General features: G+C 37.9%; 2 protein-coding genes across 2 annotated transcripts; both read right to left on the reverse strand.

Annotated features, from left to right (window-relative positions):
* Positions 1-33068: 33068 nt before the first annotated feature.
* On the reverse strand, positions 33069-47599 carry LOC128511916 (trichohyalin-like). Its single transcript, XM_053484966.1, has 6 exons — positions 47377-47599; positions 44823-44836; positions 39556-39616; positions 38220-39128; positions 37929-38000; positions 33069-34632 (listed from the first exon to the last, which is right to left on the reverse strand). Exons 1-6 carry the CDS (start codon positions 47597-47599, stop codon positions 33359-33361), a joined length of 2553 nt encoding a protein of 850 aa, XP_053340941.1. The 3' UTR covers positions 33069-33358.
* An 8774-nt stretch (positions 47600-56373) lies between these two features.
* LOC128511917 (trichohyalin-like) lies at positions 56374-63088 on the reverse strand. The gene is made up of 4 exons (XM_053484967.1): positions 63025-63088; positions 59615-60166; positions 59324-59395; positions 56374-58198 (listed from the first exon to the last, which is right to left on the reverse strand). Exons 1-4 carry the CDS (start codon positions 63053-63055, stop codon positions 56868-56870), a joined length of 1986 nt encoding a protein of 661 aa, XP_053340942.1. The 5' UTR covers positions 63056-63088; the 3' UTR covers positions 56374-56867.
* Positions 63089-72089: the final 9001 nt, after the last annotated feature.

Here is a 72089-nt window from a genome sequence, read left to right on the forward strand (position 1 = left end):
GTATGAGTGATCTCTGCCTAAAGCGCAGACCAGACTATTAACCCTTAGGAGTCTGACTTGCCGCCGGCGGCAAAAAGTGCATTTTTTTCTGTTAACCGTGAAAAGAGTTTAAAATGTTCTGTCATGATTAATCATACACATTAGTGTAGTACATCATTTGAATCTGTAAAGGGTCTACTTTTTTCATGTATACTCACAATATCCACAAAACAATGTGCTTTTGTAAAATAAAGAAAATAAACAGGGTGCGCTTTCAGCCGTCTCAGTCTCCGCGAAAATCTTTTTGAAACACGTCACTAAAATTAACTGAAACTCCGCGAATACTGCACACACAGACATGAGAAATATATCTATAGAAAGCTTAAAGGGTCTACTTTTAAATAATGCAATTCACATTGAAAACAAATATTCTCAGTTTATGTAATCCGTATGAAACCAAGGAGAGTCACAGAATTTCTGTCGCACTTCATTATCTGCTAATGACCCGCGGCAGGACACGCCCACACATAATTCACACGGAAATCAGTCACAGCGTAATCTACATACAAGGCCACGCACCCCGGGCAACGGCACGAAAACATACACAGACAGGATTAAACACACTCAGATTCAGTGAGTTTTCTGCATGTCTGGAAGATGGCACACGCTACACAGCCGAGGAAACTCTTCAGATGATTTTGGACAGTGAGGAGGAGTTTACATTTACCTCAGGAGAAGACTGTGTGACTCTGATGGCGAACGGGAGCATTTTGAGGAGAGAACAGATCCAGCAGAGGACATTGAAGCAAGCTGCTTTGACAATGGGTAAGTTATTAAGTCTTATATAACTCTTATTCTGATAATATTAAACTAATATTAGTAAATATTTCCCTCACTTCAGCTAGCTCTTGTCGGCTTATGTGACACATTGGCTCTTAATGCCATCTATATAGTTTAGTGTAGCATGTAGATAACACTGCTAACATGCTGCCTTATGTAGCAAACATGTTATTTTCCGGTGGCTAAGCTAATATCTTATGGAGTTTACAGATGTTTATCACTGTAAAATCTAACAATCATTTTAACTTATTTCTTTATGTTGACTTTACTTAATGTGGAGTTGTTTGTTTACCTTACTGATGTATATGTAGTAATCCTTACTATTTGCCTTCAAAGTCTTATTTACTCAAATATATCTAGTTACTGTAATAGGATTTGTTTGAGTGCCATTTTGTTCAGAAAACTTTCGGTGTATTTGGTCAGTTTCCATTCTACTATCATTTTAGCGTTGGAAGATCCCGACCTTTAAGAACCTACATGGGCTAATCCAAACACAAAAGCTAAATTAATAAATAAAAGTCAGTAGAGGAACTATGAATGAGATATTAATGAAAGTGATAAGAATATGTTCTTTGTTTAAAAAAAGATAGTTTAATAATGAGTATTTTTAAAAGGGGAATTCATCAATTTTCAAGATTCACACTAGATCATTTAAAACCAGATCAAGCAATGTTAAAATGATTAAAAGCGTTTTAAATATCATTAAGAGTAATGGCGTCATATAATATAGAAAAATAATTTCTAAACTTCGTCGTTATTGTACACCAGGACAATAGGTGGCTAAATGCGCTAATAAAGTAAAAAAAAAAAAATCGGCGAGCAAGACTCACATAAAGCGGCGAAGAAAAGAAGAAGGATTTTAATTGGATGAAAAGTTTTGTACCGCGGGGGGTAACAGCCGTTAGAGAAAGGGCTCGTGCATCGCGCCAATTTCGCTTGTAAGGACAGCCTCCAAAACAAAACATTAAAAAACCACGAAGAGATAAAAGAAATTACCTTCCTGACTTTCCTTTGGGAAAGGATAAAATATCTCTTGAAAAAGATAGAGAACTGCTGGTTGAAGAAATGCGAAAAAGATTGCCAAACAAGACCATGGTCGCCCAAAAGATGGACCAAACATTTCCCTTACGAAGAAAAGAAATCGTGGAAACAGAGCCACCAATCAGAACAATGATGGAACGCTGGCCAGCACTTTTTACTGAGCGTGAGGTAAGAAATCTTATTGTGATTGGCTATTTGCATATGTTTCATTGGTTAAATGATTTTCTGTTTTTGGGTTTTTGCAGAATTTACTCGGATTGGCTGCAAGAAATTTCCAGAGTGAATTCTTTGGTGAACTTGACAGACACACACCCCGTCTAATGAAGATTTTTCGGTCTAAAACTGGAACCTTGGGTCAGACCTTATCAAAATTACTAGAGCAAGTTGAGCCAAGAAGAAACGCCAATCAAACATCAAATCAGGTATGATTATTCATGTGTGAATGAGACTTAATTTCTTGCTGCTACTGCATGTCTTTACTAAGCTTCATGTCATCCCAGATGATAAGATGCTTAAAAAAAAGGGAAATTTATTTGACCCATGTTAATCAGCCATTTTATTAAGTGATGCAAAGGGTGGGGGTGGGGGGACAAAACTAATATTCAGAATTTTATTTTTAAATCCAAATTAATGTTTCCAGTATAATGTTATTAGGACAATCACCAAGGGCACATTGTAATGTAAGCAAATTTAAAACTTGTGCAAGAATTGATGATCTTCCATGCTTCCAACATTACTTCTCATACTAACCCATTGACCTAACCTTAACAACACAAACATCATGGGGTCACAACACCCCCCTGCATGATCACTCTCGTGACAGACTGGAAGCATTAATTTTGCAGTTTAAAACTTTACAAATATTACTGTGTTTCTTGCACCCACCTATATTTTTTCTTTAGAAGACTATGATTTGTCCATGTGGGTCATATTAATTATTGTCATGATCACTGTGTTATTTAAGCATCAAACTAGTAGCCCATTTTATATATAACCCCCCCGAAAAATTATTTCCTTCAAATCTTTGTATTTGCCTGAAGAAAGTCATATAATTGGACATGGCATGATTGAATAATTTAAATTATTCCTTTAAATTATTGTACTATTCTTCATTATTTTATAAATGTTAAAGAAAAAACAGTTCATCAAAATAAGATTTAATGTCATATTTTAATTTGCAGATAAAAATACTAAAATGAAACATGGTTCCTTCAAGAAACTACACTGTTGCAAATTACAAGCAATGGCATTGTTTACACACTCTGAATAACATGGAATTTCATAAACGCTTCTGTTTTTTCAGGAAACGGAAGTTACAATTCGACGCACTGTGGTTCTTCGTGGTATCCGTGTCCTTCTTGGGGACAACCCCTCAGAATTTTTTAAGGTTTGCTTTGTAAGTATAGCTGTAAAAATTTATGATTAATATTTTAACTTTTTTTATATGGTTAATGAATTTTGACTGTTTTTTTTGTGACCAGTACTATAGAAAAATCTAATGTACAGCTCTACTGTCTATTTGATATATTTACTTTATTTATTTTTTTATATTCATATCTATTTATGACTCAGAAGAAAACAACATTGAGCAGATTCCTGTTGGCATTCTGTAAGTCGACAATGAAGACTCTTTTCACTGCTCTTCGTTGATCCCTGTACGTCCAGTCTCCACTGCTATCATCATAGAGGGAGGGATTGTTATGGATGATGTCAGGGACCTGCCTCTTGTTGTTTCTCTCTTGTTTGGACTATCATACGCACTCCATCTTGATTACCCAAAGAACATGAAGAACACATTCAACTTCATCCAGCAAGTCATGCTTGATCTGGGATCGAAGTCATTGAAACCAAAACTTTAGACTTTGAAAAACCAGTTATTTATTCAACACATTTAGGTCAAAATGATCTGACCTGCAGTTCACATAGCCACTACTGGGATGACATGATTCATGTCATAGCAAGAAAAAAAATATTTGTTTAATTCTACTTTTTGAATAGATTCAGTTGTGTTTAGCATTAATCTTTGTTTAATAGGCTTAAAATATTTAAGTTATAATTTATATAATTTATTTTCAGTGTTTGACATATGTTAATGGATCACAGTATCCTTGTATTATTGTTATTGTGTATTAGTCAGCATGGTCTGCTTAAAAGCACTTTAAATGAGGATTGTGTTATACGAATGTAGTTTTGCCTCAGTAAAAAAGAGTTCTGTGCATTTGCCAGTAAATCATAATAAACCTATGACTGAACAGTCAATTTTGATGCAGGACTTTTCGTTTAGCACCCAGTGGCAGTCATCCAATAAATGATAGTAATGTGTGTTAATTCAGATTTTCTCAATTGTTTCAGACATTTCTGCTGTAATCAACATTTTGAAAAAATAAATGTTTTGAAGTGATCTAAATGGAGATCTGTGATTTTTACTAGTTGCAATGTATCTGAAACTGTAAATAAAATTAAATAGGAAAATAGCTATTATTTTATTGATAAATTATAATAATTATTGTTATGCTATAGGTTAACTTTACTGGTACCATTCCTCAAATCACAGATTCAGTTAAGTTAATAAAACTTAAATGCTTTAAGTAAATGTGACTGGATACAAGTAAGGAATACTTTTAATACATAAGTAAATATGACTTAAATGATACTTGATATGATAAAGTTAATATTACTTAATTGAATTAAGGCAACGAGTTTGCACAATTTAATTAAGTAAACTTAACAAATTACTTTTTACAGTGTAATGTATTTCACCTCGTTTTGAATAGCTTTAGATTATGGTTGCGAATATATATTTGGATCCGTTTTGGTTAGCTTATAACACTGCTATCGGTAATGTTATTTAGCACAAACAAGCTAGCTCCAGTTGGCTAAAATACTGCCTTATGTAGCTAAGAGACATAATGAATTTATAAATGTTTTTGAATATTTCTGTGGTGTAAATGTTCATAATGCCTTTTGTTAAGTTTGTATTTACAAATACGTGTTTAGAATGTGTTAAATATGTGTGTAAAGCATGTCAGGTGGATAGTGTTTGCTAATGCCTCAGGTGTAAATGTTTGAGATGCACTAGACTTGTCTAGTCTATTGTCCATCAACAGACACAGAGGGGCACAAAATGTATACACTTCATACCTATTAAGCGTCCATACCTATTAATTGCACATCCATTTACTCTAAACAGTATAGGCTAACTTTTTTTATTTATTTATAGGAATGTGTCTGCATCACCCTTGCTATCACCAGCACCTCACATCAGGACACGTAAGCGCCGTTCAGTTTTGAGCGCAATTGAGAATCATACTGAGTAAGTGCACATATATGTGTATATATCTATATGATGATAATGTACATTAGTTTATTTTGTGTTATTAGCATGCTTATGGGTTTTTTGTTTGCTTTTTTTTTAAATAGTGAAAATGATCAGCCACCTGTCTACCATCCATTTTGCTTATACAGAAGACACAGTGAAAAAGAGGGTGAAATTACAAGGTAAATGGACTACAAAGACATTTCCATGTCCTGCACCTGTGACTGCATACAACCAGCACATGTGTGGCGTTGATCTCTCTGATCAGCTGTTACAGTACTACACTGCACAGCACAAAACAATGAAGTGGTACAGAGAGATTTTTCTACACTTCTTGGACATTGCTGCCACCAATGCTTTTATTGTGCATAGAGAACTATATGGTAACCTGTCCCAAGAGTTTATGGAACAACTCATCAAAGAGCTTTGTGATGTCTCTCAGGAACTAGCACCAAAACGGACAAGTTGTGACCATGTACCAGTTCCAGGGGCTGAATTGACCTTGGATACCAGAGATGTTGCCACTGCTGGTCGCAGGTTATGTGCTCATTGCAAAGCAGTGCGTGGCAAGTGGCAAAAAACACCTTGGAAATGAGAGGCATGCAATGTTCCCCTGTGTCTTTGAACTAGGAACTGCTTTTAAGAGTGGCACGGGGATGTGACTATAAAAATTGCACTGTTTCTGTTTGCACAATTTGCTTTTAAATGTCTGGGTTTTCAGTTTTCATTTTGCATTGTTCCTGTTGGAGTTTAATCCGGCATGTATGTTTTTGCACAGTTTATTTTCTACACTGTTTTTGGTTTGCACCATTTTACCATGAATGTTGTTTGCACTTTTTGCACTTTTTATTTATTTTGAACTGTTTCTGGAATTTTTGCAAGTGAATCTTAAGTTATTCTAAATAAACCACAAACAAAGAAATATGTTTCTGTCTTCTAATTATTTTCTTGTAACACTTTCCTCTGTGTAACACTTTCCACATACCTGACTGAAAGGGGTAATTATACAGCTCATTATGCGGGTCTTTGTCTTCTCTGGTGTGAATTATAGCATTATTCATGATCATTCATGCCTCCTCGCATACTGCCTTTCTAAACAAAAAGTGTTGTAACGGTACGCCAAGTCACGCCCTCTGCTCAAGCCAGGTCATGATCTCCAGCGACTCCTTTCCACACTCCATTCCGTTGCTTCCATTTTGCCGCCTCATTCATTCATGCTCGAGCACACCTGCGCCTCATCTCATTCATCACTCGCACTCTATATAATTCTTTCTCAGACAGCGAACTCTTGCCGAATTATTGCGTGCTCCAAGCCAAGTGTTTTGTGTCGTGTTTAACTAAAACATACTTTTTTGCCTTTCACGTTGTTGACCTTTTTCTCCCCTAGTTACGCCTTTGCTTCACGATTTGGAATTGTTTGCGTCGTTGACTGATAACCCGGCTCTGAACATTTGCTTTCCCTTTCGACTGCGACTCTGTCTAAACCCATAGGATCACTGCAGCTCTGATCTCGCTCGGCTGCTGCTGCTCTCCCTCTACCGGCGCGCCGGATTCAGTACGCGCGCAGCGGACTTCTCTCCACACAGCCGCGCTCACTCTGCTGCAGCTTTTGTCCAGCCTGCGCGTTCTCAGCAGCGCGCGCTCTGCTGGCCACCGCGCACGCTCTGTGCCACTCGCTCCTTTACTCCTTTCTACAGCCCCTGCTCAGCCACGCCACAGCTCACTTCAAAGTAATGTTTTTTTTTTTTTCAATCTCCTCCTTTTGACTTTCATTTTCTGCGTTAAATTAGTGGTATTTAAATAAGGTAACTTTCCTTTTGATTATAATTAATCTGTTTTGACCTTGACATTGTGCATTAAAATCAGTTATATTGAACATTTTCTGTTGTGTCTGCTTTTGGGTCCTCCGAGCCTGCCTCACACAGACCACCCAACTGACAGAATAATTCGGCCAGAATGGACCCAGCAGACCTAGGACAGCTCAGAGCCGCCTTGGAGGCCCAGGGCACCCTCCTCGGCACACACCAAGGGGAGATTCAGCAGGTCAACCAGAGCCTTAAGCTAATGGCAGACACTGTCACTGCACTGACCTCTCAGATCGAACGGCTTCAGGTCACACCACCTCCAGTTCAATCTTCACCACCACCTATCCGAGAGCCTCGTCTGCCACCTCCTCAGTCCTACAGCGGAGAGCCTGGCACCTGCCGATCTTTCCTTTCCCAATGCTCATTGTCTCTCGAATTACAAGCCTCAACATTCCCTACTGAACGTTCCAAGATCGCTTATGTCATCACCCTCCTCTCTGGAAGGGCCCGTGAATGGGGAACGGCCCTTTGGGACGCCGATGATCCTCGTTGCACCAATTACCAAGCGTTTACTCAGGAGATGAAGAGAGTCTTTGATCGTTCACTTTCTGGCCGAGAAGCAGCAGGGCAGATGTTGAGACTCCGCCAAGGTACACGTTCAGCTTATGATTATGCCATTGAGTTCCGCACTCTGGCGGCCTCGTGTGGATGGAACGACTGTGCCATGTATGATGTGTTTTTTCACGGGCTGAGTGAGGCTGTCAAGGATGAGTTGATCTCTCGGGAGCACCCTGCGAACCTAGAGGAACTCATGGATTTAGCCGGCCGCGTCGACGCACGCCTCCGACTTAGGCGCCGTGAGAACACACAACCTCTAAGAGTCAGACCAACCGCCCCTCCACAAACTACCGATCCTCCAGCGGAGCCTATGCAGGTTGACCGGACCCGCGTCTCTCCTGAGGAGCGCCAACGTCGGCGGGAGAAAGAAGCCTGCTTCTACTGCGGTCAAGTAGGTCATTTCCGTCTCCAGTGCCCATTAAAAGGATAGGCCCCCCAATGAAACTGGGAGTCTTGGAGGGCCACTCTCAAGAGAACCTCTCAGGTAAACGCTCCTTACTCCCTGTCATGATCGTCTGGAACAACCAAGCTCAACCACTTAAGGCCCTCATTGACTCTGGATCCGACCAAGACCTGATCTGTGCTGTCACTGCAAGGGAGCTGGGAATCCCTTTTCTGCCCCTTGACAACCCCCTGTCTGTCCAGGCCCTTGACGGCAGCTCTCTATCTCCCATCACTCATCGCACCCCCCCTGTCGCTCTTAGAACCTCAGGTAACCATGTAGAGACTATCTCTTTTTTTATTATGAAGAGCTCTCATGCCCCAGTCGTCCTTGGGAATCCATGGCTGGTCAGACATAACCCCAACATTGATTGGGCCAAGAATACTATTCTCGATTGGAGCCCTGCCTGTCTGTCTTCATGCCTTCAATCTGCTAGGGCTCATTCACCACCCTGTGTTGTTGTTGATGAAGTTTTAGATCTGTCCAATGTCCCGCCTGAGTACCATGACCTCCGGCAGGTGTTTAGCAAGTCACGCGCCCTCTCTCTACCACCCCACAGACCCTACGACTGCTCCATTGATCTGCTCCCAGGTACAACCCCCCCGAGAGGCCGCTTGTATTCCCTTTCGGCCCCGGAGAGAGAAGCCATGGATAAATACATCACTGAATCACTGGCAGCAGGGATCATCCGACCCTCATCCTCGCCGGCCGGAGCAGGTTTCTTTTTTGTGGATAAAAAGGACAAGTCCCTTCGCCCCTGTATCGATTACCGTGGCCTAAATGCAATCACTGTCAAGAATCGCTATCCCCTTCCCCTCATGTCATCCGCGTTTGAATTGCTGCAAGGAGCTAGTATATTCACCAAACTGGACTTGCGAAATGCATACCACCTGGTAAGGATAAGGGAGGGGGACGAATGGAAGACCGCATTTAATACACCCACAGGCCACTACGAGTACCTAGTGGTCCCCTTCGGGCTGACCAACGCCCCTGCTGTTTTTCAAGCCCTGGTGAATGACGTCCTAAGAGACTTCCTTAATATCTCTGTTTTTGTTTACCTAGACGACATTTTGATTTTTTCTCGTTCTCTGAAGGAACACAAGCTGCACGTCAGACAGGTCTTGCAAAGACTCCTCGAGAATAAACTTTTTGTTAAAGCCGAGAAGTGTGAATTCCACCGAGAGTCTGTGTCATTTCTTGGTTTTATTATTGCCCCTTCCAGCCTACAGATGGAGCCTTCAAAGTTAACTGCAGTTACCAACTGGCCCATACCCACCACAAGACGAGAGCTCCAGCGATTCTTGGGGTTTGCCAATTTTTATAGGCGCTTCATTAGGGACTACAGCTCAGTGGCAGCACCTCTCACCATGCTAACCTCCACCAAGGTTCCCTTTCTCTGGAACATGCAGGCTGAAGAGGCATTTACCAAACTAAAGCTTAGGTTCACATCCGCACCCATTCTGATTATCCCGGACCCGTCCCTCCAGTTCGTGGTGGAGGTGGATGCCTCAGAGTCAGGAGTTGGGGCCGTCTTGTCTCAAAGGTCACTCAAGGACAAGAAGTTACACCCTCGCTCCTTCTTCTCCCGTCGTCTCTCCTCTGCGGAAAGAAACTATGACATAGGAGATCGGGAACTGTTGGCGGTCAAACTCGCCCTAGAGGAGTGGAGACACTGGTTGGAGGGAACTACCTCTCCATTCCTGGTCTGGACCGACCACAAAAACTTGGAGTACCTCAGATCAGCCAGGAGACTCAATGCCCGTCAGGCCAGGTGGAGCCTATTTTTCTCCCGTTTTGATTTCACGCTCTCGTATCGCCCAGGCTCCAAAAATGGAAAACCTGACGCCCTATCTCGACAGTTCTCCGCCCCCCACGAACAAGTGCTGGCAGAGACAATCTTACCCCCTCGTTGCCTTGTGGCGGCCGCACTCCTGGATATCGAAACGCAGGTGAAGAGGGCGCTCAATTAGGAACCAGGCCCCAGCAACGTTCCCCCTGGCCTCCTCTTCGTCCCAGCATCAGTTCGATCTCAGGTGCTGGAATGGGGACACAGCTCCCGAATTGCCTGTCATCCGGGGGGAGCCCGCACCCTATCCCTCCTGCAGCAACGGTTCTGGTGGCCATCTATGAAGGCTGATGTTCAGGGGTTTGTGACAGCCTGTGACACTTGTATTAGAAACAAGTCGACTAACAAACCCCCTGCTGGTTTCCTGAATCCCCTCCCAGCTCCTCACCGCACTTGGTCTCATATTGCTCTGGACTTTGTTACCGGCCTCCCCAATTCTGAGGGCAATACATGCATACTGACCATAGTTGATCGCTTCTCCAAAGCTGCCCATTTTGTCCCCTTGCCAAAGCTCCCGTCAGCCAAGGAAACGGCTGAGTTAATGATCCTCCACATTTTCCGTTTGCATGGTCTCCCCTCCGACATTGTCTCCGATCGTGGCCCCCAGTTCTCAGCAGAGTTCTGGAGAGCATTTTGCAGATTAATCGGAGCAACACCCAGCCTATCCTCTGGTTATCACCCTCAGTCAAATGGGCAGACAGAGAGAGTGAACCAGGAACTGGAAAAGGCCTTAAGGTGCATGGCCTCACGAGACCCAACCACGTGGAGCAGGACACTCCCCTGGATTGAGTATGCGCACAACTCTCTGCCAACTTCCGCTACTGGCCTCTCTCCCTTCCAGTGCTGCCTGGGCTATCAGCCTCCACTGTTCCCATCCCAAGAAGAGGAGGTAACCGTGCCATCAGCCCTGTCTTTTGTGCGCCGTTGCAAGAGAGTTTGGTCCCAGGCCAGAACCCGTCTCCTACGCACCATCAGCACCTTCAAACGGCAAGCTGACCGACGCCGCTCGGCAGCCCCCAGGTACAGAGTGGGCCAAAGGGTGATGCTGTCCACCCGAGACATTCCCATCAAAACAGTCTCCCACAAATTGTCTCCCAGGTTCATCGGACCATTCACCATCACCAAAGTAATTAACCCTGTGTCTGTCAGGCTTTCCCTACCCCTCTCCATGCGCCGCATCAATCCGACGTTTCATGTTTCTCAGCTCAGGCGACTGGTGTCCAGCCCTTTATCCCAACCCCCCCGCCCTCCTCCTCCTCCCCAACTCATTGATGGAGGTGAGGTCTTTACAGTGCGCAAGTTGCTGAGAGCTCGACGCCGAGGAAGGGGTCTACAGTACCTCGTCGATTGGGAGGGTTATGGACCAGAAGAGAGAAGTTGGGTCCCTGCCAGGTTCATTGTTGACCCGACTCTAATCTCTGACTTCCACCGGCAACACCCAGAAGCACCAGCTAGGACGCCCAGTGGCGCCCATAGGAGGGGGGGTACTGTAACGGTACGCCAAGTCACGCCCTCTGCTCAAGCCAGGTCATGATCTCCAGCGACTCCTTTCCACACTCCATTCCGTTGCTTCCATTTTGCCGCCTCATTCATTCATGCTCGAGCACACCTGCGCCTCATCTCATTCATCACTCGCACTCTATATAACTCTTTCTCAGACAGCGAACTCTTGCCGAATTATTGCGTGCTCCAAGCCAAGTGTTTTGTGTCGTGTTTTACTAAAACATACTTTTTTGCCTTTCACGTTGTTGACCTTTTTCTCCCCTGGTTACGCCTTTGCTTCACGATTTGGAATTGTTTGCGTCGTTGACTGATAACCCGGCTCTGAACATTTGCTTTCCCTTTCGACTGCGACTCTGTCTAAACCCATAGGATCACTGCAGCTCTGATCTCGCTCGGCTGCTGCTGCTCTCCCTCTACCGGCGCGCCAGATTCAGTACGCGCGCAGCGGACTTCTCTCCACACAGCCGCGCTCACTCTGCTGCAGCTTTTGTCCAGCCTGCGCGTTCTCAGCAGCGCGCGCTCTGCTGGCCACCGCGCACGCTCTGTGCCACTCGCTCCTTTACTCCTTTCTACAGCCCCTGCTTAGCCACGCCACAGCTCACTTCAAAGTAATGTTTTTTTTTATTTCAATCTCCTCCTTTTGACTTTCATTTTCTGCGTTAAATTAGTGGTATTTAAATAAGGTAACTTTCCTTTTGATTATAATTAATCTGTTTTGACCTTGACATTGTGCATTAAAATCAGTTATATTGAACATTTTCTGTTGTGTCTGCTTTTGGGTCCTCCGAGCCTGCCTCACACAGACCACCCAACTGACAAGTGTCTTAGAAAATTTAAATGAATGTATTGTTTTCTGTAAATGAGTAAGGGAGGTGATTGTCACATCGTTTTGAAGTAAAACCTCTACATTATAAGATCCAGGTCACAAAAGTCTTGTGCACAAATGTCATAAATGTGTTTTGTGGTCTTATTTCAGTTAGTTGTTTTTTGTTGTTTTCAAAAATTACGCATAACATTTTTTTTCTCCAATATACAAACTTGTACATACATGCTGCTCATATATTATTGTTGCCCAGTTTGTGCTGAATAAAATGATATCAGACTTTAGACATTTATATGTTTATAAGTAACTGAAAAATACACAAATGTCAGGACACGTCAGAATCTCTTCAGAGCTCCAAAACACCCTCAGACTCCTAAGGGTTAAAGACTAAAAAACTTCCCATCTGACAAATTTCATGCAACAATGCTTCTGTCTTTGACGCAATTTTACATCTTTTTCCAAAGTTTTTCCAAAGTCAAAAATTTCTCATAATTAAATGCAAGGCTTTAACTGTAATGCCACGGGCAAATCCACGGCTCACTACACACTACGTACACACACACACACACACACACATACACACACATTGCTCTCTTGCGATTCTTTTTAAAGGTAAAGTGCAGGTTAATTTGTTTTATTTTTACTTTATATTTTGTATTAATTTATTTTTATGTATTTCTTTTTTGGGCAGTGGACCGAATAATTAGAGTTTTCATTATTCCTTGTAGGGAAATTCACTTTGGTTTACGAGTGTTTGTATGAATGTTTGTAAGAGTGCGCTTCACTTTTAACAGTGTGTTGTAATGTTTCGAACAGTGTGCTCCCCCGGCCATCCTTATATTTCTTTGTAGAAAACTTATATGTATAATCATGTACTTATATGTATAATCATACAAAACAACGTAAATCTGAATGTGATCTCAGATAGTCCTATAGGCTAAAATCGACACTGTGATGCACCTGGAACATTCCACACCTTTTGAAAGTCACCTTGAGTGGTGCAAAACACTATCAAGAAAATGAAGGACAAATTTCTCTGGCCGGGACTCAACATGGAGGTATACGACTTCAGTCAGGACTGTCCCACCGGTCAGTGTACAGCACCTGCTAAAGCCTCCCCGCTCTGCTAATTCCACTGCCTATCATAAGCCTACCCTTTCAGCCTCCCCAAAGAAGTACTCACAGACCAAGGTACGCCATTCATGTCAGGACTAAAGTGTGATGTGTGCCAAGGAATCCTTTGAGGAGCAGCCCTCACCATTAAGGTCTGTAATTGAGTTTGTACAGGAACTTCAAACAAATATTAACAAAGTTCTTCCTATCATGTGACGGCACACGGAAGAGGCACAAGAGAAGAAGAAGCATGCCTACGACTAGCCGGCTCAGTCACGCGTAAGGTGGGCGATCGCGTACTGCTGCTTCTCCCCAGTGCTACATTCACATTCCTGGCCCGTTTGCAAGGACACATAACCACTGTGGAACGAGTCGGGCCAGTGACCTATCGTCTGCAACAGCCGGGAAAGTGCAAAAACACTAAGCTGTATCATATTAATCTGTTGAAATGGTGGATTAAATCAATTTCTCGCTCCTTAGCCGTTGCCTCTCTCTTACTGCCACAGAGCAAAGCCGCCACCTTATTTATCAGGAAGAGGATCTGATGCCAATGCAGAATCAGGAGCTAAGTGAACTTGTGGATCAATTTGTAGACTGATTTGTATGAAACACAAGTCCAACACTAACTTCTGTTATTAGTCTCTGTTATTAAATTATGTACAGCCGCATAGAAGTGGAGAAGTGTGTACACAGTGCATTAGTGTGTGCCAAGTCAGATACCTTACTAACTAATGTGTGTTCTCTGGACTGTTATACACCTGTTATTAACCACTAGTCAGATATTCTTACTCTAAAAATCTCAAACATCAGACATTTACATTTATGGCATTTGACAGACACCCTTATTCAGACCAATTAACATTTTTTATTTTTATTTTTTATAGTTACTCTTTATAATTGAGGTTAGTTGAGGTTAGTCAGTAGTCCAATGTATGTATCACTTAAACCTCAATGTGTGTGTTTGGTTTCTCAGCACTATATTTATTATCTGTTCTATTTAATATCAAATACCTCTAACAATCTAAAGGCCACATTTAGTGTGTAATTAAATTTCCCGAGATACAGATGTGGCCATTAAGACTGCGCATGTTTTCCAGTGAGATGCCGCAATTTAGCGCGCGGCATGCCGTGACTTGCCGTAAGCAACATTCGGAAATTTAAAAAAATGTGTTGTGCTTCACTGAATATCCACCAGATGGCGCATGAAAGGACTTTATCTAAAAGCCGGACCAAGTACTGTACAACGAAGAACTGTGTATAATTACTTAGCCTAAAACAATATTGTTTCCAATGCTGAAGCAAACATGAATTTTATTTTGTTTTACAACAGATCTGTCATGATGAATGTGTGTATATGTGCTTCATATTATTTTCACAATAATGAAATGAGATGCCCAAATTTGTGCATTAAAAGTTTCTTATATAGTTTTTGTAATGTCTTAACAGGGACAAAACAGTGAAAGACATGGCAATGCCTCGGTTTAAATGGTGTTGAAATTAATGAAATTTCCTGATAGTAGGCTATCTGACGGTGTTAACTGCAAATGTCCTGGTTCATGAATATGCCAACATCTTCTTCTTTGTCTTTCGGCTGTTCCCTTTCAGGGGTCGCCACAGCGAATCATCTGCCTCCATCTAACCCTATCCTCTGCATCCTCTTCTCTCACACCAACTAACTTCATGTCCTCTCTCACTGCATCCATAAATCTCCTCTTTGGTCTTCCTCTAGACCGCCTGGCAGTTCCAACCTCAGCATCCTTCTACCGATATATTCACAATCTCTCCTCTGAACATGCCCAAACCACCTCAATCTGGCCTCTCTGACTTTATCTCCAAAACATCTAACGTGGGTTGTCCCTCTGATAAACTCATTCTTAATCCTATCCATCCTTGTCACTCCCAAAGAGAACCTCAACATCTTTAGCTCTGCTACCTCCAACTCTGCCTTCTGTCTTTTCTTCAGCGCCACTGTCTCTAAGCCGTAGAGCATCGCTGGTTTCACCACTGTCCTGTACACCTTTCCTTTCATTCTCGCTGATACTCTTTTATCGCACAACACACCTGAAACTTTTCTCCACCCATTCCAACCTGCCTGTACCCGCCTCTTCACCTCCTTTCCACACTCTCTGTTGCTCTGGACCGTTGACCCCAAGTGCTTAAAATCCTGCACCTTCTTTACCTCTGCTCCCTGTAGCCTCACCGATCCTCCTGGGTCCCTCTCATTTACACACATGTATTCCGTCTTGCTGCGGCTAACCTTCATTCCTCTGCTTTCCAGAGCATACCTCCACCTCTCCAAATTTTCCTCCACCTGTTCCCTGCTCTCGCTACAGAGCACAATGTCATCTGCAAACATCATAGTCCATGGGGACTCCTGTCTTACCTCATCTGTCATCCTGTCCATCACCAGAGCAAACAAAAAGGGGCTTAGAGCCGATCCTTGATGCAGACCCACCTCCACCTTAAACTCTTCTGTCACACCTACAGCACATCTTACCACTGTCTTACAGCTCTCATACATGTCCTGCACCACTCTAACATACTTTTCTGCCACTCCAGACTTCCTCATACAATACCACAGCTCTTCTCTTGGCATCCTGTCATACGCTTTCTCTAAATCTAAAAAGACACAATGCAACTCCCTGTTACCTTCTCTGTACTTCTCCGCCAGCATCCTCAAAGCAAATACTGCATCTGATGTACTCTTTGTAGGCATAAAACCATATTGCTGCTCACAAATGCTCACCTCTGCCTTTAACCTAGCTTCCACTACTCTTTCCCACAGCTTCATTGTCTGGCTCATTAGCTTTATACCTCTATAATTGCCACAGCTTTGCACATCTCCCTTGTTCTTAAAAATAGGCACCTATACACTTCTTCTCCATTCCTCTGGAATCCTCTCACTCTCCAAGATCTTGTTAAACAAACTTGTCAAAAACTCTACTGCCACCTCTCCTAAGCACTTCCATACCTCCACAGGTATGTCATCAGGACCAACAGCCTTTCCACTCTTCATCCTCTTCAATGCCCTTCTCACCTCACTTCTACCAATATTTGCTACTTCCTGTTCCACAACAATCACCTCTTCTACTCTTTGTTCTCTCTCGTTTTCCTCATTCATCAACTCCTTAAAGTACTCCTTCCATCTTTCCATCACCCTCCTGGCATCTGTCAGTACATTTCCATCTTTATCTTTAATCACTCTAACCTGCTGCACATCCTTCCCATCTCTATCTCTCTGCCTTGCCAACCTGTACAGATCCCCCTCTCCCTCCTTACTGTCTAGCCTAGCATACAAGTCCTCATATGCTCTTTGTTTGGCCTTTGCCACCTCTACATTCACCTTACTCTGCATCTCCCTGTACTCCTGTCTTCTCTCTTCAGTCCTCTCAGTGTCCCACTTCTTCTTAGCTAGCCTCTTTCCCTGTATACACTCCTGGACTTCCTCATTCCACCACCAAGTCTCCTTGTCCACTTTCCCCTTACCTGATGATACACCAAGTACCCTCCTACCTGTCTCCCTGATCACATTGGCTGTAGTTGTCCAGTCAACTGAAAGCACCTCCTGACCACCCATAGCCTGTCTCAACTCCTCCCTAAAGACTTCACAACATTCTTCCTTTCTCAGCTTCCACCACTTTGTCCTTTGCTCTGCCTTTGTCCTCTTCGCCTTCCTCACCACCAGGGTTATTCTACACACCACCATTCTGTGTTGTCTGGCTACACTCTCCCCTACCAACACTTTGCAGTCACTGATCTCTTTCAGGTTACAACGTCGACACAAGATGTAGTCGACCTGAGTGCTTCTGCCTCCACTCTTATATGTCACCCTATGTTCCTGCCTCTTCTGGAAGAAAGTATTTACTACTGCTATTTCCATCCTCTTTGCAAAGTCCAACACCATCTGTCCTTCTACATTTCTGTCCTGAAGACCAAACCTGCCCATCACATTTTCATCACCTCTGTTCCCTTCCCCAACATGTCCATTAAAGTCTGCACCAATCACCACTCTTTCACCTCTGGGGATGCTCTGCATCACGTCATCTAACTCACTCCAGAATTTCTCCTTCTCTTTTAACTCACATCCTACCTGTGGGGCATAACCACTAACAACATTGAACATTATCCCTTAAATTTTCAGCTTCAGACTCATCACCCTATCTGATACTCTCTTCACCTCTAGAACATTCCTTACAAACTCCTCTTTTAGGATAACTCCTACTCCATTTCTTTTCCTATCCACACCATGGTAAAACAATTTGAACCCTGATCCTAAGCTTCTAGCCTTGCTACCTTTCCACCTGGTCTCCTGTACACACAGTATATACACCTTTCTTCTCTGCTTCATATTAACTAACTCTCTTCCCTTCCCTGTCATGGTCCCAACATTCAAAGTCCCTACTATCACTCCTAAACTATTGCCTTTCCTTATCTCTCTCTTTGTAAGCAAACACGCCTTCCTCCTCTCCTTCTTCAACCAACAGTAGCCCAATTTCCACCAGCACCCTGTAGGTCAACAGCACCAGTGGCGGTCGTTGTTAACCCGGGCCACGACCGATCCGGTATGGGAATTATATTCTTGTTTCGCATCATTGATTTGGCAAATGTTTTACATCGGATGCCCTTCCTGACACAACCCTCTTCATTTATCCAGACTTGGGACTGGCACAAGAAGACACTGGATTGCGCCCCCCATGGTTGCATTCGTTAATATGCCAACATATCTTATTTAAAACGTAAAAATGTGTCAACATCATCAGAAGACATGAATAAACAATATATATAAAAGTACTTTCACTTTACAAAAGGCAGCGTTTTTATTAAAAGGTTGATAAACGCGTGTTGTACAGTATATACAATGCGACAGCGCGCTCAGTTACTCACTTCTCACCTTTCATGTAGGTCTGCTAGGACTTATTAATTCATTTTAAACCCCTCAAAAAATGCGTGTGTATACAGCTCAAAACCTCCATCAGTTATTAAAGATAGCATCTATTTAGAAAAAATGCCCTAGCGATTTCTGAGCTTCAGGAAATCTCCCGGCGCTCTGCGCATAACACCGGGCCAACTCATGTCGGAAAGAATTTATAAACGGTTTCTAAACGTGGGCTATTGTTTTTTTACTTATAATATTTGTTAATTTAATTTAAATGAGGTTTGGGCTCAGGACTTCGATTCGGCATCGTGATTCTCCTCTTTAATTTACTCCATAGTTTTAATCAGCGCTCAGCCGCATGCATAAAGTTTTCCAGAGCGCACCGGCAGAAGTAGACTAATGATTATGAACGCGGCGGGAAAACAGCAAGCAGACTGACTCTGACAATTTAAAAAAACTTTGCATTTCATTTTGTGATGCGCTCAAGTTCACCAAAAACAATACAGAACAGCGCACCTTATTTGCTTTCAAACATTTACAAAATCACAAAGTTTTTTCGTTATTGTGAGTGCGCTTAAAGAGAAGTTTTATAAAGGCTATGTAGTCTTATATAGTTTTGCACATTAATCTGAGTCCTCATCTGTTACATTTTTGAAGACAATAGATTTTTCAGCCTGTCACGGCGTGCGCTCTAATCAATATCGCTCCTCGCTCACTAGTTAGGCGGCCTCCCGTTCAGATATGTGAAGCAGCGGGGCCGCGGAATTAGGCACGGATGGTAATAGTTAAAATATTAACAAGGGGAATGTTTGATGTCATGTGGGCATTATAAGATTTGTACTGAAAACTTCTAACTAAAAAGTGGCAGCTGGCACACCTAAAAATAGACGCAGGTTAATTTTTTTAATAGTCTAAATAAATTCAAATTCAAATTTTATTTTATTATTTGTTCTTTTAGTGTGTGTGTGCTTTACAATGCCAGACAACATTCAAATGCAAATTATTCACTCTCCCCAAGTGTGAATCAGCTGTTCTCACCTATACATTCAGAGGAACTTTAATGCATGTCTCCACACTTTAAAAACCTCTTGAATCTGAGGCTCTTCTGAAGACTTTCAGTGATTAAGGCCTCTTTTTAAATTTGTGTAAATTTTATCTTCTGGATTCTAGATTCTAAAGTTGACATTGTTACCCGTTTTTAATCCTTGGAATGAAAGAAATTGATATTTTCCTTATGATAGCATAAATTGCATTGTTCTTAATCAAAAAGGCCAGTTTGTCTTTTCCTCATAAAGTGTTTAGGTGAAATTCCACCTATACAAGTGTGACAAATATGCAAAGGAAAAAATTAAGAAGGGGCAAATACTTTTTCCTGGTACTGCACATGTAGTCAGATTGTTTCACTGGGATCCGCGGTAACATAAACACGCGCTCTTTGTCGGCGGCGCACTTGCACATCCATATGCGTAGAAAAGAGATGCATGGTATTATGGTCATTTTTTTTTTAAATATACATTAAAAAATTTAATATACATATATTTGCGTACTAAATGGGCTGGCCCACATTGGCCAGTGGCCCACCGGAAAAACTCCGGGTGCTCCAGATGGCCAGTCCGCCACTGCTCCTCTTTACTTTCCTACTGTATGTAGAATCAGCGCTTAACCACGCATAAAGTTTTGTAAATTCGTTTAACTTCTATTTCATAAGGTTTTGCCAGCGGTGGTACAGCGCAACGGGGGTCATTATTTACTATTAAAGAAACTTATGATGACCTGTCACGGCGTGCGTCTGTGATGGGTGTGCGCCCAAATCTATCGCTACAACATATAAAACTACAATATTTTCAGTGTCTAGTAGCACCAGTCATACAGAGAGCCAGGAGTCTTATAAACTGTTTGACAGCAAAATGAGACATTTTGTCAGTATTGTGATTTTTTAATGTATTTATGTATTTCAAAAGATGCAAGATAATACTGCCAAAATGTATCATTTACATGCTGTTAGAAAATATTCTTTGCATTGTCTCTTATTGAGTCACAAGGGTGGTAAAAAGCTATTCATATCATTCAAAGATTCATATCAGTGTAGTTAGTATGATTTTGAAAGTGCTATAACTCCACCTGGCACAGTTTAATCCCAGTGGAACAATCTGACTACATGTGCAGTGCCATAAAAAAAGTATTTGCCCCTTCCTGATTTATTTTTTCTTTGCATATTTGTCACCCTTGTAGTGGAAGTCCAGGGCCACTTTTTGGTCCCAGTCCGCCCCTGGCAATAACGAATGGAGAAAGCGCAGTCAAAGCCCGGGGATTCTGTGTTCCGCGGGGGCCAGTCGTGAATAGCTGACACGCAGTGACAGCCAATGAAATTGAAGCATTTTTGCCGCTTTCCACGTGGTGTGGCGTTGCTTAAATAATAGTGTAAAATCGTCCAGACCCTGGTTCGAATCCCGCTTTGGGTGAAAATGTAATAAATGTGAATCCTTTGTTTTACCCTTTTTGCTTATGATAATCATTATATTAGCAACTATAGCAATTATAGCAACTGTGAGGTGAGTGCTAATGTGTTTCATAGCTTAAGAAAAAAAATTTCTCAATTGCAAACATGCATTTAGTACTGAAGCATAACTTGATAATGTAATGGCTATATCGTGGCATTTTAGCGCATAACACCGACATTTTGAGCACTGGCTGAGATTTGAACCCAGGTCTTCCGCATGGGAGGCAAATCACCTACCACTGAGCCACCAGTGCCCGTCTCGGTTTAAAGTGCATAAAAACAATAAAACAATACTGTTATAGGCTTACATATTATACATCATTGTAGTCATTTTGCACACACGCGCGGGTGCGTTACAATAATAATAATAATAATTTAAAAAAAGAATATATATTCTAATAAATATAATATATAAATAATAATAATAATAATAATAATGATTATAATAATAATAATAATAAAAAAAAAATCGGAGAACTACTACTACTAATAATAATTCTGAATGAAAATGAAGAATAAATACATATCAGTTTGAGCTTGACACGTTTATGAGCTCTGTCGCTTGCTGTCAATGGGCGCCTAAGAGACAACATTTTTCGGCTTCAGTAGACACACAATACTTTAGAATGAAACACGACTGCCCCCTACAGGTAATGAAGGGCATTTTCACAGCTTGCCGCGCGCAGCCGCGGCAAGTCGTGGGATCCCTTCTCCGAAAACGTGCGTTTTTAAAGGCCAGATCTGTAAGAAGCACAGATGATGATGCATTATTTATGCAGTGTGGAGTTACTTACTCATCTCTACTGTAATCTCCTCTGTTCTGTCTCCATCAGTGACCTGACACAGGTAATGTCCATAATCTGACCGTGTACAGTCTCTCAGCTGTAAGGAGCCGTTTCCTCTCTCCAGCTCCTGAGTGAACAGACTCACTCTGCCCTCGTAACGTCTCCCCTCTGTCACCTGTCTGTTCTTATAGACACAAACACAGTCTGTCTCCTTAAACCACCGGATCTCCATGTTAACAGCACTGATTTCAGGAGACAGACGACACGAGAGAGTCACAGCAGAGTGATTATACCGCTCTGTACCACTGGGACCAATGAGTTTAAACTCGTCTGTGTAGGAAACACACACACACACACACACACACACAGTTAGTTCAAACTGCAATATATAATATTGATAAATACTGTATATCTATGTAAATGTAACTTACTGCTTGCAGTCGCCATCTTTATCTCTTTCTGTCGGTTCAAACTAATAAAATCCTAAACACACACAGAAAGAGAGAGTCATCCTTTTAAACAACTTAACTCACACAAACACACTGTTAGAAAGCACAATTCCACGGTGTATTTGGAGGATTAGTTTAACAGGTTATTGAGTCGTTGGTGACTAACATGTACTTTAGCATGATGCTAACTCCTCTTACCTTTTCTGTTCCTCATATAAACATATCTACTATCTACTACTAACATATTTACCTCATTACAGTGTTTAAACTTTTTCTCACGTATCTACACACAAACGTCTCCAGATTTAGTTTGTTAAACCCGGAAATCTTTTAAACCTGTTAAACCTGTAGCTCTGTTTGTGAGTCTAAAATCTCTTTCACTTTCACATTACAGCCGCTGAGACACCTGAGATAAAACCCCACCCCTTCTGATCAGCTAACCCCGCCCCTCTACTAAGCTAACCCCGCCCCTCTACTCAGTTAACCCTTCTGATCACCTGAATCATTCCTGTAGTCGCGCTCATGAAATAGTCCATTGTAGTGAGGACTGGAGGGGGGTGTTAGGGGCTGAGACTATACTGAAAAAAAATTATTTGGCTACATGTTACATGTACTAAAATGTAATATGTGTTTTGTACATAATAATTTCATGTTTCCAAGATGAACATGAATGAATTATGTTGTATTTACATGAAATTCAACAACTTAATATGTATTAGATTTAATCATGTTGAGATATACCAAAGAGATCTTGTCACTATGAAAACCGGAAATATCGCAAGAAGAAATTGCGAGAAGAGAACACAGTTTGTTGAGAAGACAAACGTTTGGCGGGCGTGTGGAAAAGGTAAGCAGGAATTAATTCCCATCTTTATAAATAGAAACGAAATACTGAACATAAATGTCACCTGCTGTTTAGCGATGTTTAGTCACGTTATTTTGGTTTAAGCTATTTCTTGTATTTTTAATCACACTTAAAATACCGACGGTTATATGCGCGTGCTTAATCTGCGGTTCGGTTCTGGTTTCGGTCTGTTCTCATGAGTTGTGAAGCGAGAGGAACAAAGTCTAAATTTCATTAAGTCTAATTTAAGACTATTTTTGTTATACTCTAATTTTCATTAAGTATCATGAACTTTAATTGAATCTATCTCTATATTTTTTCACAGCAGCTTGTGAAGTGTCCTGTCTGCATCTGACTTCAGGAGTTTCCTGACCAACCGTATCCAACTGTTATATTTAAAGGTCATAACGTACACACTGAAAAAAATAACTTGTAAGATTTACTTAATAAAATCCTCGTAACAATTTGCACACATAGATTTTAAGTAAATTTTATTGCTCCAATATTAAGTAAAACTCACCCGTAATGGTCAGGTAAAATCTACTTAATTAAATTAACAATTAAATTAACAATAAAAAAAAATTAAGTAAAAGTTACATAATTATATTTAATGCACAAGTTAGATTTATTTAAAATAATCTAGTAAAGTTAATTTATTGTTGTATCAGCAGGAACCTTGATTTTATGAAATTATTAAGTAAATCTTACTATCATTTTGTTTTATGAGATTTTCTCTTACTTGATTTTATTAATTTATATTACTCCCTATAATAATGTACACATTGCTAATTTATGTTTTGCAAAGAAACTTAAGTAATTATTTCATCTATATCTTTCATAAATCACCCAACTAAAATATAATTAAACAGTTTATTCACCAACATTACCAAATATTTTTGACATTCACAGTCTAGATACAGGTTGTCTTTTTAATAAATGTGCACTCAGATAAATTTTGCATCCATAGGAACATCTGCACAGCACCAGGGCCTGAAATACTTGTTTTAAACAAAATTGTGTAAAATAATAATAATAAATTAATTAATTAATAAAATACAACATTCATTTAGAAATAAAATACAGCAGAAAATACATTAAACAAACTGTAGAATAAACTTTAAAACTTAATAGCCCTCTGTAGCAGTGAAGTTGTAACATTCAAATCAGAACTCTGGACTAGTGCACTTAAAAGTATGCTATTGAAACTTAACGCATTAAAACATTTTAAGCTGAACATGTAAACACTGAACATGTTCTGACAAGTAGTCAAGCCATATCAAATGTTTTAAGATGATAACTTTATCTTTAAAGCTTGCACTTTTGGTGATAGCTTAATCCCACCAAGTTCTAAAAGAACTTTCTGAAATAGCTCAAATGTGTAACGCAGTGCTCAAGGGTCTGCAAGGTTTATGGCGTAAATTATTCCCATAAGCAGTGCACATGCATTTGCAGTATTGCCACATTCTTGCAAAATTTCCTTTCCTTCAAGGATTATGGATACACCAACTGGTTCCTCCCCTTCAACAGCACGGACAACAATGATTTTAAGAATGTGCAAACTGGCATCACTTCGTCTGTAAAAGTAAATAAAAAAATATATATATTTTGAGAAACAAAAAAATCTGAATTGCTTCACTCACCTGTGATGACTTTATTATCACAGAGAAATAATAATAAAAATAATTGATTATAAAAAATGATAATCATATACTTCAGATTGTTAAACTTAGCAATAATCTTGCATCAGTAAAACATTCTAAAACATGTCATGAGATGGCTACACTCCATAGATTACTCCATAGGTTGTCAGGAAATCCTATGATGAATGCTGAGTTTGTATTTAAAGGGTTAGTCTAAACATGAAAATTCTTTCAATCATTACTCAGATTTATGTATTCATTTGCATTTGGTATATGCTTCTGTCCAATGCAACAAACACTATATTCAAGGTACAAGTTTTTATTTATAACATGTAATTTACAATTACTTGCTTTTCCTGGGAATCAAACCCATGACCTTGGTAGCACCATGCTCTACTGTTTGAGCTAGATAAACTGTAGATGGTCATCACTAAGCAGGAAATGTCCACCCCTTCATCTAACTTTATCTTGTAGTGAATTTAACATTTTAAATTGTATAATTAATAAGAAAACAATGCTTTACCAGGCAATCATCAGAGATCCTCTTCAGCTTCACATCTCAGCTCTACGCTTTGTTTCTGTGAAAATATTTACATTGTATCATTACATAATCTTTTATTAGTACAACTACATTTAGCCATTTCTTCATCTTTTGTAAGTTTGCCTTTATCCAAAGAAAATTACAAAAGAGAAAGGCATCAAGCATGTCAAGCAGTGCTACTAACACAACGTTTCTGACATTGTTAGAAAAATACATGATAGAATAGTGAGGGATTAAGGAAAAAGTGAGAAGCAAGAATTATGTGTGGAAAGATTAAGCATTCAAGGTCACAGGATGACTCTACTTCTTTTTCTTGTCTGCAATGTGATTTGGACAAATTAGAGCTTCTATCAATACTGTATGAACATATGTACAGGTTCATTACTGTAAAATTCGGATAAAAAAAAACGTTTATTGCTAGTGCTCTTTTACCATTTAATGCTTTAACACACCTGACTCAGTTTGTTCAGAAAGGTCATCTCACTGGCAGACCTTTCTCTGAACACGCCGTTTTCACGAGAGGTGGGGGTAAGAAACACGCATCTCGTTCTATTAAACCACGCGCTCGGTTCGTTATTATTTTATTTATTTATTTTTATTTTTACCACAGGACCCCTGGGGGGCTCCGTAGGTTCGGGTTTTTACACGAAAAACGGCGTTTTGTGAATCTCCACACTATTAAAAACCGAAATATTGCTAATTGTACGTCCTGAAATTAAGATGAACATTAATTGGGGGTCATGAAAGTGAGAATCACATCCAAAACAGAAAGGTAAACTCACCTCGAACACGCCAAACTCCAGCTCCAGCCAGGCCGTGTAGTACCTCCGTGATGATCCCCAACCGACTGATCCACAGCGCGGGTACAGCGTCTCCAAACACGCATGCGCGGTTTAATTTAAAATTTAAACTAAACTTAAAAAGTAAAATTTACTTAATATTATTAGGTTTATGTGCAGTGACTATAAAACATGTAAATGTTACAAGTAAATACATAATAACATTTAACTCTTTCCACTTAGTTAATTTATTACACGAATTAAATGTGTAGGTATTTAAACTTTTACTTAGAAAATTCTAGTTCTCCTTGAAATGTATTTTTACAATGTAAAAATTATGATGATTAATTTAATAAATTTTACCACACCAAAAAATCATTTTTTTCAGTGCAGTTATAAACTACAAAAACGTTTCTGTTGGTGTTTTATCTTTTGTACTGTACATTTTTTCAAATTCAGACCTCATTTGTAAGTTGCTGCTGGTGTAAAACAGGGTTTTTATTAAATATAAAATAAAAATCTCTGTTTTATCCCGTTTGTCTTATGCTTCCTTCCTTCACAGAATTCTGTTGATCAGGGCTTGAAATTTTAATTTACTTGAGTTGGATCAACTTAATTTACAACTGAAAAAATTTTGTACTAATGCTATTCATTTATGTTAACAGTGTTAAATTATGTTGGGCGCAGCTGTAGTAAATAAGTTAAATGAACCTAATAAAATTAATTTGACTGAACCTAAGAACTTTAAGTTGGGCCAACAAAATTACTTAATGCTGAAAGAGAGTCATTTAATCAGGTGGAAATTCTTTCCATAATTTAATTATGTTCATTCAATGAGTAATTTTTTTGAGTGTATGGCCTGCACCATGATGAATTTAGACCAATATAATTTATTGTTTTCTAAAATGTATGTGATCAGAGAAATTTAAAAACTCTATTGTTTATAAGGGAGCCATTACTTCTTACACTGTCTGAAGTTTAAAGGTGATCATGGATTATAAAATATCAGAACTCACTACCATTCATTTCATAATCTGTGTAACAAGTAGACTGCATCACTATGATCTTTGATGAGGTTTAGACAACAGCTAAAACTAGTAAAATCTATGAAGATGTAAACACAAGAACTGAAACCCTGTTGTGAAACATCACAGTTATCATGAATGGAGCTTTTTTGGCTGTTCTAACAATGTTATAGTGAAGATGTTGTAGAGGAGAAGCACAGAGAGCTGGAGACTCTTCAGAGACACATTCAGAGCTCACAGAGACTCACAGACTGAGGGAAGAAGTTTACCAGGAAACAGTGATGAGTTTAATATATCAGAACCAGCAGCAGGTTTAGTTCACACTGCATGTAGGACTTTGGGCTTGATTTTGCTGTTCTGGCAAAAATCCCACATTTATTGTGACTTGAGGTCAGAGGTCTGATATTTCCTAACATGACATGTTCACCAGGGTATGATTTTGTGCCACGATAAACAAAGACAACTTCTGTCAGTGTGATAAATGTTACTCACATCAAACTCACAGAACAGTTACACACACAGTAGTGGCAGGAATTATGTCTGAAATAATTCCATTTGAAAAGCTTAGTATGAGAAATGGATCATGCACTTTTCTTAGCTATTTATAATTGACTCATGCTGTCTCACAGTGTGAAGATGAATCTGATTAACAACAATGCAACTTCGCATTTCCACAAAACAGTCATTAGAGAGGTTCATTGTTAAAGATTCCAGTTTTCAGACAGAGACTCTGTCAGAGAGCAGTGATTCCATTAGTGTGTGTGTGTGTGTGTGTGTGTGTGTGTGTGTGTGTGTGTATGTGTGTGAGTAACATCAAGCTCCATTCAGTATTTATTCTTAATCTGACAATAGATGTTTCGTATATTTTTAATTCTTAAAGTAATAGAAGAGCAATAAAAAATTAACAATTCATTAATTCATTCACTCTGAACTGTATTTGTTTCGGTGTTATATTTTTGTAGTAGTAGGAGTACAGTAGGTGCAGCAGCAGCAATAATGGGTTCCTTGAGGAACCTCAGATGGTAGGGAAATTGTGTTTTAGCACCTAAAATACTGTAGATTCAGACCAAGATGGGAAATGTTCTTCAAGGACCCTGATAAACCAACTCAAGTTTCTCAGAGAACTGATATGTTTACAGGCTTCCACCAGTGAGGCAAACTGTAACATTTTAGGCCTACATGACCATGTAGCAAAAAAAAAAGTATTTTTATTTGAAATAATGTATTTCCTTTAAAAATTTGTATTATTTTTTATATGAATTCATGAATTGCATTAAAGTTTTGTTTAAATTTTGACACTTATAAACCCGATTAAAAAAAATGTCACTTGCACTTGAGCATACTGTATGAAAAATATTAATTTTTTACTTTCTTCATTATGTTTTATAAAAATAATTATTATTCTTATTATAGTATTACACGACACTCTGCTGTGTGCTGGGGTGTAACACAGTGGCGTCTTAGACACACAGGCCACATATGTTGCTGCTTAAGACCTCACCAGCAGGGGGCCTCATGGAGTAACATGAATGTATATTTTTCTTTTCATTTTTAAATGCTTTAAAAAATCCCATATCTTTTATATGCTTTTCTTTTTGTAAGCATTACGTGATGGTACAAATCTATTTATAAAACAGAAATCAAGTTCGCTAAGGATTTTTTTCTTTCTATTTTTGAAACCATAGAGATGATCCAACACCTTGTAATGTGTCTCTTGTGCTTTGTCTCTGGTTTCAGGCTCATTCTTGCCATGTGGCCTGTGAGTTCCCTTATCAGATACATTATTGTGCTTAATTGATACAAATACATGAATAATCTGTACCTGGAAATAACACTGATGCCGAGGAAAGGCATTTTTCTACAAACTGCATGTGTTACATAAATAAATGATTCCTGAGGAGTGCTGTGCTACTTTTTATTACTGATCCTTTTCTTTGAAGATTCAGTACCCAATATAACACACACTGGTTTGTTACCATAAGAAACACCAGAACATCATATTACTACAGAGATAAAGACACAATTATTTTACTCTGTTGTTAATCAGTAACAGTACAGTGTTAATAAAGGCCTCAAAATCTGATAGACAAGGGACACAAACCCAGCCATGATGTCGTGTAATGTAGAACTCAGTGTCCAATTCCTCTCTCTGTTTCTTCTTTAGCAGATCACTTCAAATTTATATATTTAATCTTCCTCAGTGTTCTTTCATGATAACTTAAACTAATTTGTGAATTAAGAATATTAAATGAAGCTACATTTGGAGAATAAAAGCACCATACTTACAGTAATTATAAGAGATAAAAAACAGTTTTGAAAACAATGATCATGTAAAAATGAAGGTTGATTTCATAAAGAAATGGTACAAAATATGAACAAAATGTGTAATTTTATTAAGATCATACTGTAGCACATGAAAGCCATAAATGGCTACAATATGGCAGTGTTGATCAGTGATGCGAAATACATTCAAATTATGTCAAATATGGATTTGCAGAATTGCTCAGACCGTCCCAGCAAAATGTATTTTCATGTTTTTAATGAAAACTTTGCAACACAACACAGGCAAACAAACAAACAAATAATGGACAGAAAACATCTGTAAAACCATCAAGCGATCTGAACTTACAGTAAAAATCGGTTCTCCGACACTTTTTGCTTTGTTTGAAATCAAATTCAATACAAATTTTATTTGTCACGTACATTCATACACAGTCATTCACAGTATGATATGCAGTGAAATGCTTGTATGACCGGCCATGACCTAAAATAAAATAAAATAAAAAATGTTCAAGTCTGGTGATTGTGATAGCAGCAACTAATGTTTTGAGAATGTAGCACAACATGAACTGTAAATATAAATAAATAAAATGTAATAAAAATGTAAAAAAAAAATCTATATTTACATAGGATTTTGTTAAAATTCTATAGTATAAAAGGCATTGATTACATTGAGGTGTAATAAGATTTCTACAATTTGTAAAATGTTCAAAATGCCCCACTCACAACACTCGCTGGGATACGTAAAGAAGAATTTTACTGTACAGTCATGTATATGTGACAAATAAAGACTTACTTAAACTTAAAATTTTATATATACACATTATCATATCATACACATTAATAGCTAATTAAACATGTCATATTTAAAAAATAATCTCTATCCATACACTATACATGCTGGTTAAGGCATTTCCTTGCAGAGTTTTTGTAATGTAAAAGAACAGTTTGTTAGATTATTAGCTCCTTTCATTAACCTTATGCTAATATCTCTTCTCATGATGTCATCAGGGCCAGATTTGGAATCTGATATACCGGGTATTTTCCCAGTGGGCCAATGCAATTTGGGGCTGATACAAATTATTATTATTATTATATTTATTATTATTTTTATTATTATTATTACATACAGGGACCCATTTATTCGTCTGCTGACAGCGTAAGAGACTGCTGCAGTCACCTCCTCTTCATTGTGTAACATCATCAGACAGGTGTAGAAGAGTAGGTTTAGAGTCATAGAGGAGAGCAGGAGTGAACTGTAATCGATGATGAGGGCCGGAGTGAAGGGCAGAATGAGGAGGAGCAGGAGGAGAGGGAGCTGAATCAGTAGGGAGGAGCTTCATGATAACAGGATCTCATTGAGAGGTAGCCTATCCTAGTGTGTGTGTGTGTGTGTATGTGTGTGTGTGTGTGTGTGTGTGTGTGTGTGTTTTGAAAAGCAACATAAGTTATATACTGTGCATCTATAAGAAAGAAAAATAATTTTTTCTTCCAGTGCAGTTCTGTCCACTGTCTCTGGATTGCACACTTATGTACTATTCACACGGGATTAGTATTATTTGTGAACCTCATGTGATTTAGAAATTACTCCCCTACATCTACATTTCATGTGGCGCATTCACACTGGATAAGCGAAGACTGCGATTTAACTTAAATTTACTGACTTATCTCTTGAATATACTGGAAAATATCCTGGAAAGTGTGTGTGTATATATGTCCGTGCATATGCAGACTGTGTGTGAGACAGAGAGAGAATTTATGAATGTGCGGTTAGATGGATTGAAAAAATAAAACCAAAAAAAAAAACAAATATAGTTATCGTGCCCTGTGTCATTGACATTTCATCGGGTTAAAATCGAATGACTGGAGCATTATGACGTGAACCTCCTCGCTTAATTATGCATTACTTTGAATCAACTATTGTTTGGAAATATTATCACAGGTCTACATTTACATTTAGGCATTTGGCAGACGCTCTTATCCAGAGCCTGGGAACCTGCGATCGTCCGAACCGTAGTCCAATACCTTAACCACTGAGCTACACCTGGCCCCCAGGTCTAACTGTATGATATATGAGTGTTTATTGTATTCTCCTGTGGCTAACCCTTTGCCCGGAGCAGCTGAAAGACCACCAACAACAGTGTTTACTGCATCCTGCTAAACATCTCATCAATCACTTTCTAATCAATATTTTTGCTTTCGCTCTTCTGATGGTTTTCTGTTTTTTTCCTACTGCACATTGTATTGTTGTATGGTATATAGTGATATGACAAAATACTCTCAAAACAATCCCACATGGAAAGAACCTATATGAGGATATATGCGCATATATGAAACCTATATGCAGTATATATGCACATATATCCTGACCTATATGAGGATATATGCACATATATCTTCACCTATATGCAGTATATATGCACATATATCCTGACCTATATGAGGATATATGCGCATATATCTTCACCTATATGCAGTATATATGCACATATATCCTGACCTATATGAGGATATATGCGCATATATGAAGGCCTATATGCAGTATATATGCGCATTTATCCTCACCTATATGGGGATATATGCGCATATATGAAGCCTATATGCAGTATATATGCATATATATTATAATATATATGCTGCATACAGGCAAAATTGAGGTGCATATATGTGCATATACAGGCCATATAGGTCTCCTGTATTGCTTCTTTATATCCACATATAAGCCTTATATGTACATACAAGATATGTCTCCTATATAGCTCATGGCAGGATCTGGTCATTTTAGCTCATATCTCACTTTGGCAACTGTCATACATGATGCGCTCATATTTTTATTATCAAGGCAATAGCTAAGAACTAACTAAATAAAAAACACATTTTAGAATTTCTGTCGCATTATCTGCTAATGACCCGAGGCAGGACACGCCCACACGCCAATCACACGGAAATCAGTCCGGCTAATTTACATACTAGGCCACGCCCCCGGACAAGGAAACTCGTCAGAATGTTCTGGAAAGTGGGAGGAGTTTACATTTACCTCAGAAGAAGACTGTGTGGCCCTGACGACGAACGGGGAGCATTTTGAAGAGAGAATCCAGGAGGACACACTGGGTAAGTTATTAAGTCTTATATAACTCTTATTCTGATAATATTAAACTAATATTAGTAAATATTTTCCTCACTTCAGCTAGCTCTTGTCAGCTTGTGTGACACATTGGCTTTCAATGCCATTTACATAGTTTAGGTAAATCATGCTAACATGCTGCCTTTCTGTATGTAGCACAAACATGATATTTCCCGGTGGCTAAGCTAATGCCTTATGGAGTTTACAGATGTTTATAAACGTTTTAATAAATAATCATTCATTATTATTATACTGTCTTATTATTTTTGTCTTTTCTAGATGCTACATTGAAGAAGTGGCCGGCAGCCACCCGAGGGCAGACAGGCACATCTATCAATTCAAAGCTCACGAAGCTGAGAAGGTCCTCAAAATATATATGTTTTCTTCCTGTTGAGTTTTTTTGTCTTATTTTTGTTCTTTTACTATTTGATTGTTCTTAAAAAAATAAAAAAATTAAATTTCTACATTTTGGGCTTTTATTTATGTTGTCTAACAGCTATAGATTTTAATAATTTTACTAATATCTAGGTAAAAATATAGGTGCATATATATGCACATAGGTACATATATGCACGTATATATGTACATATATATGTACATATAATATAGGAAAACGGCCAATTTTATATATGTCACATATATGTCTATAGGTACATATATGCACGCATATATGCACGCACGCATATATGTACATATATGTACATATAATATATAGGAAAACGGCCAATTTCATATATGTCACATATATGTCTATAGGTACATATATGCACGCATATATGCACGCACGCATATATGTACAAACGGCCAATTTTAAATATGTCACATATATTAAAAACCTATATCAAACCTATATTAAAACATATATGTTTTATATAGGTTTTTTCCGTGTGGGATAACGAATTCTTCACGGAAGATTAATAAAAAGGCGCGCAGCAAACAAACAAAAAAAACTTAAAAAATTGATAGATAACATATATCTGATAGAATATTATCACAGGACCTCAGTGTTCGCTGAAATATGGTAGTTCATTTGCGGAGGAATTTTTACTTTACAAATTACAGACATGGCCGATTCACACAGGATTAAGATCACAGACAACCTTGAGGTCCCCAGGTAATACTAGTCCCGTGAGAATAGGACATTCGTCTCTGACTGGGTGAGTGTCTGTGGCTTTATAAACTCTGTTATTCAGTAAAAGAATTCTTTAAATTTCTGAGAAATTCCCTTAGATGCTTCTCCTGTTACAGCTGCTCTCTCTGACTCTGAGCTGCTTCTCACAGTTTTCTCATAAACCTCTTCAAGCACAATGTGAGCCTCTGTGAGATCTGAATGTTTCTGTTTAAGAGTCTCCAGCTCTCTGTTCTTCTCCTCCATCTGTCTGCTGAACTCTTCCTGCATCTTTGTTTTTGAGGCCAAAATGTTTCTCTGGAGTTCAGGCAGGATGATCTTCATGAGGTTTTTCTCTGTCTCCATCCTGACCTCTGCTTCATACACCCTCCTGATCTCCTCCATCTCCTGTTGGTGCTTTTTTTCCATTTCTGACCTTCGCTCTACCTCACATTTTAACTCCCTCTCAAGTTCTCTCTTTTTCTCTTCATCTCTCTCTTCTTTCACCTTTCTCTCCAGTTCAGTTGTTCGAACATTCAGTTGTCTGATGTCTCCTTCATGCTCCTGGATTATTCCTTTAATTTTTCTCAGAGAGTCCTGCACCTCCTTATCTATTTTTTCCTTCACTTCCATCTCCTTTTTCATCCTTTTCTCTTCTCTTTCTTTCAGGATCTTAGTTTCCATCGCTCTAATCTGAGATTCTGTCTCCAGGTAGATCTCACTGCTGTAGAATTTCTCCCTGCTTCCTTCCACCATCTTCTCGATCTTCTCCAGCAGGTCTGAGACCTGAGAACCATCTCCACTCTCATTAATGTTAAGACAGTAAAACCTGTTCCCACATTTCTCCACTAGTCTCTGGACCTCCTGATCTCCTGATTGAATAAACTCCTCAATGTTCTTCTTCTGAAGTTCATCAGTAACACTGAATATGATCATGGTGTTTCTCCAACATCTCTCTCCAAAAATCTCCTCCATTTTCTCCAGCATCCCTCTCTCCTCTCCTGTAGACCGCTTAACAGGTATGACCAGGAGGAAGGCGTGGGGTCCTGGAGCAGACAGATGGACACAGAGTCCCACATCCTGTCTCAGCTTCTCCAGAGAGAGTCCAGGAGAGAACCAGTCAGGAGTGTCCACCACAGTCACCTTCCTCCCAGCCACCTCCCCCTGTGTGCTCTCACTCTGCTGGGTGGATGTAGATGTAGCTGTAGATGTAGCAGCCTGGTTCCTCTCCTCTCTGCTCAGGATGGTGTTTCCTGCTGCACTCTTTCCAGACCCCGTCCTCCCCAGCAGCACCAGCCTCAGTTCTGCTACAGGAACCGACACTGGAGAATGTGGACTAGACGATTCTCCACCCACTGAAAATGAACAAAAATAAATCATTTAATACAGAATCACTTACTTACTTCATTGTGGTGATTATGTTGTTCTCTGGTGTATGTTGGTGGACTGATGGTCCATTCTTTAGGTAACTTTTATCAAATTTATGATAGGCAGCTCTTTCTATATGCTCACTAATTGTGTTACATAAGTAACACAAATGTTACATTTTGTGTTTTATTTTCACAAAATGAACAAGTCTCTCCCCAGAAGGATTTACATTTGTCCAATTGACTGAGACAACCTTAAAATATATCTGGGCAAGTTTATTTCAAAAGTATGTGTCCGACCTGGCAAATATTATGCTGTAAAATGTACTACAGTGAAACCACAGATTGAGAGTAACGCAGTTTGCGAGTGTTCCGCAAGACAAGCAAAATGTAATAAATTTTGACCTGGAAAACCAACAAGTCCTGATTCGCGAGCACTGAGTATCATGTATCACGCATGCGCTTCTTGTTTTGACGCCGAGCGTCACGTGATCACAACTGAGCAAACATTTTTTCTCTCTCTTGTGCTGCGGAATTGTGGGTGATTGTCTCCCCTGCTAGGTCTAAGTGCTTGTCTCTTACTGGTATAATCAACATCCGTGCACTGCTCTGTGTGTCTATGTGCATGCGCGCGTCATTTAACAACGTGCCACGCACACACACACACACATACACACACTCTTTCTCGCTGCTCTACACTGAAACACTGCTCTGTCGCAATTCTTTTTAAATGTAAAGTGCAGGTTCATTTGTTTTATTTTTACTTTACAGCAGTGTCATTAGAGAGATTTCTTGTTTATTTTCCTATAAAACAGTGTTTCTCTTGTGTGAGTGAAAAGAATGGAGGAAGGGTAAACTGTAAGACGAGAAGAGGGAGAGGGGAGCTTACTTTAGATTCACACACATACATACACTGCGCCTGCGCGCACAAATGGAAACACTTATCTGTCAGCATTTATTTTTACTTTTTTTTTAAACTAAAGTAGAGGTTAATTTGTTTTATTTTTACTTTATATTTTGTATTTAATTATTTTAATGTATTTTTTGGGGGGCTGTGGAACGAATAATTTGAGTTTCCATTATTTCTTATCGGTTCCCACTTCCGGGAATGAATTATGCTCGTAATTCAAGGTTCCACCTATATACAAAATAATTTTATATGATTCTTGTAAAGCCTGGTATCCCGCTGTCAGCTGAAACCCTCCGAACTCAGATAAAAAAAATCAAATAATATCAATACTAAAACTGATACAATAGCTTAATTATATACGCCCCTTTTTCAGGACTGTGTATTTCAACAATAATTTTGTAAAAATCCAAATAACTTTACAGATCTTCATTGTAAAGTGTTTAAACAATGCTTTCCATGCATGTTCAATTAACCATAATCAATTAATTAACATGCACCTTTGGAATGATCGTTAAGACCTTGACAGCTTACAGAAAGTAGGCATTTAAGGTCACAGTTCTAAAAACGCAGGACACTAAAGAGACTTGTCTACCGACTGTGAAAAACACCCGAAGAAAGATGCCCATGGTCCCTGCTCATCTGCGTGAACGTGCATTAGGCATGCTGCAGGGAGGCATGAGGACTGCTGATGTGGCTAGGACAATAAATTGCCATGTCCGCACTGTGAGACGCCTAAGACAGCGCTACAGGGAGACAGGAAGGACAGCTGATCATCCTCGCAGTGGAAGACCATGTGTAACAACACCTGCACAGGCTCGGTACATCTGAATATCACACCTGCGTGACAGGTACAGGATGGCCACAACAACTGCCCGAGTCACACCAGGAACACACAATCCCTCCATCAGTGCTCAGACTGTCTGCAATAGGCAGTCCATGAGGAGGAGATGCACTGCAGTACTTCAAGCAGCTGGTGGCCACACCAGATACTGACTGGTACTTTTGATTTTGAGCCTCCCTTCATTTAGGGAGACATTGTAAAACATTTTTAGTTTATGTCTTATGGTGTTGACTCTTTTAGTGTTCATACAAATATTTACACATTAACTTTACTGAAAGTAAAAACAGTTGAAAGTCAGAGGACGTTGCTGAGTGTACATGTATATGCAAAAACTTTGTTTGGAAATAAAATTGACCTAATTTTTATTACGTCCAGTATTATTATTATTATTAGTAGTAGTAGTAGTAGTATTAGTAGTATTATTATTGTCTATTATTTAAAGTAATAAGGTCAGTATCGCAACACAAATAATTGCATCTTGAAAGTTTATTTGATGATTTAATTAAATTATTGAACATTTGATTGTCATTTTATGTTACAGCAAGTTGAATTTAAAACTAATTTTATCCCTGCACAAATGTTCTATAAGGAATATATGAAAATAAAATTATTTGGCTCTGACAAAATGAGTCTCATTCACCTTTGACACAAATATACAATGTAAAGCATACCAATCCACTTGGGTAAATCTGAGTGGTACATCTGTCCCCTTTCCCCACACGGCCATCATGAGGCCATGAACTGTACCTGCCTGTAAGTCTTTTTAAACATGTCTAACGAGTCAGCTGACCTCAATTAAATTCAACCCTGGAGCGACAACACACATGGTGTTTACTGCGCTTGAATGGACGCCATTTTGTCTTAGAGCTGTTTTCTTTTGTATTGGACTGTGAACTCTGTTTTGTTGAGGATTTTCTGAATTTAAGATTATTCACCATCAGGACAGATTTACAGGACAGACATTTTCTATCATCCCGAACTGATTCATTGAAACCGATGAGGCTGACTTATTTCTGCCGCACACACACACACACACACACACACCCACACACACACACACACACACACATACAATATACTGGAATTAAGATATTTTATACATTCATTTACACACTGAAAATATTGTATATATTGTAAACAAATAAAGCAATTGTTCATGTATATTCCTAGCTGATGAATAATTATTTTACCCACTTTGTCCTAATTTGGTCATTTCTAAATCCCTCCCACTAGTGATCTTTTTTTCTTTTAACAGCTACAATTCCATTTCACACAAACAAAAAGGGCAAATCCTATTCTGTTACTCTGTTTAGGATCCCTGGATATTTACAGATATTTCTCTCTTATCTATTAGTTGTTTTTATTTGTGAATGATAATATTTTATGTCAGTTTTACACAATATTGATCTTTTTACTGTAAACTAATTATAAATGTAAATGTCTACATCTGCCTGCTGTGTCTCTTTATAGTCGTCTCTTTTACCCCTAAACTAGTGTTGAGTTACACACTGAACACTAACATTAATCACTTACATGTAGGACGACCTCCCTCCATACTGTTTCTTCTCCTGATTGGTGCTGCTGAGTCCTGAGTCTCTCCACTCACTAGGAAACATCAGAACCAGTCAGAATGAGAGAGACATTCTTCTATAATTAATCACTTTCACTGTTTAAATTACACTTCCATACAGTAGCTGAAGAGTTGCATCATTAAGTATCATTACAGTATATTTCATGTTCTTACATATGATTTATTAGGTGTAGATTAATATTTTAAGTACGTTTTGAAAAGCCTTTAAGTGCTTACTGTAACAAATTACTCACTATATGGATGTAACCCTTCCTTGCTGTTTCTTCTCCTGATGAGGGCTGATGATTCTGGATCTGTCTGTTCCTGCAGCTGCTTTGTTTTCTCCTCTAGAAGTCTCTCTTTCTCCTGAAGCTGTTTGTCTCTCTCCATTAGCTGTGTCTCTCTCTCAGTTAGACGTCTCTCTGTCTCTTCAAGCTGTTTGTTTTTTTCTGATAACTCAGTTTTCTGTTGCTCCAATACGATCATCATCTCCTGTAGTTGTCTCTTCTCATCCTGCAGCTCCTGTCCCAGTGTCTCCACGTTGTTTTTACTGGTTTCCAGCTCTTTATCTGTGTTCTTCAGCTGTGTTTCTTTCTCACTCAGCAGTTTGTTCATATTCTCCAGTTGTGAGATTTTCTCTTTAACTTGTTCAGTAGCATGTTGAAGTTTATTATTAGTTTCCATTAACACTGCGTCTCTCTCAGAAAGCGTCTTCTCATTAGTCTCTAAACGTTCTTTTAGAATCTTCAGCTCTTCATTTTTCTTATTTAATTTTTTCTCCTTCTCCACAAGTCTGTTGTCCTTTTCCTCCACTTGTATTTGTGTCTCCTGTATCTGTGTGTCTTTCAGTTTCAGTTGTTGATCTCTCTCATGTAGAGCTCTGTCTCTCTCCTCTAGCTCTTTACTCGTCTTCTCTAGTGTTGTATTTGTATCTTTTAGTTGTGCGTCTTTCTCCTCGATGATTTTCTCTCTGTTTCTCCGTTCTGTATCTTTATTCTCTATTTGTCTTTTATAATCCTCCAGCTGTTGGTCTTTATGCTGCAGTGATTTAGACGTGCTGTCCAGTTCCAGTTTAGTGTTTTTTAGCTCCTTTTCAATTTCTTCCAGTTTTCTGATCTTATTTTTATATTCAGTAAAAAATTGTTTGTCATCTATGTTATATTCTGAAAATAATAATAATAATAATAATAATAATAATAAGTGGGATAATGTTTAAAGAAAAAAATGCACTTTTCAATATAAGGGTCAATATTATATGTTTTTCAAATTTGATAATATTTTAACTATTAGTCAAAAAATCAAAACAACAACATGATATAAATAATACTAATCAAAATAATAAATTAGAATTGTATCCCTTCAGTATCTATAGGGCTTTTTGTTACATGACTGATGTATTTTCTTCTAGTAGCACTCACAGTCATTCTCCTTTTACATTTAAGTCTCCTAAACTTTTAACATGTGGAGTAAATAAAACCTTGTGATTTATATTGTGAACTTCAGACAGAATGTTTAGTCGATCATTAATCAACTTCAGGTTCTACACATGAACACAGGTATGTTTACTTTTGTAGCTCCTTCCACACTCACCAACACATAAAGCAGATTTCTCCATTTCTATTCTCTCATCTTCTGTCCATTTTCTGTCTCTCTGTGGAAGAGAATAAATCAGTGTGAAGGTTTTATACCTGACTCCATACTGTATGGAAATAAAGTGTTAAATAAACATAAAGTGGGTGTTTGTGTGTGTGTGTGTGTGTGTGTGTGTGTGTGTGTGTGTGTGTCACTGAGAGGTGATATTACCAACACTACACACTGAGCTGATTAAGACTGATTTAAACTGATATTGTATTTAGTAACACACTGAGTTTTACTGCAGCTGAAGAACACAATCACTAAACACTAAGCTGATCATTACAGATAAATATCCTCCCCTCTACAGGAATGTCTAATTGTTTTTTTTTTAGCATCACACAATAACGCAATATATTAATGTAATTATGCATCAAAATCTTCTGTCCCAGATTGTAAAGAAACTGATGGTCATAAAAACAACATTAAACACAATCAGTCAGCCATGATTAAAACACACAACACAATTCAGACACTGAGAGTTTGTCATGGATTTGTTCTCTGAAGTGACATTAAATTTGCCCGACAGATTTTAATAAAATAGTTTTAAGTAAATTAATGTTGTTCCTGGTGTTGGGTCTCTACACAGATCCTCATGTTAAATTAAATATCTATTAAACCTTTTTATGTCTCTATAAATTGAATTTCAGACAAAGTTTGCAGATGGACTTCAATATGTGTGAAGGTAATAATTTATTTAGCTTCTTTTTCTTGCTTTATAATTAATTTTGTTTATGTGTAAAAAAATTGTTTACAATCATAGCAATAATTATGACGTCAGTAATCACAGTAAATCGTTAACTGTCATGTTTTCCCTGTGTGTTCCTGTTGTGTGTGTTCTGTAGGACTTTCATGTTCATGTTTGTTTCAGACTTCAGTTCCCAGTATGCATTGCACCTCACATGTCAGTCACATGATGTTAATTGTGATCACCTGCACCTTGTTTAGTTTAATTAGTTTGTCTGTTTAAAGTCGTGTTTCAAAGTCTTCTGTTTAGAATCCTAATGTATTTTGTTTTGTTTGCTTGTATTAGCTTTAGCATTAGCACTGTCATTAGCATTAGCCTTTAGTTCGCAGCCGAGCCACAGACATAGTTCTCACGTATTTAATGTATAAAGGAAAAACTTTTTTATTTAACATATTAATCTGTACTTGCATCCTGCCTGTTAAATGTCATTAACAAACAGCTCAATGTCCATGTTTCTATTCAATGTGTCAGTCGTGTGATAGTTTTTCTGACCATCACTGTGAGCTGTAACCATAGTAACCCATCACTGGGTAATAGACTTATTATAACAATTTAAGATGTTTTTAAGCTGTTAGTATCAGTAAGAGATTTATGAACATTAATAGTTTAGTACAGTTTACTCACCTGATAAACGTAGACGTCTTTTACTTGATGATGTGACAAAAAAGACAAAGAAAGCTTGATTAGATTCCTAAAAATGCTTTGGCAATTTTTGTAAATGTCTCTGTATTATATGGAATAGTATTAGATATAAACATTCTGTGGCTGTTCTCAGTAAACGTTTTGTCCTGCATTAGTTTGTCTCTCTTCTGTTTCTCTGCTGATTTTGGTAAAGAAATGGCTTTAGCTTTATCATATTAACTCTGTAAGAAACAAATTTACTAAATCACTCACTCACATTCTGTTATAATCTCTTTCATGCACTATTATTTAGCGTGGACTCTCTAACTCACTTCTCTCACTAAAGTTATATACAGTACACTACCTGGACGAAAAAAAAGAAAACCTGTAAACTTCATGAAAAAAATATGAACTAAATAAAAAAAAAAAAACAAACGTGATCAGATATCAAACACTTCGAGAAGTTAAATCATTAAAAAAAATCATCCTTACTAAAATGACAGCAGAAATCACAGAGCTCACAGGATTGGGACTAAACAGCTGTGTGACTATCAGAAAACCACTTGTTAATGAGGCTAATCAGAACAAAAATAATCTAATTAAATGTACTGAATGACCAGGTTATTACATCAATACATCATTATTCTTCCCAGATGTCCTGGACATACGCTGGGCTCTGTGAGCATGAGGAAGCATTTATACACAGGAATTATTCACCACATTACACACTATAAGGAAAGCATGTGATCAAATGAAATATTAGTGTGTGTGACTTTTTGGGAGGCCGGGCAGTGAACACTACAGTAATATTAGTCTCAGTAACTTTATAAAGGAGTTATTACTATAAAATTACAATCAAACAAAAACCTTTAGCTTTTTACCTCTTAGTATCAGTGTGTAGGTCAGATTTGTGTGTGTGTAGAAAACTAATGACAAACTAGACAACAGCATAATGAATTTCAGTTCTGTTGTGTTCACTACACTATGCTCATGATGCTCAGTGGTACTTTATACAAGTAACACAAACACATAAATAAAATAGGGATTTTTTTTTATAAAACTAATGTCTTTCTCACCTCGCTCCTCTCTCCTCTGTGGATCCCCTTTGATCTGTCACAGTGAATAATAAAGTGTAAATGTTTTGTGCATGATTGAACTGTTACTCTGTACATAACACAGTTTATGTGTCTGTTCATAAACAAAGGAAAGCTAGTTAAGGATGTACAATTAGTCATCACACAGTAAATCTACAGAACATTCTGTTACTCTGTGCTGATGATCATCTGCTCACACTGGAGAGATTTATCAGCTACAGAAACATAACTGTGGAGGGAAAAGTCACACAGCGGGAAACAAATAAATCATTAACTTATGTGTCTTTATTCCATCACTTCCATACAAATACTGTATGCAAAACAACACAAAAAGTGTTCTGCTATTATCATGTGTAATTACAGATCTGTGTATGTGGAGAACATTAACGCCTCATCAGTGTATTTAGATCTCGTTCCCATACTGAGGTGTAGCTCCTTATTAGTGCAGGAGAAAATGGAGTGTATAAGAGGAGAGAGATTCTGATGGAGTCTGGCAGTGGTGTGTGTTATATGTTACATGTTTGTTGTGTCTTTTACTCGACATGGTAAACGTCTCTGTCTACATTATTGCAGTGCAGTGGGGTTACACACAGGTGCATTGTGGGAAAGAAGCTGACTGATGGAAGTGGAATCTCACTTACTGATCAGAGTCCTTCACATAAACATCATCTGAAAATAGTTTTGTATGTTTCTATTTTGATTCCTGAATTAAAATCTAATACATGTGATAAGTTTATAAAATATCAGTGTTTATCATTAGTGTGAAGTCGAGTTATTTACTTACCCGTGCTGAAGGTGTCGTGTGAAACAAAAGAGAGAAATGTAATGTTAGATAAAATATAATGAGAAAAACTACAATCTTCACACTGTGATTTCAGTACAAAGATGTTTAACTACAACTTTTTATAGTAAATATAATAACAGATAGTTAATCATCTATTTATAGCTAATATTTAAATCATTAAATAAAAGTTGTTAATAAAGTATAAGCATCACCATGTTTTACCCCATTTCTATCTGTATCAGGGAAAAAAAATAAAGACAAGTTCTTCTGTCTTCATAAATAAATTAATTCAATATGATGAGATTGTTCACTAATGTGTGTGTGTCACTTGTAAACACACCTTGAACGTTTTATCTCTCAGGATCAGTGTGTAGGTCAGATTTGTGTGTGTGTGTGTGTGTGTGTGTGTGTGTGTGTGTGTGTGTGTGTGTGTGTGTGTCTCTGTAGAACACTAATGATAAACTAGACAACAGCATGATGAATGTTCTGCCAGCGATCACAGTCTGTTGTGTTCACTACACTATGCTCATGATGCTCATATATCTATGTGCTATTGCACTCTGAACACACAGCACAGTCCAATCTATTTCATCTGCACAATAAATATATTATTCATGCAGCATCAACACATCACTATCAGAGAAAAGACTTTATACTCACTTTTTGCTTTCTTCTGTGAAAGTAAATAATAGAGAGTGAAGATTTAATGCATGATTACAAATGTGAATTGTTTCATGTGAAAATGTGAAAGTAACTGTTACTCTGGTTAAAACACAGCTGATGTGTGTCTTAATAAAAAAGAGGAAAACTAGACAATAATCAGTCATCACACACAGTAAATCTGTATAATGTAGCATTGTGCTAATATACCGCTAGTTCCCCTTAAGGAACAGAAATATCTTGTGATTTATTGGAAAATACTATTTTCTGATATCTGCATGTATTTACCAATATACAGTATGTCAGTATATGTGCATTTCCCCCTGTGTATTTTAAATCTATAGTTAAATATTCTGTAATATATCTATGTGTTATTGTAGTACATAAAGGAATATACAGAATATTAGATTCCCACTTCCTTTAATTAAAAACACAGACATTTATCAATGTAAAAAACTGAACAGATAACAGAATGATGTGCTTTGCTACTGCCTCGTCTATATATTGGTTACGACAGCATATGATATGTCGCAGTAGACTTGGGAAGATGTGTGATCTCGTTCTGTTTTTCTCTCTTTCACTCCTAAATCCCTCTCTCCTATTATAGAAGTTTTATAAATGAAGTGAAGGACTTCTGTTCTCAGTTCAGTCAGGTTGTCTTTATGCCGTGTGCATTAACATGACTTACTACTGTTAGTTTAAAGAGACTAAACGCTAGGCCGAGTCAACTCTTTAATGCTTTTTCACAATATGGTGTGAATGTTATGCAGAGCGAGTGATGGCAATTATTCTGTCTACAAGCACTGAACACTGTTAAAGCTAAATGATTTATGTTTATTGTGAAGTGTCAGGAAATGTCATGTCACTCTGTGTTTCAGTAAGAACACAATTATGAGTCACAGCTTATGAAAATAATCCAAATACTGATATGTTACTTGGACACTTGCAGAATAGACAACTGTTCCATCCAGAGGAATCCTGGGAAATGTTATATTTTTATTCTTATATGATTCTGGATGAGATTCTGATGGAGTCTGGCAGTGGTGTGTGTTATATGTTACATGTTTGTTGTGTCTTTTACTCGACATGGTAAACGTCTCTGTCTACATTATTGCAGTGCAGTGGGGTTACACACAGGTGCATTGTGGGAAAGAAGCTGACTGATGGAAGTGGAATCTCACTTACTGATCAGAGTCCTTCACATAAACATCATCTGAAAATAGTTTCTATTTGATTCCTGAATTAAAATCTAATACATGTGATAAGTTTATAAAATATCAGTGTTTATCATTAGTGTGAAGTCGAGTTATTTACTTACCCGTGCTGAAGGTCCTGTGTGAAACAACAGAGAGAAATGTAAAGTTAGATAAAATATAATGAGAAAAACTTATGATTTACAGACAGAATATCTTCATTCTTTGCTTTTAGTTTAAAGATGTTCAGCTAAAAGTTTAATATTTATATCAAAATAACAACATAGTGAATAATAAATAATTTATAATTGAACAATTAAATACTCAGTGCAGTAACACACATCTGTGATGAACTGGTGAATAAGACACGTCATATCGAATGAAAATGCTGAGCATCACCACGTTCATTCACATTTCTATCTGAATCAGGAAAAATTCATGGAAGTTACATCATTAATAATTATTATTAGAGTTATTATTACAGCATTAATTAGTTCCGTTTCCGGTGGTGTTTCCTCCTGAACTCTGAATAAGCAGCTCATTTAGTTGCCATTAGATGTCCAGAGAAAATTATTGTTGAAAACTTCAGTCCAGTGAGACTGCTATGTGCAGTGCCTTACTTACATGAGTGATCTCTGCCTAAAGCTCAGACCAGACTATTAAAGACTAAAGAACTTCCACTCTGACAAATTCCATGTAACAACGCTTCTGTCTCTGACGCAATTTTACATTTTCACTTTTCCAAAGTCAATAATTTCCAATAATGGAGTGCGAGGCTTTAACTGTAATGCCACGTGCAAATCCACACACACACACACACACACACACACACACACACACACACACACACACACACATTGCTCTCTCGCGATTCCTTGTAAAGGTAAAGCGCAGGTTAATTTGTTTTATTTTTACTTCATATTTTGTATTAATTATTTTTATCTATTAATTTTTTTGGGCTGTGGACCGAATTAGTTTTCATTATTTCTTCTGGGGAAATTCACTTTGATTTACGAGTGTTTTGAAATACTAACACACTTCTGGAATGAATTATGTTCGTAATCCAAGGTTTCCCTGTAGATATTTAGAATCTTTGTAAGAGTGCGCTTCACTTGTAAGAGTGTGTTGTGACGCCTTATATGTATAATCATACAAAACACTGTGAATCTAAATGTGATCTCAGGTCGTCCCACAGGCTAAAATCCACATTGTGATGCACCTGGAACATTCCACACCCTTTGGAGGTCACCTTGGGAGGTGCAAAACACTATAGAGAAAATAAAGGTCAGATTTCACTGGCCGGGGCTCAATGTGGAGTCATGTGACTTCTGTCAGGACTGTCCCACCGGTCAGTGTACAGCACCTGCTAAACCCGTCCCAAAGAAGTACTCACAGACCATTCAAGGTACGCCATTCATGTCAAAACTAAAGTGTGATGTGTGCCAAGGAAGCCTTTGAGGAGCAGCCCTCACCATTCAGGTTGATTTAAATATCAACAAAGTTCTCCCTATCATGTGACGGCACCTGCAAAAGGCACAAGAGAAGAAGAAGCACACCTACGACCAGCCGGCTCAGTCATGCGTAAGGTGGGCGATCGAGTACTGCTGCTTCTCCCCAGTGCTACATTCACGTTTATGGCACGTTGGCAAGGACCCTTAACCGTTGTGGAACAAGTTGGGCCAGTAAACTATCATCTGCAACAGCCAGGTATGTGCAAAAGCACTGAGCTGTATCATATTAATCTTTTGAAATGGTGGATTGAACCAATTCCTCGCTCCTTAGCCGTTGCCTCTCTCTTACTGCCACAGAGCAAAGCCGCCACCTTATTCATCAGGGAGAGGATCTGATGCCAATGCAGAATCAGGAGCTGAGTGAACTTGTGGATCAGTTTGTGGACTGATTTGTGTAAAACACAAGTCCAACACTAAAAGCTGTAACTCCTGTTATTAGTCTCTGTTATTAATTTACAGCCGTATAGAAGTGGAGAAGTGTGTACACAGTGCATTAGTGTGTGCCAAGTCAGATACCTTACTAACTAATGTGTGTTCTCTGGACTGTTATACACCTGTTATTAACCACTAGTCAGATATTCTTACTCTAAACATCTCAAACATCAGACATTTACATTTATGGCATTTGGCAGACACCCTTATCCAGACCAATTAACAATTTTTACATTTTTTAATAGTTACTCTTTATAGTTGAGGTTAGTTGAGGTTAGTCAGTAGTCCAATGTATGTCTCACTTTAACCTCAATGTGTGTGTTTGGTTTCTCAGCACTATATTTATTATCTGTTCTATTAAATATCAAATAACTCTAACAATCTAAAGGCCACATTTAGTGTGTAATTAAATTTCCTCTCTGATGTAAAAATGTCTCTGATGTAAAGTTATATTGAACGAATCCCTGATTAGCTGGAAAAGTAACATGTGATTCACTTATCAATCACTATTTAATTTAAGTATTTGTACAAGCTGCGGCTTTTAGGCCCTTGTGCAGGTGTGTATCAGAGTGAAAAACACACTCACTGTTTATTGGACTAAAATAAACTCCACTCCACATTAGCACCCTGTATACTGAACCTCATACTGAATACTGAGTGTGTGTTTCATGTACTGAGATGAGAAGCACAGATGATGATGTATAGTTTATACAGTGTGGAGTTCAGGAACACTTACCCATCACTACTGTAATCTCCTCTGTTCTGTCTCCATCAGTGACCTGACACAGGTAATGTCCTCTATCTGACTCTGTACAGTCTCTCAGCTGTAAGGAGACGTTTCCTCTCTCCAGCTCCTGAGTGAACAGACTCATTCTGCCCTCGTAACGTCTCCCCTCTGTCACCTGTCTGTTCTTACAGACACAAACACAGTCTGTCTTCTTAAACCACCGGATCTCCATGTTAACAGCACTGATTTCAGGAGACAGACGACACGAGAGAGTCACAGCAGAGTGATTATACAACTCTCCACCAATGGGACCAATGAGTTTAAACTCATCTGTGTAGGAAACACACACACACACACACACACACACACACACACAATTAGTTCAAACTGCAATATATAATATTGATAAATACTGTATATCTGTGTAAATGTAACTTACTGTTTGCAGTCGCCATCTTTATCTCTTTCTGTCGGTTCAAACTAATAAAATCCTAAACACACACAGAAAGAGAGAGGCATCCTTTTAAACAACTTAACTCACACAAACACACTGTTAGAAAGCACAATTCCACGGTGTATTTGGAGGATTAGTTTAACAGGTTATTGAGTCGTTGGTGACTAACATGTACTTTAGCATGATGCTAACTCCTCTTACCTTTTCTGTTCCTCATATAAACATATCTGCTGCTTTAGCTGAAGTCTGTCCACATTTCACAGCGGCTCATCTATAAATTTCTCCTGTTTTAAACCGTTATATCAGGAAGTGTATCGGTGCAGTTGTTCTGTTTCCGAGTCCAGAATTACTTTCACTTTCAGCTCCATTACAGAGAGAAAGCCCCGCCCCTTCACTTCTGATAACCCCGCCCCCTCCCCTCTGATAACCCCGCCCCCTGAGCTCAGCACTAATGGTTCTTAATTATGCACATACAGTTGTGTTCAAAATAATAGCAGTGTGTTGAAAAAAGTGAGTAAAGTTCCATATCCATATAATAACTTTTAATTTAAATCACATAAATGCATTGGACTCCCTGCACATTCTATACTGAATCACAACATGAAGAAAAATGTACTAAATGTATTATTAGTTTAATGTAAGTGAAAAAAAAAAATTAGTCTGTTAAAAAATTCAGCAGTGTGGAGTTCAATTAGAGAAATAAATTATTCTGTGAGAAACAGGAGTCAAACAAGTTCCCCTTATTTAAGGATAAACGCAGAAAAGGTTGTCCTGTGCATCTCTCTCTGAAAATCAGAGTAAAATGGGTCGTTTCAGACATTGTTTAGAAGAACAGCGTACTTTGATTCAAAAGTTGATTAGAGATGGGAAAACATACAAAGAAGTGCAGAAAATGATCGGCTGCTCTTTAATTCTAATATTAAACTCTACATTTGGTACAGACTGGACTCTGGTTTTATATGTGTACAAAGAAGCATAAACACATAAACAAATATCACGTTTAGAAACAGAAGAGCTCCAGACCTCAGATTAGGGAGTAAAAGTGACTCTGTATCTGAGTACAAAACATGAACAGTGTGTCATTATGAATGTTTATAATGTTTTAGACTGTGAGTTCAGTTCCTGTACATGTTTTAATACACTGTGTACAACATTAAGTATTTTACTGTATGAACATAACAGCTGTACATTTTAAAATCTAATCTGTAAATCTACATGTATTATTTATTCTGTGAATTTCTTCTGCATATATATATATATATATATATATATATATATATATATATATATATATATATATATACTGTATATTTGTTAAGTTTATATCTCTACTCATTAAGTTGATGACTTTAATTTGACTATTTTTGTAGTGTACCTCTGGTATTGCTACACTTAGATCGTCCACAAGGGGGCAGCATCCGCTCATGTATTTTATTTTGATTTATAAATGCCCTGATGCTGACCCCCTTGTGTCATTTATTTCTTCTTTTTGCGACCTAAGTAAAAAAAAAGTGGTGGAACTCAAACCCACAACCTTTAAATATCTTTAAATCTGAGCTCAGAATCCCAAATCCACTGCAGATCCTGTGGAGAGTTTCATTACTGATGCTTTGCCCCTAATATTGAGTAGGTCCCCCTTTTACCACCATAACAGAGATGCACTGTGTGTTCTAAAACCTTTCTATCACAACCAACACTGACCTTTTCAGCAGTTTGATCTACATTAGTGTTTCTATTGGATCAGACTACACAGGCCAGACTTCACTCCCCATGTGGATCAGTGAGCCTCAGCCACCCATAACCCTGTCACCAGTTCACCGGTTTTACTTTATTGGATCACATTTTGTGTGTCCTGACCACTGCAGACCAGAAACATCCCACATATATACACAATGTTGTCCGCGATAGAAAGTTGAGTTTCATTTAGGAACATATCTAATGACAAAACTCACAACACGTCTCAGAACATTACTGTTCCACAGTGAGGGTGGTGTTGCTCAGGACCATAAATTGGACTCTTTATTTGACTCTAGATGTTTCTGTAATACACAGTTTATGGAGTTCTAACCTGTTGCAGTGGATTGTGTGACTGCAGGAACCTGATTATTGCTTTTAACGTTTATAAAATGTCAAACTTCCCTAATTAGTGCACAGTATAGTGGATATAGTGGGTGTGGATCATGAATAATTTGGTGTTTCATTATTGTGGCCTGGTGTTATCATCCACTACACACCTCAATCGTACACAGCTACAAACATCACTCCTAAACATCTGGAGGAAAATCTTTATATTTTAGATAAGCAGAGCACAATAGAACATTTCATATTGTTTGTGTTTTTTATTTCTTTTCTATTACAATCTAGAAATGAAACACATGTTGTACATGTGAACATTTATACTAGATAAAAGAAGAAAAAGAAAAAAAGAAATAAAATCCAATACAGTGTGTTGAGGGTCAACAGTAGCTCGTCATGCTTAATTAATCTATAATGAATCTCTTTAATGAGTTTTGACTGACAGAAATTAAAACGCTACAGTCGGTTAAATAAAATGTTAAACTTTACAACTTGGGAAACACTGATGATCTGAAGAGTTATGAAAGATGAAAATATTTAAACATTATTTAGTCGGTACATGTAATCAATTTAATTAAATTTTTTTTTTTTAAATTGTAAAAAAAAAAAAAAAATAAGCAGTTCAGCAAAACACCTAAACCATGATTTCTAATGAACATAGTCAGGGAAAAAAATGGGGGAAAAAACACTGACAAAATCAATAAATGCTCCACAAATGAAACTAAATATATACATATATACTTAAGATCTCAAACACATTCATGTTGAAGGTTTGAACCGTGACACATGTGATAAAAATCAGTAGTTACATGATGGATGAGTTTGTTGTTATGGTTACAGGATGCTGTTACTGGAGTCGTCTCAGGATCTCAACAAAAACTCAGCAACCTGGCTTGGAATACCTGTCTCTAATCCACTTATTTAATGTCTTTCTGAGGATTTTAAACACCAAGCAATAAAGATGATGATGTATTATTTCACTGTTTTTGTGTCTCTGATTGAGCATTGTGTCCAGAGCAGGTACCAAGTGGGACAGCAGGTGTGTGTGTGTGTGTGTGTGTGTGTGTGTGCAACTGACATGTTGATGTACATTATATTCACATAGAGGGAAACCTGTGTGTGGATTCTTTCACCCAAAACCTGAACAACACTGAAGATCTGGACTGAAATTCCCATCAAGAATATTAGAAAACTTTACAACTTCACCTCTGAATATTAATTCAGGATGAATAATGTGTTATCATCAGTTATCATTTTGTGAATAAAGAGAGAGAGAGAGAGAGAGAGAGAGAGAGAGATAAATGACTGCAGGATCAAGGATGTGTACCTTATAGTACATTGATTTAATCTGAATCGAATACAATATTGAAAAAACAGAAAGCTGATAAATTCAACAATGACATCGTCATCATCATCATCATCATCATCAAAACCCTTTATACTGAAGAAGAAAGTTAGTATTATTAAAATATTTCAAACACTTTTTCAAGCCTGGGTGTTAATCAAATCATATCAAAGATAAAGACAAAGACGACTCGTTTGTTTTCCGACTTGGTTACGGTTACAGATTCTCAAGATATAGAAGAGAACTCCTTCAACAGAACATCCTGACTCAGGGTGTTGAGAGAAACGTTCTTCCTCACGTTCAGACTGACGGAGCGCACCAGCTCCTTGAAGAACGCCGTTTCCTTGGGCTGCTCCGAATAGCACTCGAACTGGTCCAACCCGTCCTGCAGCTTCAGAGTCAGCGTGTCGTAGTTGGAGCGCACCACTTCCAGGACCTGGTCTTCTGAAAGCTGTGAGATGTGGTTCACAGTGGTGTAATTCGATCTTCGGGTTGAAATAGTTCTTGCCATAGAAACCATTCTTCCAAGGACCTGCAGAAAAGCAATATGAAATCACACTCATTTGCTATAAACACATCCATGGATTTGCTCTAGTAATACAAGTTCTCAGGCAAACAGTAACATTTCTGGTAGAATAATTAAGTACTTGTCCCAGATGTCCAATACAGTTATGGTTAGACATTTACATTTGACATCATGAGTATAAATGTCATGACAATATTAAGCTTGCAGTGAGTTAATTTTTTTTCCAATTGTACAACATACATTTTTTATGCAAAAAATATATTTTTTGTTTATATTGCAATTTAATTATTAAAATATACATACACACATGTGGTTGAATGACCCTTAGCAAGCTTTTATTAAAATAAAAAAAATAATAAAATAAAAAAATCTCACCATCAGTCAGAAACTAGTGACAAGGCTAGCATTTGTCCTCTCCAGTACATGTCCTCCCTGCTTGATGTAACAACCACCAAAACGGAGGTACAACCATGTTTCGTGTCAGAAAGTACACGTGTTCATTCTTAGCAGTGCATGACCTGTATCTCACAACAGTGAGTACTTAACCTAATTCAATCAATTGTCAAACAGGTGTCACCTTTAAATTGTCTATATCTAACAAAGACTTGTCCTACATGTGGACACACAGCATTGCTGCTCATAGGACAAACAGATGCAGATGAGACAACAGATGGAACATGAACAGCATCCTCAATGTTCCTATAAGTATTAACTCAGCAGGGAAAGTGAATATTGCTGATGTCTCCACACTCACATACACACTGATAGATCGTCTCGAGTCATACAGTCTAAACTGGAATCAGGTTGTTGGTACACTGTTGGGTAACTGCAGTGTCCCCTTATCCAGAGCTGTGAGGGACAAAACACACCATGATTAATTGATGTCAAATTGCAGAGTAAATGTTACATAATTCAAAGAACAGAATTAAATTTTCAGTCAATATTTTGTCTCATAACAGTTAACATTAGCTATGTCATAATGTTATGGCTGATCGGTGTACAGAACTGACAATCCCACATGATTGTTCTCAGCCTTTATAGTTTGAAATGGCTTCACAGACATGCTGATGCATTTCCCCACAGATCACTAGTGTAATATAAAGTCGCTTCTTTTTTCTACTCTAGGACGCCATGATCCTCATCTTGTCCCATCTGCTCCATTAGGATCCCAAAGTACTGTATGTGCTGATGTAATAAAAACTGAAGACAAGATTTTTCATATAGTACATTTTCTTAGCAGCTTTCTGCAAGTCGTGAATGGGTATTATGTTTTTTTTTTTCAATAACTCAAAAATTTTATATTTCATCTCAGTAACAAAGGTTTTTTTTTTGTCATGATGTTAGGTTTAATTGAAAAAAAAATTGTTTCTTTAATTATCTGTTATTTATTTTCATAGAGCATTTTAAAAAATATTGTACATTTATTATTATTATTATTATGATGATGGCCATAAAGGGTACATTAGTATTCTTACACACATTTTTGGATTTCAAGAGTTTTTTTTTTACATTTTTCTCCTGTATTTATTATTAATATGACAAAGGATGTTTTATATATTTTAAATTCTAACGTGGTACAAGAGAGACAAAAAACATTGATAAAATTATCTTTTTATTTTTACTTTGGTGGGGGTTTTTTTTAGGCGTAGTAGTAATAGTAATTATAATAGTAATAGTAGTAATTATAGTAATAACAGTAGTTGCAACAAGAGCAATAATGGGTTCCTTGAAAAACCTTAGGAAAATGGTGTTTTGAAAGCACCCAAAACTGATCCAGACTAAGATGGGAAAATGTTCTTTAAGGACACTAATAAACTCAGAGAACTGGTATGTTTAAAGGGTTCCAGTGTGGCAAACTGTCCCAACATTTCAGGCCTGGTCTTAAACATCCTGTAGGGCAACTGATTATTTATTTTTTCAAAATAACGTATTTCCTTTAAAAGTTTGTATTAAAGTTTGTATTACAACTGCAGAAACAAACATGTATCTTATAGATTTCTGTAATGAATTCATGAATTGGATTACAGTTTTGTTTAGATTTTGACACTTATAAATCAGATTTAAAAAAATTACTTTCAGTTGAGCGTACTGTATGAACAATATAAATTTGAAGATTTCCTTAGAAGGTTTTTTTTTTATATATGATACATATTATAGCATTACATAACACTATGTTGTGTGCTGGGGTGTAACGCGGTGAAGTCTTAGACACACAGGCTACATATGTTGCAATCTAAGACCTCACCAGCAGGGGGCATCATGGAGAAATATAAAAGTATATATTTTTTTTAAATGCTTAAAAAAACATATATTTTATATGCCTTTATTTTTGTAATCATTATGTGATTATACAAATCTATCTCTCAATAATTTTATTTATGAAAAGAAAACAGAAATCAATAAGCTGAGGTTTTGTTGTTGTTTTTTCCCTCTATTTCTGAACTCAGCACCTTGTAATGTGTCTTCTGTGCTTTGTCTCTGGTTTCAGGCTCATTCTTGCCATGTGGCCTGTGAGTTCCCTTATCAGATACATTATTGTGTTTGATTGTTACATGATTAATCTGTACTGGGATGTAACACTACTGATAGTGCGCATACTGAGGAAAGGCATTTTTCCACAAACTGCTAAAACACATTTATGACATGAATTAAGAATCTTAAATGAACAGAAACTAGATTTGGACAATAAAAGCACCACTTAATTATAAGAGATAATAACTGTTTTGAAAACAATGATCATGCAAAAATGAAGGATGATTTCATAAAGAAATTGTACAAAATATAAACAAAATATCTATTTTTATTGAGATCACAGCACATGAAAGTCATATATGGCTACAACATGGCAGTGTTGATCAGTAATGAAAAAATACTTTCAAGTTAATATGTGAATATAGAAAACCCATCAACCCATCTGCACTTACAGTAAGAATCAGTAGGTTCTCTGACACTTTATTCTTAGTTTGAATTCAAATTCAGTACAAATTCTATTTGTCACATACATTCATAAACCGTCATACACAGTATGATATGCAGTGAAATGGTTGTATAACCGCCCATGACCTAACAGTCTGGTGATTGTGCTCCTAGATGTTATAATACTAATTATAGAAGCAATTAGTGTTTTGAAGATGTACGACAACATGAACTGTAAATATAAATAGATATAATGTGCTTCTATGTTCACATATTATTTTGTCAAAATTTTATTGTATAAAAGGCATCGAACACATTGAGGCATAATATTATTTCTTCAGTGTTCAGTGACAACAGGAGAGAGGAAATACATTTATATTCTCCTGATTAAACAAAAGGGTTCTAGCAGGCAAGAGCCATGTGGATGTATATTCGTCTGGGTACAGGATATAGAAGGTGTTACCACATAAGACATCAGGAAGCACAGTGAGGGGTCTGTTCTCAGGGCACAGGAATCTTCTTATTCGATTACAATGTCTTACAATATTATAAAACCTTACATTCAGTTTGTAAAATGTCCCAAAATGTCCCACTCATAAGACTTGATTAATTCCCTGCATGCCAAGAAACGAAGAAGTAACTGTTAATATATTTTATGTGTGTTAATATATTTTTAATATGTTTTTAGGGGCCGTGGTGGCTCAGAGGGTTAAGGCACTGAGTTACTGGTCGGTAGGTCAGTGGTTCGAGTCTCACCTCCAATAAGTTGTCATTGTCCAGGAGTGCTGTATCATGGCTGACCCTGCACTCTGACCCCAGTTACGCTGGGATATGTAAGGAAAAGATTTTACTGTGCAGTAATGTATATGTGACAAAAATAATTAACCTAAATTATATTAACACACTTACAGCCAACTGAACAGATCATATAAAAATACAAATCTACACTATACATGCTGGTAAGGGCATTTTAATGCCGAGTTTTTCTAACATAAAAGTTAAGTTGTGAACTTATTAGCTCCTTAATTAACCTTATGCTAATCTCTCTTCTCAGTGATGTCCACCATCAGGGCCATCAGGGACTCTGGTATAACGGGCATTTTCCCAGTGGGCCAATGCAATTTAGGGCTGATACAAATTATTATTATTATTATTATTATTATTATTATTATTATTATTACATTTATTGATTGATTTTTTTTGCCTTTCACGGAGAGACTGGGATCCACTGAGGGACCCATTGATTTGTCTGCTGACAGCATAAGACCAATCACGTGACACCATAGTGATGAAGTACCTAGCTCCGCCCATATAAAAAATAAGTCATTTTTTAAAAGCTATGTGAGAAAAAGCTTAAAAGTTTGCAACCAAATGTGCAAAGATTCCAGACATCTGTAGAGACTGCTGCAGTCAGCTCCTCTTCATTGTGCAGCATCATCAGACAGGTGTAGAAGAGCAGGTTTAGAGTCATAGAGGGGAGCAGGAGTGAACTGTAATCGATGATGAGGGCCGGAGTGAAGGGCAGAATGAGGAGGAGCAGGAGGAGAGGGAGCTGAATCAGTAGGGAGGAGCTTCATCATAACAGGACCTCATTGAGAGGTAGCCTATCCTAGTGTGTGTGTGTGTGTATGTGTGTGTGTGTGTATGTGTGTGTGTTTGAAAAGCAAGATATCTTATATGCAGTGCAGCTAAATAAAGTAATTGGATGTTTATCCCAGTCCAGCTCTGTCCACTGTCTCTGGATTGTACGCTCAGTTTCTGACTGGGTGAGTGTCTGAGACTTTATAAACTCTGTTATTTAGTGAAAAAATTCTTTAAATTTCAGAGAAATTCCCTTTGATGCCTCTCCGGTTACAGCTGCTCTTTTTGGCTCAGAGTTGCTTCTCACAGATTTCTGATAAACCTCTTCAAAGCAGACTGTAAGTCAAACAAACACAAAAACAAACAAACAAAAACCACTCTTTTTCAGGATATTTAAATTTTCTGACATGTACTGTACATGGGTGGTGTCTGTCTAGACCAATTCTTCTACTGTAGTGTTGAGCTGCCTGGAGCAAAAAGGCCAGGGCTGATTTATTTTTATCCCAGTTCAGCCCTGTGCACAATCACTGGCTGAAAGACTTTATTTCAGACTGGGTGAGTGTCTGTGGCTTCATAATGTTATAAAGTTATAATGTCATCTGTTATCCAGTGACAATATAGTCGGTCAATGTCTGAAAGATTCCCTTCGACACTTCTTCTGTTACAGCTGCTCTCTCTGACTCTGAGCTGCTCACAGCTTTCCCATAAACCTCTTTACACAGACTGTGAGTCTCTGTGAGGTCTAAAAGTTTCTGTTCAAGAGTCTTAAGCTCTCTGTTCTTCTCCTCCATCTGTCTGATGAACTCTTCCTGCATCTTTGTTTTCGAGGCCAAAATGTTTCTCTGGAGTTCAGGCAGGATGGTCTTTATGAGGTTTCTCTCTGTCTCCATCCTGACCTCTCCTTCATACACCTCCCTGATCTCCTCTATCTCCTGTTGGTGCCTCTCCTCCATCTCTCTCCTCTCCCTCTCTCTCTTTTCTTTTAGTTTCTTCACCTTTTCTTCCATTTCTGTCCTTCGCTCTACCTCTTGTTTCAGCTCCCTCTCAAGTTCTTTCCTTTTCTCTTCATCTCTCTCTTCTTTCATCTTTCTCTCCAGTTCAGTTGTTCGCTCATTCAGTTGTCTGATGTCTCCTTCATGCTCCTGGATCACTCCCTCTATATTTGTCAATGATTGCTGCACCTCCCTTTCCATTTTTTCCTTTACCTCCATCTCCTCTCTCATTCTTTTTTCTTCACTTTTCTTCAGGATCTTAGTCTCCATTGCTCTAATCTGAGATTCTGTCTCCAGGTAGATCTCACTGCTGTAGAATTTCTCTCTGTTTCCTTCCACCATCTTCTCTATCTTCTCTAGCAACTCTGAGACCTGAGAACCATCTCCTCTCTCCTTAATATTAAGACAGTGAAACCTGTTTCCACATTTCTCTACAAGTCTCTGGACCTCCTGGTCTCCTGATTGAATAAACTTCTTAATGTTCTTCTTCTGAAGATCATCAGTAACACTGAATATGATCATGGTGTTTTTCCAAAATCTCTCTCCAAAAGTCTCCTCTATCTTCTCCAGCATCTCACTCTCCTCTCCTGTAGGCTGTTTTACAGGTATGACCAGGAGGAAGGCGTGGGGTCCTGGAGCAGACTTCTGGACACAGAGTCCCACGTCATGTTGCAGCTTCTCCAGAGAGAGTCCAGGAGAGAACCAGTCAGGAGTGTCCACCACAGTCACCTTCCTCCCAGCCACATCCCCCTGTGTGCTCTCACTCTGCTGGGTGGATGTAGATGTAGCTCTAGATGTAGCAGCCTGGTTCCTCTCCTCTCTGCTCAGGATGGTGTTTTCTGCTGCACTCTTCCCAGACCCCGTCCTCCCCAGCAGCACCAGCCTCAGTTCTGCCCCAGGAACCGACACTGGAGAATGTAGACTACACGATTCTGCATCCACTAAAAATGAACAAGAATAAATCATTTAATACAGAATCACTTACTGCATTGTAGTGATTATATTGTTCTCTGGAGTACAGTGGTGGCCTGTCTGAACATTAATGATGAAAAGGCTACATCATTTAACTAACTCAAGTTTAAATACCACAACATAAAGAGTTGCTTTTAACATTAATATACTGTATGTGTGGAGCTAGAAATAAAGCAATTTTGTAATGGTGAGGATCTCATTAAAGTAATGTTTTATACACTATAATTAACCACTTTCAATGTTTAAATTACACTTCTTATAGTTGCTAAATAGTTGCACCATTAACTATCAGTATATTTATATAGTTTACATGATTTATTGACCATAGATTTTGAAGTACTGGCATTTGAATTTGAACTAAATAACCTATTTTAATTACATAAAGTAACAAATTACTCACTAGTTAGAGGCAACACTTCTTTGCTGTTTCTTTTGAGACATATTTTTAAAGAATGAAGTGTAATTATCTTTTAAGACCCGATAAAGAAAAAAGGACCTCTATGAGAGTGAATTGCAGGAACAGCAGTCTAATAAACTAGTATTTTCCAGTTTAATGTCAGCAGTAACAGTTAAGTTTCAGTGCACGTCTCTCTCACATGCTATCCTAGCTGGGTAGTTCATAAACCTCACAAAACAGTTAGGAGTCTCCAGGAAGGTTAGGTCTGGCTTTGTTTTAACAGTAATATATGTGTTTAGGAGAAAATAAAACAATTGTTTATGTATATTCCTAGCTGATGAATAATTATTTTACCCACTTTGTCCTAATTTGGTCATTTCTAAGTCCCTCCCACTAGTGATTTTTCTCCTTTAACAGCTACAATTCCATTTCACACAAACAAAAAGGGCAAATCCTATTCTGTTACTCTGTTCAGGATCCCTGAATATTTACAGATATTTCTCTCTTATCTATTAGATGTTTTTTATTTGTGAATGATAATATTTTATATTAGTTTTACACAATATTGATCTTTTTACTGTAATCTAATTATAAATGTAAATGTCTACATCTGCCTGCTGTGTCTCTTTATAGTCGTCTCTTTTACCCCTAAACTAGTGTTGAGTTACACACTGAACAACTAACATTAATCACTTACATGTAGGACGACGTCCCTCCATACTGTTTCTTCTCCTGATTGGTGCTGCTGAGTCCTGAGTCTCTCCACTCACTAGGAAACATCAGAACCAGTCAGAATGAGAGAGACATTCTTCTATAATTAATCACTTTCACTGTTTAAATTACACTTCCTTACAGTAGCTGAAGAGTTGCATCATTAAGTATCATTACAGTATATTTCATGTCCTTACATATGATTTATTAGGTGTAGATTAATATTTCAAGTGCGTCTTGAAAAGCTTTTAACTGCTTACTGTAACAAATTACTCACTATATGGATGTAACGCGTCCTTGCTGTTTCTTCTCCTGATGGCGGCTGATGATTCTGGATCTGTCTGTTCCTGCAGCTGCTTTGTTTTCTCCTTTAGAAGTCTTTCTTTCTCCTGAAGCTGTTTGTCTCGTTCAGTTAGTTTGTTTTTACTGGATTCCAGTTCATTCATTAAACTCTCCAGTTGTCTCTCTTTGTCTTTCAACTGTATCTGATTCTCCTTTAATAACAATAGTGTCCTATTTGTTTTTCCCAGTTCTTCTTTCACCACTCTGAGCAGTGTGTCCTTCTCTTCCAGTGTTTCATTATTCATCTCCTGTATCTGTGTGTCTTTCAGTTTCAGTTGTTGATCTCTCTCATGTAGAGCTCTGTCTCTCTCCTCTAGCTCTTTACTCGTCTTCTCTAGTGTTGTATTTGTATCTTTGAGTTGTGCGTCTTTCTCCTTGATGATTTTCTCTCTGTTTCTCAGTTCTGTATCTTTATTCTTTATTTGTCTTTTATAATCCTCCAGCTGTTGGTCTTTATGTTCCAGTGATTTTAATGCTCCCTTCAGTTCTTTAAAATATTAAACAGGAGAGTGAACTGAATGATTAATGTGATCATAATCAGTCATCAGTTACAGAAGTACAGCTTGTTATGACTGAAGCCAAATTTACAATATGTAATTATTTATTAGATAAAGTGAGCAATTTAATTAATTAGAAACATTGACTGATTGATTTTATTATAGTAAAACCAGGAAGGTACTTAAGGGATTTAATTTTAACGTCTGTATAATACATGCTTTAGAGCAGGGGTTCTCAACCTTTTAAAATTTAAGGCCCACAATAAAGAAAAAGCATAACATGAAAAAAAAAAAAAAAGTAGACAGTAATGTGTTTTGCCACCGTCAGCTGTAACGACTAAAATAAATATTCCATTTCCCACTAGTGAGACACCTGGACTTGCTTGGAAATAAGGAGATCAAGCCTAGGTGGGACGGGTGAGAGGCTGACATGCAGAGTAGCACTCAATGTTGTATTCAGTTTGTTTTGTGCTTTTGATTTCCTGACAGTCACAGTGGAAACTCTGACTGATATAAACAGGTGGTTGTAAAAGGGAACAGAAATGTGATTGTCCATTTTGACATGGATGGACACTGACTGTCAGGTTGTTTTCAGAATGAGTCGAGGTCAACTTGTTTGAACTGAAGCTTCAGCCTGCTGTCTGCTGATTCATCCATCAGTTCATCTTCCAACACAGTGGACAGAATCATGTCTTCTGAAGCAGAATCCACAGATAAAGGGTCCAAAAACTAAACAATTCTTTGTCCACTGAGAAGTAAAACTGCAAACTTTTGTGACAACAGAGTCTAATGCTGGGTTATACTGGATATGTTGACATGAGGTGAGGCTTCCAGACTTTCACTTAGGAGTGAAAACATCACAAATCGTCCCTCCTTGACTATTCTGTTGCAAAGAATAACTTCTCTTAGTTCTAAAAGGTGATTAAGTTCACGTCCTCTTGAAAGCCATTATATTTCAGTTGTACAAAAACTGCAGATGATCTGCATCTAGTCTTTAAAACAGAGCTGCACAACACATTGAGTTCAGTGCATTTTTATAGATATAGTTCACCATTTCCAAAGACACGTTCATGACTTCATGCAGTTCTGGTGACATCTGCTTTATGGCTAGACTTTCCCTATGTACAGTAAGAGACAGTGTGTCCACTTGGTGTCAGGGGTTATATCTTGGATCTGTTTTACAACACCACGATGTATCCCTGTCATCAACTTAGCTTATTGTCTGTGCAAACACCAGTACAGTATTTCCAATCAAGCCTTTTTTAAGTAAAGAAATCATCACTGAACTCATAACATTATCTGTAAGCCACTGTTCTTGTGTAAAGCTCTTTGCAAAAAAACAAATCTTTATACAAATTACTGTCCATGTGGAATCTAACAAAAACTAACAATAAAGCAGCGTTGCTAACGTTAGTGAACTTGTCCCCCTCTATGGCAAATTATCTGCGTGTCTTTATTCTTTCCACAAGTTGACATTCAATGTCATCACTCATGAGAACAATTCTTCTGCTCATGGTGTCAGTAGACAGTGGTATGGACTGAATTGTGTTTGCAGTGGGTTCCCCATTAACTCCCTGCACAAATCTTAACCGTTATACAAAACAAGCTCCATCTATATGAGCAGAAACCAAATAACTATCTTTCAACAACGCTTCTGACTGCACTGTTAATATTGTGATGACCTTCTGTTGTACCAGAAACACAACCCTTTTCATTAGAAAATATTCTTTTGGCTTCCCAACACATCTTGGGTGCTTTGTGTTAAAGTGTCTCTGAGCTTTGATGTTTTTTTAGATTCATTTGACATGATTTCAGAACATTTAACACACTGCCTGCCACTATAAATACACAATTAATGTATTTAACGTCACTGAATACATTACAGCACATGTCTTGAGCATTCACTAGCACAGGTTTATCTCCCACATCATAGTTTTATTTCAAAAAGTTCTCCATTTTGTAACTGTGTCCAAACATTAGCTAGCGTGTGGCAAAACATTTGTCTCTATCTGATGATGTGTCCATCGGCACTCTGATATTCTAATGTAACAGTACAACAGCCACGCCCCACTGGGTGAGAACGCCAGCTTTAGAGCAGGATGTCAAACTCAAATCACACCCAGTACATGTAAGTATTATTTAACATTATTTAACAGCCCATAAAATACAACTATTTATTTTTAAATATATTTTTCTGTTAATTAACATCTATTAAACTAGGTATTAAGTGTAGGATCGAGTCTTAAAAAAAGAAGAACAAAGTAAACAACTGTTTAAAATATCAACTGATAACTTTAGTTATACTGATGCTGTTTTTGTTGGGTTTTTTTTTTTAGATTTTTTCTCCAAACTTCAAAAATATCTAACATTAGGAGATTCATGGAGAACTCACACAGGACTGTCTCTGTTAGGAACTGACATGTACTTAGTCTCCTGTCTCTCTCTCATCTTTTCTTTTCCCCAGCAGACTGTATTTATTGCTCTGTACACTGGGTGATGTGTTTCAGATGTGTTTCAGGATTTGGCATCAATCACTGAATCCCATTTAAGGTGTGTTTGGACCCAGCGCCTTGAGTTTAAAACGTGTGACTTAGATTAATTCATAGTTACAGATATTAAAAGTTAAGTGTGCATAGTGAATATCACTAAGTTTTTACTCCTCCATAAACACTTTCTGTGTGCTTTCTCTATAATATTTAAATAATGTTTATAATAGAGAATATAATAATAGAGAGTGTGGAAAAAAAGTTGTGAGTTTCAGATGCTTATTGGAGATCTCACTATTGAACACTTTACTGTACAACACATGATCAGGTGTGTTTACTTTTGTAGCTCCTTCCACACTCACCAGTCTGTAGAGCCGAGTTCTTCATTTTCATTCTCTCATCTTCTGTCCATTTTTTGTTACTCTGTGAAAGAGAATAAATCAGTGTGAAGGTTTTATACCTGACTCCATACTGTATGTACATAAAGTGTTAAATAAACATGAAGTGTTTCTCTGTTCACATCAGTGTGTGTGTGTGTGTGTGTGTGTGTGTGTGTGTGTGTGTGTGTGTGTGTGAGACAGGTGATATGACTAACATTATACACTAACCTGAGTAATATACGTATACGACACTGATTGTGTTTTATTGTAATTGTGACAATAAATAGTTTATTTTTTAATTTTTTGTTATACTTTCATGACCATCAGTCAGCCGTGATTAAAACACACAACACAATTCAGACACTAAGAGTTTATCATGGATTTGTTCTCTGAAGTGACATTAAATTTGCCCTACAGATTTTAATAAAATGGTTTTAAGTAAATTAAAATTAAGTAATGTATTTTGTTTTGTTTGCTTGTATTAGCTTTAGCATTAGCACGATCATTAGCATTAGCCTTTAGTTTGTAGCCGAGTCACAGCCATAGTTCACATGTGTTTAATGTATGAAGGAAAAACTTTTTTATTTAACATATTAATCTGTACTTGCATCCTGCCTGTTAAATGTCATTAACAAACAGCTCAATGTCCATGTTTCTATTCAATGTGTCAGTCGTGTGATAGTTTTTCTGACCATCACTGTGAGCTGTAACCATAGTAACCCATCACTGGGTAATAGACTTATTATAACAATTTAAGATGTTTTTAAGCTGCTAGTATCAGTAAGAGATTTATGAACATTAATAGTTTAGTACAGTTTACTCACCTGATAAACACAGACGTCTTTTATTTGATGATGTGACAAAAATACAAAGAAAGTTTGATTAGATTCCTAAAAATGCTTTGGTAATTTTTGTAAATGTCTCTGTATTATATGGAATAGTATTAGATATAAACATTCTGTGGCTGTTCTCAGTAAATACGTTTTGTCCTGCATTAGTTTGTCTCTCTTCTGTTTCTCTGCTGATTTTGGAAAAGAAATGGCTTTAGCTTTATCATATTAACTCTGTAAGAAACAAATTTACTGATCCACTCACTCACATTCTGTTATAATCTCTTTCATGAACAATTATCTAGTGTGGACTCTCTAACTCACTTCTCTCACTAAAGTTATATACAGTACACTAACTGGACAAAAAAAATGAGAGATAAAAATAGTAAACTCCATGAAAAAAATATGATCTGAAAAAAATCATAAATGAACGTGATCAGATATCAAACACTTAGAGAAGTTAAATCATTTTTTAAAAATCCCCAGAAATATTACATCAGAAATCACAGAGCTCACAGGATTGGGACTAAACAGCTGTGTGACTATCAGAAAACCACTTGTTAATGAGGCTAATCAGAACAAAAATAATCTAATTAAATGTACTGAATGACCAGGTTATTACATCAATACATCATTATTCTTCCCAGATGTCCTGGACATACGCTGAGCTCTGTGAGCATGAAGAAGCATTTATACACAGGAATTATCCACCACATTACACACCATAAGGAAAGAGCGTGATCAAATGTATGATTAGTGTGTGTGGCTTTTTGTGAGGCCGGGCAGTGAACACTACAGTAATATTAGTCTCAGTAACTTTATAAATGAGTTATTACTATGAAATTACAATCCAATAAAAATTTTCAGCTTTTATCTCTCAGTATCAGTGTGTAGGTCAGATGTGTGTGTGCGTGTGTGTGTGTGTGTGTGTGTGTGTAGAACACTAATGATAAACTAGACAACAGCATAATGAATGTTCTGCCAGCGATCACAGTCTGTTGTGTTCACTACACTATGCTCATGATGCTCAGTGGTACTTTATACAAGTAACACAAACATATAAATAATATTTTTTTTATTAATGTCTTTCTCACCTTGCTCTCTCCTTTGTATATCCCTTGTGAACGTTCCCTGTGGATAATAAAGTGTAAATGTTTTGTGCATGATCGAACTGTTACTCTGTACATAACACAGTTTATGTGTCTGTTCATAAACAAAGGAAAGCTAGTTAAGGATGTACAATCAGTCATCACACAGTAAATCTACAGAACATTCTGTTACACTGTGCTGATGATCATCTGCTCACACTGGAGAGATTTATCAGCTACAGAAACATAACTGTGGAGGGAAAAGTCACGCAGCTGGAAACAAATAAAACATTAACTTATGTGTCTTTATTCCATCACTTCCATACAAATACTGTATGCAAAACAACACAAAAAGTGTTCTGCTATTATCATGTGTAATTACAGATCTGTGTATGTGGAGAACATTAACGCCTCATCAGTGTATTTAGATCTCGTTCCCATACTGAGGTGTAGCTCCTTATTAGTGCAGGAGAAAATGGAGTGTATAAGAGGAGAGAGATTCTGATGGAGTCTGGCAGTGGTGTGTGTTATATGTTACATGTTTGTTGTGTCTTTTACTCGACATGGTAAACGTCTCTGTCTACATTATTGCAGTGCAGTGGGGTTACACACAGGTGCATTGTGGGAAAGAAGCTGACTGATGGAAGTGGAATCTCACTTACTGATCAGAGTCCTTCACATAAACATCATCTGAAAATAGTTTATGTTTCTATTTGATTCTTGAATTAAAATCTAATACATGTTATAAGTTTATAAAATATCAGTGTTCATCATTAGTGTGAAGTCGAGTTATTTACTTACCCATGCTGAAGGTACTGTGTGAAACAACAGAAAGAAATGTAATGTTAGATAAAATATAATGAGAAAAACTTATGATTTACAGACAGAATATCTTCATTCTTTGCTTTTAGTTTAAAGATGTTCAGCTAAAAGTTTAATATTTATATTAAAATAACAAGATAGTGAATAATAAATAATTTAGAATTAAACAATTAAATACTCGGTGCAGTAACACACATCTGTGATCAACTGGTGAATAAGACACTTCATATCGAATGAAAATGCTGAGCATCACCACGTTCATTCACATTTCTATCTGTATCAGGAAAAATTTATGGAAGTTACAGCATTAATAATTATTATTAGAGTTATTATTACAGCATTAATTAATTCTGTTTCCGGTGGTGTTTCCTCCTGAACTCTGAATAAGCAGCTCATTTAGTTGCCATTAGATGTGCAGAGAAAATTATTGTTGAAAACTTCAGTCCAGTGAGACTGCTATGTGCAGTGCCTTACTTACATGAGTGATCTCTGCCTAAAGCTCAGACCAGACTATTAAAGACAAAAGAACTTCCACTCTGTCAAATTCCATGTAACAACGCTTCTGTCTCTGACGCAATTTTACATTTTCACTTTTCCAAAGTCAATAATTTCCAATAATGAAGTGCGAGGCTTTAACTGTAATCCCACGTGCAAATCCACAGCCCACTACACACACACACACACACACACACACACACACACACACACACACACTGCTCTCTCGCGATTCTTTGTAAAGTTAAAGCGCAGGTTAATTTGTTTTATTTTTACTTAATTTTTTTATTATTTATTTTTATCTATTATTTTTTTGGGCTGTGGACCGAATTAGTTTTCATTATTTCTTATGGGGAAATTCACTTTGATTTACAAGTGTTTTGAAATACTAACACGCTTCTGGAACGAATTAATGTTCGTAATCCAAGGTTTCCCTGTAGATATTTATAATCTTTGTAAGAGTGCGCTTCACGTGTAAGAGTGTGTTGTGACGCCCCGCAGCCCCGGCCAGCCTTATATTACTTTGTAGAAAATAACTTATATGTATAATCATACCAAACAACGTGAATCTGAATGTGATCTCAGGTAGTCCCACAGGCTAAAATCCACACTGTGATGCACCTGGAACATTCCACACCCTTTGGAGGTCACCTTGGGAGGTGCAAAACACTATCGAGAAAATAAAGGACAGATTTCACTGGCCGGGCTCAATGTGGAGTTACGCGACTTCTGTCAGGACTGTCCCACCGGTCAGTGTACAGCACCTGCTAAACCCGCCCCCGCTCTGCTAATTTCACTGCCTATCATAAGCGTGCCCTTTCAGCCTCCCCAAAGAAGTACTCACAGACCAAGGTACGCCATTCAAGTGATGTGTGCTTTAAAGGAAGAGAAGGAAGCCTTTGAGGAGCAGCCCTCACTATTCAGGTCTGTAATTGAGTTTGTACAGGAACTTCAAACAAATATCAACAAAGTTCTCCCTATCATGTGACGGCACCTGCAAGAGGCACAAGAGAAGAAGAGGCAGGCCTACGACCAGTCGGCTAAGTCACGTGTGTTTAAGGTGGGCGATCGCGTACTGCTGCTTCTCCCCAGTGCTACATTCACGTTCAAGGACGCTTAACCGCTGTGGAACGAGTCGGGCCAGTGAACTATCGTCTGTAACAGCCGGGTAAGTGCAAAAGCACTGAGCTGCTCCTTAGCCGTTGCCTCTCTCTCACTGCCACAGAGCAAAGCCGCCACCTTATTCATCAGGAAGAGGATCTGATGCCAATGCAGAATCAGGAGCTGAGTGAACTTGTGGATCAGTTTGTGGACTGATTTGTGTAAAACACAAGTCCAACACTAAAAGCTGTAACTCCTGTTATTAGTCTCTGTTATTAATTTACAGCCGTATAGAAGTGGAGAAGTGTGTACACAGTGCATTAGTGTGTGCCAAGTCAGATACCTTACTAACTAATGTGTGTTGTCTGGACTGTTATACACCTGTTATTAACCACTAGTCAGATATTCTTACTCTAAAAATCTCAAACATCAGACATTTACATTTATGGCATTTGGCAGACACCCTTATCCAGACCAATTAACATTTTTACATTTTTTAATAGTTACTCTTTATAGTTGAGGTTAGTTGAGGTTAGTCAGTAGTCCAATGTATGTCTCACTTTAACCTCAATGTGTGTGTTTGGTTTCTCAGCACTATATTTATTTTCTGTTCTATTAAATATCAAATAACTCTAACAATCTAAAGGCCACATTTAGTGTGTAATTAAATTTCCTCTCTGATGTAAAAATGTCTCTGATGTAAAGTTATATTGAACGAATCCCTGATTAGCTGGAAAAATAACATGTGATTCACTTATCAATCACTATTTAATTAGTATTTGTACAAGCTGCTGCTTTTAGGCCCTTGTGCAGGTGTGTATCAGAGTGAAAAACACACTCACTGTTTATTGGACTAAAATAAACTCCACTTCACATTAGCACCCTGTATACTGAACCTCATACTGAATACTGAGTGTGTGTTTCATGTACTGAGATGAGAAGCACAGATGATGATGTAGAGTTTATACAGTGTGGAGTTCAGGAACACTTACTGTACATCTCTACTGTAATCTCCTCTGTTCTGTCTCCATCAGTGACCTGACACAGGTAATGTCCATCATCTGACTCTGTACAGTCTCTCAGCTGTAAGGAGACGTTTCCTCTCTCCAGCTCCTGAGTGAACAGACTCATTCTGCCCTCGTAACGTCTCCCCTCTGTCACCTGTCTGTTCTTACAGACACAAACACAGTCTGTCTTCTTAAACCACCGGATCTCCATGTTAACAGCACTGATTTCAGGAGACAGACGACACGAGAGAGTCACAGCAGAGCGATTATACTCCTCTGTACCACTGGGACCATTGAGTTTAAACTCATCTGTGTAGGAAACACACACACACACACACACACACACACACACACAGTTAGTTTAATCCTTAGTTAATAATACACATAAATTTATCTCTGTAAATGTAACTTACTGTTTTCAGTCGCCATCTTTATCTCTTTCTGTCGGTTCAAACTAATAAAATCCTAAACACACACAGAAAGAGAGAGTCATCCTTTTAAACAACTTAACTCACACAAACACACTGTTAGAAAGCACAATTCCACGGTGTATTTGGAGGATTAGTTTAACAGGTTATTGAGTCGTTGGTGACTAACATGTACTTTAGCATGATGCTAACTCCTCTTACCTTTTCTGTTCCTCATATAAACATATCTGCTGCTTTAGCTGAAGTCTGTCCACATTTCACAGCGGCTCATCTTCACTATTTACCTCATTACAGTGTTTAAAATATCATGTTTAAATTTCCCATTTTTTGCACACACACACACACACACACACACACACACACACACACACACACACACACACCTACTTTTTCTATTCCGTTATAGCAGTAATTGTAACGTGCATTTAACTTGTCCAGCATGTCCAGAATTACTTTCACTTTCTACTTTTTTTTTCATTACTAAGAACTGAGATAAGGCCCCACCCATTTGCCTCGGATAACCTTGTCTCCTGTTAGTTTTATATAATAACAACAACAACAACAATAATAATATTAATAATAATAATAATAATAATAATTTCTTAAGCAGCTCTTTCCCAGAATGCACTGCTTTGTTGGACCAACGGCAGCTACTGTAAATTTTAGTAACCTTTTGTTAGTGCTCTGACGTCGGGCCAAAGTTGGCATCAGTGGGTTGGCCCAACATCATTTTGTCCATTGGCCCACTGTTGGCCTATTGGTGGGGCCAAAGATAGGTTTCCCCAAGATTGGTTCAGTAGATAATAGCAAGGTTGAAAATTGAAAATTAAAAAAATATGGCTTTAGCTTCGTGCAGCAGGCTCTATCAATGATGCCATCACATCAGGAGCTCATATGAGGGCTGGTTACCAGTATAGTACATAAATAACATTAAAAGAACTATTTGTCTAACTCCGTGGCTACCGCTGTTGGCTAAACGTTGGTCCAACAATGTTGCCTGTGTTGCTTCCTGATAGGCGGTGACACTTCTCTGCATTTGCTCTACTGGCAGACCGATGCTGTAAGTGCGAGTGAGTGCGCATGTCAGGAAGTATCACTACTTTCTTTAAGGACTGACATTGCTTTTTTTTCAGGATTTTTAGCTATTTGTGAGTATAACTCTGTTTCCTAAATATTGCCTATAGAACTATGAACTATGAGTAAATAATTTGTAAGAAAATGCAGTGCATTTAGATGACAAGGCAGAGAAACAACAACTTGGCTATTATCGCTCATGCACGCTAGAGTGTGTTGAACACAAACATTTTGTTCAGTATGATGCCAAAAGACTTTGAACAATATTAATGTAAGAAAATGTCAGATTATCATAAATTATATTTAAATAGATTAGCTATTATGTCAGATAAACAATGGTGATAATGTGTAGTTATTCAAGACACCCGAATTTTTTTTATTCATTTTCTTGTTTTCTAAAATGATACATGTTAAATTCATTGTACTTTGTGCTCAATTGTGAACACTGTCAGACAGGTCACTAGATGGCGCTAATCGCTAGGGAGGAACCTAAAGCCCCACAGAGGCCAGGTGCTGCTGATTAATCCTTCAGTCAAGCTAAAGTTTTGTGAAAAGGTGGGTTAATATTCCTCTAAGTGAGATGTAAACATCCTTGAGTAATACATACGAGTGTTGAGAATCTGTGGTGGTAACATGAAAACATGAATGCAGTTGTAGTTTCGCTGTAATATGGTGAAAAAGATATTTAGCTATGCACTATTATGCTAGGCTAATTGACCTGTTGCCAGTGAATACAGTAGCACATGGAACCATAGCGAGGTTAGAACCACAGCGATTGTTGCCATAGTAAGTGCCAGAAACATTAAGTGCTAATGTACAGTACATATTGTTCTGCTTTAGGGCACTGCATTTTTGTTTGTTTATGCGGTTATTGAATATATCTACTAAGGTAGTTGGCATGTGAAACATATCATACAATCTTGCTAGGTTATTTACTGTTTGAATTGTTTCGTTTACTTGGTTTAATTTGAAAAAAAAAAATTGTAGCACAGTATGTTCTGTTATACTGGAACTGTTTTTGAACTGAGTTGAGCCAAATGTGGAAAATCTTTTCTTTTTCTCATAATTTTACTGGTTGAAAAGGAATATTTTGAAGTACATTTTAAAGTACAATGCTTAAATTATTGATGTTTTTACACAGCGTAGAGTCACAGTTCTCCAAAGATGCTGTAATGTTGATATTGAAGATGATGATAAAGAAGAGCTGAGCTACAGTGACCAAGCTGATGGTGAAAGTAACGAGGTAAATGATGATAAGGAAGTTGCAGAGCCACATGATATAAAAGACTGAGCTAATGGGTGCTTTGTTTGAATACAGTGCAGTAGCGACCCCAATGGGGTTCTCCAGTCCTGTTCACCCTGTCCACGTCAGAACTAATGTACAGCTCATGAGTCCTGCCATGTACAAAAGTTTGCAGATGACACTGCGATTGTTGACTATCAGGAATGGAAAGGAGGAGGAGTACAGAAAACTGATCCATGCAGGACTTTGCTGCATGGTGTAACCTGAACAACCTGTACCTTAACAGCACTAACACCCAGGAGATGGTGGTGGACTTCAGGAGACCCAGGCCTTAACCAGAACCTCCCAACCAGACTATCAATGGTGACTGTGTGGGGCTTGTAAAGACATACAAATACCTGGGAGTGCAGCTGGACAACAAACTGGACTGGACTGCTACAAGAAAGGTCAGACCCACTTGTACTTCCTCAGAAGGTTGGCATCTTTTAACATTTGCAAAAAACTGGTAATATTTTACCAGACTGTGGTGGTGAAAGCGCTCTTCAAGACAGAGGAGCAGCTTCAGCAACAGGCTGCTGTCACTGCCCTGCTCCACTGACAGACTGAGGAGGTCATTCCTCCCCCATGCCATGAGACTGTTTAACCGCACGCGTGGAAGTGGGGCCATAGTCAGGCCATAGCATAACATTCTTACTAAACACAAACCTTTTGCACATTATGCACAAATCTACTGACTTTGTACAATAATATGCACAGGAGCTTTTACCTATTTTTTATCCTTTTTTTATGTAGGATGGTTTTTACCTTATTTTTCTTATTTTCCAGATGTAATATGTGGACTGCTGGATCTTGTAAATTTCCCCATGGGGATGAATGAAGTATCCATCCATCCATCCATCCATCCATCCATCCACATTGCTGAAAGAAAGTGTTTATTTTGTATAGTTTATCATAATGGT

Source organism: Clarias gariepinus, chromosome 24 (genome assembly GCF_024256425.1).
Source record: "Clarias gariepinus isolate MV-2021 ecotype Netherlands chromosome 24, CGAR_prim_01v2, whole genome shotgun sequence".
NCBI classification, from domain to species: Eukaryota; Metazoa; Chordata; class Actinopteri; order Siluriformes; family Clariidae; genus Clarias; species Clarias gariepinus.

Bases quoted from the DNA above. Each gene is read 5' to 3' on its own strand.
- LOC128511917 (XM_053484967.1), bottom strand. From the start codon at position 63,055: ATGAAAATGAAGAACTCGGCTCTACAGACTG. The intron at 59,396-59,614 runs GTGAGTAATTTG...GATGTTTCCTAG, and splicing joins GGACGCGTTACATCCATATA to TGAGTGGAGAGACTCAGGAC. The intron at 58,199-59,323 runs GTAAGTGATTAA...GTTCATTTTTAG, and splicing joins GGAGGGACGTCGTCCTACAT to TGGATGCAGAATCGTGTAGT.
- LOC128511916 (XM_053484966.1), bottom strand. From the start codon at position 47,599: ATGGAGATCCGGTGGTTTAAGAAGACAGACTGTGTTTGTGTCTGTAAG. The intron at 39,129-39,555 runs GTGAGTGTGGAA...TATTATTTTCAG, and splicing joins GAAATCTGCTTTATGTGTTG to AATATAACATAGATGACAAA. The intron at 38,001-38,219 runs GTGAGTAATTTG...GATGTTTCCTAG, and splicing joins GGAAGGGTTACATCCATATA to TGAGTGGAGAGACTCAGGAC.